The 71381-nt window shown below is 47.0% G+C and overlaps 2 protein-coding genes across 5 annotated transcripts in view; one reads left to right on the top strand and one right to left on the bottom strand.

Annotated features, from left to right (window-relative positions):
• Positions 1 to 5987, bottom strand: part of PXMP4 (peroxisomal membrane protein 4) — a gene marked incomplete at both ends in the record, with an annotated part of 14578 nt that extends 8591 nt beyond the window's left edge. For both annotated transcript variants that reach the window (XM_080716350.1, XM_080716351.1), the window contains one exon: positions 5875 to 5987. In XM_080716350.1, coding sequence (XP_080572476.1) covers positions 5875 to 5987 — 113 coding nt within the window. The remainder of the gene's footprint in view (positions 1 to 5874) is intronic.
• Positions 5988 to 15822: 9835 nt separating this feature from the next.
• ZNF341 (zinc finger protein 341) lies at positions 15823 to 68316 on the top strand (the record flags this gene model as incomplete). Of its 3 annotated transcripts, none has more annotated exons than XM_080716706.1 (15): positions 15823 to 15862; positions 20723 to 20833; positions 23025 to 23221; positions 27398 to 27547; positions 28904 to 29155; positions 34433 to 34628; positions 36167 to 36257; positions 38049 to 38242; positions 40052 to 40242; positions 44363 to 44571; positions 60186 to 60282; positions 63035 to 63167; positions 65912 to 66023; positions 66278 to 66348; positions 67784 to 68316. In XM_080716706.1, the coding sequence occupies 15 exons, from the start codon at positions 15832 to 15834 to the stop codon at positions 68314 to 68316; spliced, it is 2568 nt and encodes an 855-aa protein (XP_080572832.1). The 3 variants fall into 3 exon arrangements, with proteins under 3 accessions (XP_080572832.1, XP_080572830.1, XP_080572831.1); XM_080716704.1 differs by having other exon boundaries at positions 15832 to 15862; positions 34433 to 34607; XM_080716705.1 differs by lacking the exons at positions 15823 to 15862; positions 23025 to 23221 and having other exon boundaries at positions 20765 to 20833.
• Positions 68317 to 71381: the final 3065 nt, after the last annotated feature.

Here is a 71381-nt window from a genome sequence, read left to right as displayed (position 1 = left end):
ATTTTTTTTTTTTTTTTTGCGGGTCTTGAGATGTAACCCAGAGGCATTCGTGCTCCGAGCTTATTTTGTCTGTTTTTTTTTTTTTTTTTTTTTTTTTTTTGGTGGTACTGAGGTTTCTGGAAACCCTTCTACCTCTGGGCTACACTCCCAGACCTGTTAGACCTGTTTTTTACATTTTTTAAATTTGGAAACAGGATCTCCTAAGCCAGGGAGGCTGGCTTTGAACCTACGCGATCCTCCTGTCTCCACCTCCCAAGCTCGGAGATTACAAGCCTGCACCACCACGCCTGGCTATTCTTTATTTTGAAACAGGGTCTCACTAAGTTGCGGAAAGCCGAACTGCGATCTCAGCCTCCCGAATGCTGGGATTACAAGCCTGTGCCACTACCCCTGGCCATAGCCCTATTTTTTATTCTTTATTTTGAAACAGAGTCTCACTAAATTGCAAAGGACCTCACTAAGTAGCTGAGGTTGGCAATGAACTGGGACTCTCCCATCTTAGACTTCCAAATGCTGGGATTACAAGAATGCGCCACCATGCCCAGTTGCACTCTTTATTTTATTTTATTTTATTTTATTTTATTTTATTTTACTTTGCTGTACTGGGAATTGAACCCAGGGGCTTTCTACCTCCAAGCGACATCCCCAGCCCAATTTTTAAATTTTTTTTGGTACTAGGAATGGAACCCAGGGACATTTTACCTCCAAGCTACACCCCCAGCCCTATGTTTTATTCTTTATTTTGCAACAGGGTCTCACTGAGTTGCAGAGCGCCTCATTAAGTAGTAGCTGAGGCTGTCCTCGAACCGTGATCCTCTTGTCTCAGCCTCCCAAATGTTGGGATTACAAGCATGTGCCACCATGTCCAGCTCCAATTTTTTATTATTTTAAAACAGGGTCTCAATGAGTTGCAAACAGCCTCCCTAAATTGCTGAGGCTGCCCGCGAACCATGATCTTCCTGTCTCAGCCTCCCAAATGCTGGGATTACAAGCATGCACCACCATGCCCGGCATGAATTCTTTCTTTCTTTTTTTATTTTTTTGTGGGTCTGGGGATGGAACCCAGGGACATTCGACCTCCAAGCTACACCCTCTGCCCTATTTTTTATTCTTTATTTTGAAACAGGGTCTCACTGAGTTGCAAAGGTCCTCACTAAGTAGCTGAGGCTGTCTGCGAACCACAATCCTCCTTCTTCAGTCTCCCAAATGCTGGGATTACAAGCGTGCACTCTCATGCCTGGCTGGATTCTTTTTTTGTGTGTGTGTGTGGGTTTGGGGTTGGAACCCAGGGGCATTCGACCTCCAAGATACATCCCCTGCCCTATTTTTTATTCTTTATTTTGAAACAGGTCTCACTAAATTGCTGAGAGCCTCACTAAGTAGCTGAGGCTGTCCACAAACCACAATCCTCCAGTCTCAGCCTCCCAAATGCTGGGATTACAACTAGGATTACAAGCGTGCGCCACCATCCCGGCTTGCATTCTTTATTTTTGGAGCAGGGTCTCACTAATTTGTGGAGAATCTCACTTAGCAGCTGAGGCTGGCTGAGAACCTGCAATCTTTCTGTCTTAGCCTCCCAAGTACTGGGATTACCAGCACGCACCACCACGCCTGGCTCAGCAAACACTATTATAAAAAATTTTTATAAACTGGGTGTGTTGGCACACACTTATAATTCCAGCATTCGGGAGGCTGAGACAGGAGGATCACGGTTCGCGAACAGCCTCAGCTACTACTTAGTGAGGCCCTCTGCAACTTAGTGAGACCCTGTTTCAAAATAAAGAATGAAAAATAGGGCAGGGGGTGTAGCTCGGAGGTCGAATCCCCCTGGATTCCATTACTAGACCTGAAAAAAAAAAAAAAATTGGGCTGGGGATGTAGTTCGGAGCTAGAATGCCCCTGGGTTCCATTCCTAGTACCGAAAAAAAAAATTATTTTAGGTTGGGTGTGGTGCTACATGCCTGTAATCCCAGTTCCTGGGAGGCCAAGACAGAAAGATTGCAGGTTTAAAGCCAACCTCAGTAACTTGGTGAGGCTCTCAGCAATTTGGCACGACCATGTTTCCAAATAAAAAATAAAATAGGGTTGGGGGTATAACTTGGAGGAAGAATGCCCCTGGCTACAACCCCCAGCACCACCCAAAAAATTATTTTATTTTATTCATTTTTCAGTGTTTTTAAATTTTTTTATTTTTATGTGTATCATATTGAAAAAAGTATTTTAAAACAGGGTCTCACTAAGTTGATGGGGGCCTTGCTAAATTGCTCAGGCTGGCTGCAAACTAGTCTTAGCCTCCCAAGTACCAGAATTACAGGTGTGTGCCACCACGCCAGCAACTGGTTATAATTATGGTGGAAGGAAATGATGTGTGTAAAAGGCCGCCATCATCCCTGTTTAACTGACTTCATGGACTTGCTCTTTCAGCAATATCCTAATACACGATCATTTTATTGGGGGGGCGGGTCTGGAGGTTGGACCCAGGGGCATTTGACCTCTGTGCTACACCCCCTGCCCTTTTTTAAATTATTCTTTATTTTGAAACCGGGTCTCACCAAGTTGCAGAGTGCTTCACTAAGTAGCCAAGGCTGTCTGCGAACCATGATCCTCCGGTCTCAGTCTCCCGAATGCTGGGATTACAAGTGTGCGCCATCACGCCCGACTATCCCAGGATCATTTTTGTATTTATTTGTATCTTTAGTTACTTTTGAGCATGTATGTGGTGCTAGGGTATGAACTCAGGGCTTCATACATGCTAAGCAAGTACTTTACTACTAAGCTGCATCTCGGCACCAGAATATCTTTTTTAGGTGGCTGGGAGGATGTTATTGGGGACTGACCCTGGGGGGTATTCTACCTCTGAGGTATAATTCCAGCCCTATTTTATTATTTTATTTGGAAACAGGGTCTCACTAAATTGCAGATTGGCCTTACTAAGTTGCTGAGGCTGGCCGCGAACCTGCGATCCTCCTGTCTCAGCCTCTCAAGTACTGGTATTACAAGTGTGCGCCACCACGCAGAGGTTTATTTTGTATCTTGAAAACAGGGGCAGCCGGGTGTGGTGGCGCACGCTTGTAATCCCAGCATTTGGGAGACTGAGACTGGAGGATCGCGGTTCACGGACTGCCTCAGCTACTTAGTGAGGCCCTCTGCAAATCAGTGAGACCCGGTTTCATAATAAAGAATAAAAATAGGGCAGGAGGAGTAGCTTGGAGGTCGAATCCCCTTGGGTTCCACCCCCAGACCCGCAAAAACAAAACAAAACAAAACAAAACAAAACAAAACAGGGTCTCACTGTTACCAAGCACTGGCCTTGAACTTGCATTCCTCCTGTCTCAGCCTCTCAAGTACTGGATTGTTTGCTTTTTTTGGGGAGAGGGGGTGGTTGTGGGGATTGAACTCAGGGGCATTCTATCTCCGAGCTATACCCTCAGCCTTACTTTATTTTTTATTTTGAAACAATCTCACTAAATCGTGAAGGCTTGCCTCACTAAATTGTTGAGACTGGCCTTGAACCCAAGATCCTTCTGTCTCAGCCAAGTATAGGAATGAATATATATATATATATATATATATATATATATATATATATATATATATTACACTCCCCATCACTCCTGGCTACATAATTGCCTTATTAAACTTCAAATCTCTTCCTCCAACCTTTCTCTCACCATCTCATTTGAGCATCTGGGATTATGTGGACAAGACCATGTTCACTATAATTAAATGGGTAGTAGAAAGAAAATGGTAGTTGGTTCTATTTTCCTACCATGGTTTGCTGTGTGAACATAGATAAATTACTTAACTTCTCTGAGCCTCCCTTCCCCCATCAATAAAAGATATTCTCTATTTCACAGAATTGTTTCTGGCTGTTAAGGATGTAGCACGTAGGCCGGCATGGGGGCACACACCTATAATCCCAGTACAGGGATTGAGACAGGAGGACACCAGACCCCAGGACAGCCTCAGTAATTTAGAGAGACCCTGTTTCCAAATAAAAAATAAAATAGGGTAGGGGTTGTAGCTCAGAGGTAGAATGCCCCTGGGTTCAATCCTCAGTACAAAAAAAGAAAGAAAAAAAGAAAAGAAAGATGGAGTACATGGCCAGGCATGGTGGCACACGCTTGTAATCCCAGAATTTGGGAGGCAGAGACTGGAGAATCACGGTTCAGTACTTAGTGAGGTCCTTTGCAACTCAGTGAGACCCTTTTTCAAAATAAAGAATTAAAAATAGGGTCGGGAGTGTAGCTCAGAGGAGGTAGATTGTCCCTGGGTTCCATCCCCAGTACCGCAAAAAAAAAAAAAAAAAAAAAAAAAAGAAAGATGTAGTACGTGAAAAATTTCTTAGCTTATTTCTCATTCCAGCACTCGGGAGGCTGAGACAGGAGGATCACAGGTATGTGGCTGGCCTCAGCTACTGAGTGAGGCCCTCGGCAACTTAGTGAGACTCTGTTTCAAAATAAAGAATAAAGCCAGGCGTGGAGGCGCATGCTTGTAATCCCAGCATTTGGGAGGCTGAGACAGGAGGATTGGGGTTCAAGGACAGCCTCAGCCACTTAGTGAGGTCCTCTGCCACTTAGTGAGACCCTGTTTCCAAAAAAAAAAAAAAATAGGGCAGAAGATGTAGCTCAGAGGTCAAATGCTCCCGAGTTCCATCCCCAGACCCGCACACACAGAGAAAAAGAATAAAAAATAGGGCTGGGGGTTTAGTTCAGAGGTAGAATGCCCCTGGGTTCCATCCCCAGTACTGAAAAATATAAATAAATAAATAAATAAATAAATAAATAAAATGGGTGTAGCTCAGAAGTACAACGCCTCTGGGTTCAATCTCTAGTAACACACACACACACACACACACACACACACACACAGAACTTCATGAGGACAGAAATTTTTACTTATTTTGTTCTTTGGAGTCTACACAGAACCTGCTTCATCATAATAGACTCTCAATTATTTATTGAGTGAATGAATATATGCAAAATATGCCATTGTCCCCATTTTCCAGATAGGAAGACTGTGGCTCCGAGAGGTCTACTCATTGCTCATGGTCACATCACTTGGTCAGAGTTGGAGCCAGGATTCAAGCCCCCGGAGGCCCAAGCCTGAGGCCAAGTCTAGGCTTCCATAGGAACTCAGAGCCAGGTGGAAGCTGGTCTCTGCTAGCCTGGTTCATAGAATCTGGCCAAATCATATGAGCCACTTTTTGCTGCAACCAAGATGGGGTGACTCTGAGATAACATCAGTAGTCTTTTTGCCAAGATACTTACAGGACAGAGCAGGAGTGAACAGGAGTTGCACTGCCCAGTGTCAGCAGGCATTGCCCAATGGCATTGGCTTTGTACATCTCTCTGGACTCCAGCTCACTCTGTGGCCTCAGCGGGCCTTCCGCAGGCCCAACGCCTTTCTATTGGCAGCTTCCTTGACTTCATTGTCACCCCCAGGGTCCTCCAAGTGAGAACTTGGCAGTGGAGTCTTACAGAGGAGGGAAGCGGAATGTGAGCCCACACGCTGCTAAGTGGGGGAGCAGAAGCAGGAGGCGTCCACCTGCCTGCCACAGTCCGGAGTCCACTTTGATTCTGTGCAGACAGGGCTGCAAAAGCCAAGCAGGCCAAAGGGCCTACAGAGAGGCGGGGCGAACTGGACCCAAGTGATACGGGTGCTGGCCTGGGAAGCAGTCACACGGGAATGCCAGGCTGCAAGGCATGGGGGGCCCAGAGGCAGCCCCGTGAGCGCCCCGGCTCAGAGAGACCTAGGGGCACGCGAAGGCTGCCCGAGGGCTCAGGATGCAGCGGCGCCCGGCCTCGAACTCTCCCCTCTGGCCCCGGCCAGGCCGGCCCCTCATCCCCGGCCCGGCTCCTCCGCCCTACTCACACGACTCCGTTCCGGAAGCCTTTGACCACGGCCAGCGCGGCGTGGTAGCGGCGCTTGCGCAGCAGGGCGTTGACAGCCAGGAGCAGAGCTTGCAGCTGTGGCGGGGCGGCCATGGCGCGGGAGGCGCGCGGGTTGGAGCGACCCTGTGGGACTCGCACTGACACCCAGTGTTCCGGCTTCAGAGCTCGCAGCGCACTGAAAACGCAGCCCTGTCATTGCACCGATAGGCTGCATCTGCCGTCACTCAAACCAGGAGAGCCAATCACTGAGTTCATTCGTCTACGACGCCGCGCTCACGCTTCAGAATAGCTGTCTGATTGGAAGAAAAGGAGTTTGTAACCAATCGGATTTGTCCAATCGAGGCGTTTTCTTTAGGGGCGTGTTCGGCTCGTGTGGGCTTGGAAGGAGGCGGGTCACTCTGGGCTTGGAAAGAGGTTTGCTGGAAGAGTTGCCCTTCTTCTACTTTTATTTTTGTGGAACTGAGAATGGAACCCAGAGGCATTCTACCTCTGACCTACACCCCCAGCTCTATTTTTATTCTGCATTTTGAAACGGGCTCTCACTAAGTTGCGGAGGGCCTCACTAAGGAATCGAGGCTGGCCGCAAAGCTGCGCTTCTCCTGTCTCAGCCTCCCAAGTACTGGAGTTAGGAGCGTGCACCATCACGCCCGGCTTGGAGTTGTCCTTGGAGTTGGAATGGGTGACTTTAAGTAGTGACCCTGGGAGGCAGGGAGGGGTTACTAGGGATGGAACCCAGGGGCATCCTACCTCCGAGCTACAACTCTACCCCTATTTTTTATTCTTTATTTTGAAACCGGGTCTCACTGAGTTGCAGAGGGCCTCACTAAGTAGCTGAGGCTGTCCGCGAACCGCGATCCTCCGGTCTCATCCTCCCGAATGCCGGGGTTACAAGCGTGTGACACCATACCTGGCTTATTTTTAAACTTTGAAACAGGATCTTGTTAAGCTGCTGAGGGTCTCACTGTGTTGCTGCGGCTGGTCTCAAACTTGTGATGCTCGCAGCTTATCCTCCCAGGTACTGGGATCACAGGTGAGCACTATCATGCCTGGCTATTTATTGTATGAAGGATTGAACCCAAGGGCATTCTTCCTTTGAGCCACAATCCCAGCTCTTTATTTATTTATTTATTTATTTAGCGGGTTTGGGGATGGAACCCAGGGGCATTTGACCTCCGAGCTACACCCCCTGCCCTATTTTTTTATTCTTTATTTTGAAACCGGGTCTCACTGAGTTGCAGAGGGCCTCACTAAGTAGCTGAGGCTGTCGGCGAACCGTGATCCTCCTGTCTCAGCCTTCCGAATGCTGGGATTACAAGCGTGCGCCACCACGCCGGGCTCCAGCTATTTTATTTTGAAACAGAGCTAAACCAGCCTAAATTGCTAAAACTGGCTTTGAGTCTGCAATCCTACTGTCTCAGCCTCCCAAGTACTCGGATTACAGGTGTGTGCCTCAGGCCTGGCTGGGGACTATTATTTAAATATGACAAATTTGTAAATAAATCAAACAAAACTTGTAGAAATGTCATTCGGAGCATTAGTCACTAAGCCCTGACTCCTAGCCTAGCATCAGCAGAGGGTTGTTTGGAAACCATGAGGTGTGACAAGTTCTTCCTCGTGCTCTTTTGCTAAGCCTTTTCTCACACAGCAGGGTAAGTTTCTGCCCTCACCAGCCTCCCAGGTTGCTAAGGAAAGAGTTGCCACTATGGGAAAACTTATTACCTGGTGACCCTTCTCAATTTTACATAACTCTGAGTCCCTCAATGCAGGGCCTGTTTATTCACCTTTGCCCAGAGGAATAAAAGTTACTTAATGCGGATCTTTGGAGTACTTATTGTGTACCTGAGAATGTTTCTCAAGTGCTGGATTTTTTTTTTTTTTTTTTTTTTTTTTTTTTTTTTTTTTTGCTTTGAGGTGCTAGGAATCAGACCCAGGGCCTCCTGTATCTGCATGCTAGGCAAATGCTCTACCACTGAGCTACACCCCCAGAACCCTGAGTACCTTCTTTTTTTGCAGTACTGAAGATAGAATTCAGGGTCATCCCACCTCTGAGTTACACCCCCAGTCCTCTTTTTTTTTCTTTATTTTGCCATTATTATTATTATTATTATTATTATTATTATTTGCATACTGGGGATGGAACCGAGGGGCATTCTACCTACAAGCTACACCCCCCAGTCCTATTTCTTTTATTCTTTATATTGAAACAGGGTCTCACTGAGTTGTAAAGGGCCTCACTAAGTATCTGAGGCTGTCCCCGAACCACGATCCTCCTGTCTCAGCCTCCAGAATGCAGGGATTACAAGTGTGCGCCACCACGCCCGGCTCCCTGAGTCCTTTCTTAATCATTTAATTCTCATAGCAACTATATGAAGTCGTTTATATATCCACGCCTATTTACCCTATGGGAAACCAAGTCACAGAGAATAAGGTGCCATTAGGTTTGGTTCTCCTGGGGCCTCCGTCCTCGGTGCACACAGGCACCTTCTCACTGTGCCCCACACGTAGTGTCCCTCCTTCCATCTGTGTGCTCTAATTTTCTCAAACACACACACATACACACATGCGCACACACACTCATATTGGATGAGGGCCCACTACTTGACTTCATCTGACTACCTCTGTAATTAAGGAGATGCTGGCGATGCTCCTTAGCCATGCTTTGAGACACTCAGACCCAGGACGTTGCCATGTGGATTCTGGTGGGCGCGGCGGATACAGATCAGTCTGTGACAACTGCCAGGCTTCGCTGCCTCCTACCAATGCCAAAAAGCCTAAGGAGATGTCAGGACTCAGCACTGAGCCAGCTGTGGTGCAGATGCCTGTAATCCCAGCACCTGGGAAGCTGAGGCAGGAGGATCACAAATTCAAGAACAGCCTCAGCAATGTAGTGAGACCCTGTTTCAAACAAAAAGTAAAACCAGGCATGGTGGTGCATGCTTGTAATCCCAGCATTTGGGAGGCTAAGAGTGGAGGATTGCAGGCTCAGGGCCAGCCTCAGCTACTTAGTGAGGCCCTCTGCAACTTAGTGAGACCCTGTTTCAAAGTAAAGAATAAGCCGGGCGTGGTGGCGCACACTTGTAATCCCAGCATTTGGGAGGCTGAGACCGAAGGATCATGGTTCGTGGGCAGCCTCAGCTACTTAGTGAGGCCCTTTGCAACTCAGTGAGACCCTGCTTCAAAATAAAGAATAAAAAATAGAGCAGGGGGTGTAGCTCAGAGATCAAATGCCCTGGGTTCCATCCCCGGACCCGAAAAAAAAAAAAATTAAAGAATAAAAAATAGGGCTGAGCGTGTATCTTGGAGGTAGAATGGCTCTGGGTTCAATCCTTAGTACTAAAAAAAAAAGATAACAATAACAAATAAATAAAAAAAAAGACTAGAGGTCCTTTTTATTTCAGTTGCTCAAAAAACTGAAGTCCTGTTTAAGTTCCTCATGGCCAACGTGCTGGCATACATTTGTAATTAGTACTTGAGAGACGGAGACAAAAGAATCACAGGTTTGAGGCCAGTCTAAGCAACTTAAGTGAGACCTCAGCAACTAAGCAAGGTCTTGTTTCAATTTATTTATTTATTCGTTCATCATTCATTTATTCATTTATTTAGTTAGTTACTGGGGATGGAATCCAGGGGTGCCTGGGCCCTATACTCCCTAGACCTATTTATTTATTTATTTATTTATTTTTATTTTTTTATTTTTTATTTTTTTTGGTGGTACTGGGGTTCCTGGAAGCCCTTCTACCTCCGGGCTACACTCCCAGACCTATTTTTACATTTTTTTAAAATTTGGAAACAGGGTCTCCTAAACCAGCACGCGCCACTGGCTTCGAACCTGCGCGATCCTCCTGTCTCTGCCTCCCATGCGCGGGGATTACAAGCGTGCGCCACCACGCCCGGCTTTTATTTATTTATTTATTTATTTATTTATTTATTTATTCATTTATTTATTTATTTATTGCAGTACTGGGGATGGAACCCAGGGGCGTTCTACCTTCCAGCTACACCCCCAGCCCTATTTTTTATTCTTTCTTTATTTTTTTTGTGTGTGGGTCTGGGGATGGAACCCAGGGGCATTCAACCTCTGAGCTACACCCCCTGCCCTATTTTATTTTAATTCTTTATTATGAAACCAGGTCTCACTGAGTTGCAGAGGGCCTCACTAAGTAGCTGAGGCTATCCGCGAACTGGGATCCTCCGGTCTCAGCCTCCCGAATGCTGAGATTACAAGTGTGCGCCACCATGCCAGGTTTTATTCTTTATTTTGAAACAAGGTCTCACTGAGTTGCAAAGGTCCTCACTAAGTAGCTGAGACTGTTCCTGAACAGCAGTCCTCCTGTCTCAGCCTCCCAAATGCTGGGATTACAAGCGTGCACCACCATGCCTGGTCTTATTTTTTTTATTTGGAAACAGTGTCTAGCTAAATTGCTGAAAGCCTCACTAAGTTGCTGAGGCTGGTTTTGAACCTGAATTCCTCCTGTCTCAGCCTCCCAAGTACTGGGATTGCAGCCATCTACCACCACCAGACACTGGCACTAGACACTGTTTCAAATTTTTAAAAAATTTGAAACACATATCTGTAATCCTTGTACTTGGGAGGCTGAGATGGGAGAATCGCAGGTTTGAGTACAGACTCTCATCAACCTAGTGAGATCAGTTTCAAAATAAAAATAAAATAGGGCTGGTGTGTAGCTCAGAGGTGGAATGGCCCTGGGTTTCACACACACACACACACACACACACACACACACACACACACACACACACACCCGTACTCTGTACTCTCGCTCCCAGCTCTCCTCAAGATCCTCCCCTCCTCACCAGAGAAGTGAACTTGCTGGGGAGCCGCTGGAGCACTCCCCACGGATGAGGACACTGGAAAGTCCTCAAGGCTTCTCTCTTCCCTGTTTGGCTTCGTGCCTGGAATTACTACATCACAACTCACCCCAGAAGTCTCTAAGCTGTGATCGGCACCAGGTAAGCTCTTCAGTGCCAACCAGGTGGCCCTGAGGGAATGGGGCTTGGGACTGATAATATTTTAGTGGAGAAAGAAATGGCAGTGAGCCAGACTTGGTGGTGGACATCAGTCATACCAATATTTGGGAGGCTGAGATAGGAGGATCATAGGTTCCAGATCAGCCTCAGCAATTTAGCAAGATTCTCAGCAATTTAGTGAGAGGCTGTTCCAAAACAACAACAACAACAACAACAACAACAACAACAACAACAACATAATATAGGTCTGGGGGTGGGTGTACCTCAGAGGCAGAAATGCCCCGTGGGTTCACTCCACAATACACGGAGGGGGGGGGAGGGAGGGAGGGAGAGAGAGGAGAAGAACATGAATGAAATTGCAGTAAGGACGGGCAAGTTTGTAGCAGGGCAGCCTGGCTGCAGCCGGCCAGTCCAGGGCTCCCTATCCAGGCTGCCAATAGCCAAAATGTCACAGGACAGGGTCTTGCCAGGCTCAGGGAGGACCTAGAGTGGCCAGAGGGTGTGATCCCATCCTGGGAGGCGAGGGAAGTTTCTCAGAGGAGGTAGGAAAGAAAGCTCCTATGTTCACATGAAGGTAGGGAAACAGCATGAAGGAAGCGAAACAGAAGGTGCAAAAGACCTTCCGAGCAGACGTGCATCTTCCCCTGCGGAAGGGAAATAACAGGGAAAGCTGCCACGGCTGTGCTGTCCTGTGTCAGTGGGAGCTTTTACCGTTCAGTGCCTCACCACCCGCAGGGTAAAAGCGAAACCCTCACTGTGGCTTTGCCCACCTCTCCACGTTCATCCCCTCTGCGTATACCTTCCTATACCTAGCTACCTAGACTGTGGCACTCAGCTGCGCTTTTACAATTCTTGCTCTGTGTGTGTGTGTGTGTGTGTGTGTGTGTGTGCGCGTGTGTGTGTGAGTCCGCACGCGCACACCCTCCCAACTGAACCCAGACAGAGCTAAGCTCTGTCTCTGAGCTATGCCCATAGCCCTTGGTCTCCTTTCACTTTGGCCTCAGGCCTTTGCGATTCCTGCTCCCTCTACCTTTCTGACTGCCATGACTAAAATAGCTTCTGCTCCTTCTAGAAATGTGTGTGTGTGTGTGTGTGTGTGTGTGTGTGTGTGTGTGTGTGATGTCATTTTATCTGTGAGCTACACCCCCAGCCCTTTTTAGTTTTATTTTTTATTTATTTATTTTTATTTATTTATTTTTTTGCGGGTCTGGGGATGGAACCCAGGGGCATTTGACCTCCGGGCTACACCCCCTGCCCTATTTTTTATTCTTTATTTTGAAACCGGGTCTCACTGAGTTGCAGAGGACCTCACTAAGTAGCTGAGGCTGTCCGCGAACCGCGATCCTCCAGGTCTCAGCCTCCCGAATGCTGGGATTACAAGCATGCGCCACCACGCCCGGCTCTTATTTTTTAATTTTTTATTTGGTGGTACTGGGGGTGGAACCCAGGGGCTTTTCTACCTCCAGGCTATAATCCCAGACCTATTTTATACTTTATTTGGAAACAGGGTCTCACTAAGTTGCTGAGAGCCTCACTAAGTAGCTGAGGCTGGTTTCAAACCTATGTGATCCTCCTGTGTCAGCCTCCCAAGCGCGGGGATTACAAGCGTGGGCCATCACGCCTGGCTCCAGCCCTTTTTATTTATTTATTTTATTTTTTCTTGCAGTATGGGGGATGGAACCCAGGGACATTTTACCTCTGAGCTACACCCCCGCCCTATTTTTTATTCTTTATTTTGAAACAGGGTCTCACTGAGTTGCAAAGACCTTCACTAAGTAGTAGCTGAGGCTGTCCTTGAACTTTGATTCTCCTGTGCTCAGTCTCCCAAATGCTGGGATTACAAGCTTACACCACCATGCCCGGCTTTAATTTTATTTTGAAATAGGGACTTGGTTTCTGAGAGTCTTGCTATGTGCCTGAGGCTGTCCTCAAACCTATCATCCTCCTGTCTCAGCCTCCCAAGTACTGGGATTACAGGTGTGTGCCAGCACACCTGGCTTAGAAAAAAAAATTTGAGTCATGAACCATATATATATCCCTTTTTTCTTTTATTTTGTTTGCAGTACTGGGAATTGAACCCAGGGGCATCTACCTCCGAGCTACATCCCCAGCTGTATTTTTCATTCTTTAATTTGAAACAGGGTCTCGCTAAGTTGTGGAGGGCCTCATTAAGTAGCTAAGGCTGGCTGCAAACCTGTGATTTTTGTAATCCCAGTACTTGAGTGGCTGAGACAGGAGGATCACAGGTTCATAGCCAGCCTCAGTTACTTAGTGAGACACTGTTTCAAAAATAAAGAATAGAAGCTGGGTGTGGTGCACATGTTTGTAATCACAGCACTTGGAGGACCACGGACAGCCTTAGCAACACAAGGCCCTCCAGGATTTAATAAGACCCTGTTTCAAAATAAACAATAAAATTAGACTGGGGATGTAGTTCAGAGTTAGAACACCCTGGGTTCAATCCCCAGTACCACACACACACAAGAATAAAAATAGGGCTGGGGGTATAGCTTAGAGGTAGAATGCCTTTGGGTTCAATTACCAGTACTGGGGGAAAAAAAAAAAAAAAAAGAGGGGCTAAGGATATAGCTCAGAAGTAGAATGCTCCTGGATTGAATCCCCAGTAACACCCCCCCCCAAAGACTGATATCTGTTTACCCCCACCCCTAACTCCAAAGGAAAGAACCACTGAATTTCTAGACCTATCAGAGGTACTGGTGCTGAGTGGGCCCTGTGTGAGCAGCTGGTGGTGAGTGAAAGGAGTTGAGTGACGGGTGTGTGTGAGCGATGGGGTTCAGGTTCCAAATGAGGGAGGGCGGGGTCCCTGTGAGGCCTGAATGGGACCCTCTCTGAGGCTGGACGGGGAGGTGCTAAGGTGGGCATTAGGTGTTTATGCAACAGAAATGGAGTCCCAGAGAGGCAGGAATGAGAGAACTGTGTGACGTGACACCAAAAAAGTGGAAATGAGCTGGGCATGGTGGTGCACCCCTATGATCTCAGCACCTGAGAGGCTGAGACTGGAGGATTGCAGGTTTGAGGCCAGCCTCAGCAACTTAGCAAGACTCTTTCTCTGCAACCTAGTGAAAACTTATTTCAAAACAAACCAACAACAAACGCTGCGGGTATAGCTTGGAGGCAGAATGCCCTGGGTTAAATCTCCAGTAACACACACACACACACACACACACACACACACACACACACAGCCATGTATGGTGGCACACACCTTACTTGGGAGGCTGAGACAGAAGGATTGCAGCTTCAAGGACAGTTTCATCAATTAGACTCTCAACCTAGCGAGACCCTGTTTCAAAATAGAAATAAAAATAGGGTTGGGGTTTAGTTTGGAGATAGAATGTCCCAGGGGTCAAATACCAGTTTAAAAAAATAAAGTGTCCAGGTGTGGTGGCACACGCTTGTAATCCCAGCATTTGAGAGGCTGAGACAGGAGGATTGTGGTTGGAGGACAGCCTCAGCTACTATTTAGTGAAGCCCTCTGCAACTCAGTGAGACCCTGTTTCAAAACAAAGAATAAAAAATAGGGCTAGGGGGTGTAGATCGGATGTAGAATGCCTCTGGGTTCCATACCCAGTACTGCAAAAAAAAAAAAAAAAAAAAGTGGAAATGTCTGGGCGTGGTGATGCGAGCCAGTAAACTCAGTAGTTGGGAGGCTGAGACAAGAGAATCGCAAGTTTGAAGCCATCTTGAGACTCAGTTCAGTTTCAAAATTAAAAAATAAAAGCCGGATGTGATTGCACATGCTTGCAATCCAGTCCTGAGGCTGAGACAGGAGGGTAGCAGGTTCGTGATTTAGTGAGGCCCTCCGCAATTTAGTGAGACCCTGTTTCAAACTAAAAGAATAAAATAGAGCTGGAAGGTGTCGTTCGGAAGTAGAATGCCCCTGGGTTCCATTCCCAGTACCACAAAAGCAAACAAGCTGGGCGCGGTGGCGCACGCATTCAGAGGCTGAGACCGGAGGATTGTGGTTCGCAGACAGCCTCAGCTACTTAGGCCCTTTGCATGTCAGTGAAACCCTGTTTCAAAATAAAGAATAAAAAAGCAGGGTAGAGGTGTAGCTCAGAGGTAGAATGCCCCTGGGTTCCACCCCCAGCACTACAACCAACCAACCAATAAATATATAAAATAGGAGCAGGGCGTGGTGACGCACGCTTGTCATCCCAGCATTCGGGCTGCTGAGACCGTAGGATCGCGGTTCGCGGACAGCCTCAGCTACTTAGTGAGGCCCTCTGCAACTCAGTGAGACCCTGTTTCAAAATAAAGAATAAAAAATAGGGCAGGGGGTGTAGCTTGGAGGTTGATTGCCCCTGGGTTCCATCCCCAGACCCGCCAAAAAAAAAAAAAAAAAAAAATATATATATATATATATATATATATATATATACACACACACACATATTATATATACACACACATATACACATATATATTATATATACACATATATTATATATACACACACATATATACACACACACATATATATACACACACATATATATATACACACACATATATATACACACACATATATATATACACACACATATATATACACACACATATATTATATACACACACACATATATATACACACACACATATTATATATACACACATATACACATATATATTATATACACACATATATTATATATACACACATATATACACACACATATATTATATATATACACACATATATATACACACACATATATACACACATATTATGTATATAATATATATAAACAGGGCTGGCTGGGGTGTAGCGGGAGGTAGAATGCCTCTGGGCTCGCCTTCTAGTATCCCCCAAAGAGCTGGGCTCAGGGGTGGCTTCCGGGGCGGGGCTCGCGGCGCGCCCCCTGGCGGCCGGGCTCGGCCCCGCGGCCGCCGCGGTTCCCACAATGCTCCTGGCGGCGGCTCCAAGATGGCGCAGGCGATCTTCGAGGCGCTGGAGGGTGAGCGGCGGCCGCGGGCGGCGGCTGTTCCGCGCCGCGCCCCCTCCCGCCGCGCCCTGCAGCGCGGGCCCAGGGCGCGGCGGCGGCGGGCGGAGGGCGCGGGCCGGAACAGCCGCGGGCGGGCGGGCGGGCGGGCGGAGGGCGCGGGCGGGACAGCCGCCGGGCTCGGGCGGCCGCGGGCCCCGACCTCGACGGGCTTCCCGGGAGCGGGCCGGGCGTCGCCTCTTCCACCCCGACCTGCGAGAGAGGCGCCGCCGTGTGCCGGCCCGGGGTCGGGCGCGCACGGACCGTGAGCCGCACTCAGACCAGGAGCGGGAGAGCGGCGCTGCCTCGGGTCGGCCGGCAGCCCTGTGACCCGCCGGGGAGGGGCTCGGAATTGTCGGCAAACCCTGGGCGCCTGTGTGCACCTGCTGGGCGTCTAGGAGGAAGGGCAGCCTCAGGAGCCCAGGCCCAGGGCGCGGAGAAGACGCTTTGGGAAATACCAAGAATGTTCTTGGAGGCGCGTGGTATCAGATCCTTAGCGAGTGCAGATCGCCAGGGACCGGACCGACTGGCGGTGGGGGTGAGCTCTGCTTTGACCGCCAGAGTTCCTGCTGCGCAGTGATGGAGGCTCCCTTACCAAAGGGCTTCAGTTTCAGGAATTCTCATTGAGTTACAACGCAGCCCCCCCCCCCCCAATTTGGTGGTAGGAGAGAGAGAGAGAATAGAACAAGCAAGTATAGAAGTAGAAGTCTAGAAAGCCGGGCGTGGAGGCGCACGCAGGGAATCCCAGTACTTGGGAGGCAGACAGGAAGGGAGGATCGCGGTTTGCCCACATCCTCAGCTCCTTGGTGACGCCCTCTATAATTTAGTGAGACCCCGTCTCAAATTAAAGAATAAAAAATAGGGCTGGGGATGTAGCTCAAAGGTAGAATGCCCCTGGGTTCCACCCTCAGAACCACAAAAAAAGAAAGAGCCGAGTAGGTAGTTTGCGCGTAAAATCCTTGTAGTTGGAAGGCTGAGACAGGAGGATCACAGATTGGAGGCCAGCCTCAGCAATTTAGTAAGACCCTGTTTCAAAATAAAAAGGCCTGGAGGCGTAGCTTGGAGGTAGAATGCCCCTGGATTCAGTCCCCATTCTCACCACCAACCCCAAAAAAAGAAAAAAAGTAAAAGTAAATGATAGCCAGGCATGGTGGCATACGCTTGTAATCCCAGCATTTGGGAGGCTGAGACAGGAGGGTTGCGGTTTGGGACACGGCCTCAGCTATTTAGGCCCTTTGCAAGTCAGACCCTGTTTCAAAGAAAAGAATAAAAGATTGGGCTAGGTGTTTAGCTCGGAGGTAGAATGCCCCTGGGTTCCATCCCCAGTACCACAAAAATACAAAAAGAAAGAAAGAAAAGTAAACGGTGAAAGCAGGTATCCTCCGGTGCTGTTTTGTGTTGCAATGTAAATAAGGAGGAGGTCATGGTTGTGAAGGGCCAGGGTCAGTGAGGGCTGTATCCCCAAGCGCAGGAGGATGGAGTGAGGCCTGCTTTCTCTTTAGGTTGCATTATTTGAGTGTTGATTACAAGAATGTACTTGTGTATTGAATAATGAAAAAAATAAAAGAAATAAGCTAGGGGTATATAGCTCAGTGGTGGAGTGTGTTCAATCCCCAGCATCAAAACCAATAAATGAATAAATAAAACCCAGTCCCTAGGACATTCGCCTGCCTGCTGGGTGAGAGAAGAGCAGCGGGGCCCTGCTGCTGCTGGGTGGGGGGCTCTCGGCGACTCCTCTGGTGGGGACAGCATTTGCAAGTCCCTGGGGACGGAGAGGGCTCCCCAGCTCGCAGTTCAGGGTGGGCCAGCTGCTAGAGATGAGCCCCTGTGGTGTGTTGGCGCTTCTGAGCTTCATCGTGGGATCAGTGTGAAGCTAAGAAAAGGTTTTCAGCAGGGGAGCCTCGGGTCTGATGTATGTTTTATAAAGTTCACCTCAGCTGCCCCGGGAACAGACTGGAGGGGCCAGAATGGCAGCTGGGAGATTTCGAGGAGACCCCCAGGTTGTCCATCTGAGAACGCAGGGTGGCTGGGCTGGGGGAGCTGAGGAGAGGAAACAGTAGACTTGAGACCTACCTAGGAAGCAGAATAGGCTAGACTTAGCCAAGGCAAAGGAATGGAAGGGGCAGCAGTCAGGGGACAAGCTCGAGGCGTGCCCTGGGGCATGTTTGGTAGAACAGTGGATTACCAGAAGAGGGACACACTTAGGGGTAGGAGATGACATTTGAGTTCAGTTATAGACAGGCTGAATTCTTCTTCTTCTCTGTCCTCTTTTTGCCCTGGCTCCGTGGAGTGCTCAGCCCTCTCCTCTCAGTCCTGGTGCTCCTTGCCCCTGCCCTGGGCTTGGCCTGGGCCAAATTTTTTTTTTTTTAATCATTTTATTTTGAGATTTTTTTCTGCAGATACACATGCAATTGTAAGAAATACTACAGTGGAGCTGGGCGTGGTGGCACACACTTGTAATCCTAGTACTTGAGGGCTGAGACAGAAGAAACATAGGTTCACAGCCAGCCTCAGCAACTTAGTAACACCCTCTGCAACTTAGTGAGACCTTGTTTCAAAACAAGAGTGAAATAGGGCTGGGAACAGAGCTCAGAGGTAGATGCCCCTGGGTTCAGTCCCCAGCACCCAAGGAAAAAGAATATTATGGGGCTGGGGATGCACTTACAGGCAGAGTGCTGGCTGCGGATGTGCAAGGCCTGGGTTCAACCCATAATACCCGAGGACAATACCCAAGAGTATTGTGTAAGCTGGCAGCACAGCTGTAATTCCTACCTGGGAGGCTGAAGCAGGAGGGGGGCAAGTTCAGCCTCGGCATTTCACTCATTCATTCATTCGTTTGTTTGTTTATTCGTTCATTTATTTATTTATTTTGTTGGTCTGGGGATGGAACCCAGTCGCATTCAACCTCCAAACTACACCCTCTGCCCTATTTCCTTCCTTCCATCTTCTCTTTCTTTCTTTCGTACTGGGGGTGGAACCCAGGGGCTTTCTACCTCCGGGCTATACTCCCAGACCTATTTTATATTTTATTTGGAAACAGGGTCTCACTAAGTTGTCGAGAGCCTTACTAAGTAGCTGAGGCTGGCTTTGAACCTGTAGGATTCTCCTGTCTCAGCCTCCCAAGTGCGCGGATTACAAGCGTGCGCCACCACACCTGGCCTTTATTGTTTCTTTATTTTTTTTATTTTTTATTTTTTGGTGGTACTGGGGTTCCTGGAAACCCTTCTACCTCTGGGCTACACTTCCAGACCTATTTTATATATTTTTTAAATTTTGGAAACAGGGTCTCTTAAGCCAGCAAGGCTGGCTTCAAACCAGTGTGATCCTTCTGTCTCCGGCTCCCAAACGTGGGGATTACAAGTGTGCGCCACCACGCCCGGCTTATTCTTTATTTTGAAACAGGGTCTCACTAAGTTACAGAGGGTCTCACTAAGTAGCTGAGGCTGTCTGTGAACCCGATCCTCCCTTCTCAGCCTCCTGAGTGTTGGGATTACAAGTGTGTGCCACCACGCCTGGCCAGCCTTGGCAAATTAGCAAGACCCTATCTCAAAATGAAATTAAGGAAAAAGAGGTTGGGGATATAGCTCAGTGGTAGAACACTTGCCTAGCATGTGTGAGGCCCTGGGTTCCATTCCTGGTGTAAAAATAAATAAATAAAGCTTCATAGTTTGGGTGAAGGCCCTGGGTCTCCAGTAAGATTAGCTGTGGCTCAGAGTTGGAATTTGGCTCAGGGGAAATTGGCGACCGCACTCCTACACGTCCCATCACCTCCCAATAGTCCGCTCAGTTATGAACTCATCAGTGGAGGAATCCATTGATGAGGTCACACTCCTCGTGTCCCAGCTAGCACGCCGGTTACCCATCACCATATTCCTGTTTACGAAGCAGAATAGGGGATGGGACAAAGATGGGGTCACTTACTAGGCAGCTCTTTAAAAAAAAATGTGTGTGTGTGTATTGGAGGGTGAATCCAGAGGCATTCTACCTCCAAGCTATATCCCATCCCTGTTTTATTTTTATTATGAAACAGGGTATTGCTAAATTGCTGAGGTTGGTCTCAAATCTGCAGTACCTCTGTCTCAGCCACCCAAGTACTGGGGTTACAGGTGTGCACCACTGCACCCGGTTTAGAAAATCTTCCTGGAAGCTACTGTACAACACCTTCACCTACATCCCCCAGAACGCAGGCACTTCCCAGTTTCAAGAGGGACAGAAGCCAGCCATGGTGGCACATGCTTGTAATCCCAGTACTTGGGAGAATGAGACAGGAGGATTGCAGGTTTGAGGCCAGTCTCAGAAAGTAGTGAGACTCTCTAGCTGGGTGTGGTGGCACACACTTGTAATCACAGCATTTGGGAGGCTCAGACAGGAAGATCTCAGTTCAAGGAAAGCCTCAGCTACTTAGTGAGGCCCTTTGCAACTCAGTGAGACCCTGTTTTAAAACAAAGAATAAAAAATAGGACTGGGAGGTGTAGTTGGAGGTTGAATTCCCCTGGGTTCCATCCCCAGTACGGCAAAATAAATAAGTAAATAAAAATAAAAAGGGGGGTGTACCTTGGAGGTAAAATGCCCCTGAGTTCAATCCCTAGGAACACACACACACACACACACACACACACACACACACACACACACAGACACCAGAGGCAGAGGTGTATCATCTTTATTTTGGTAGCATGTTTCCAGTCCCAAATCTTGTCACACAGTAGGAGAGAACACATTGGGCACAGCCACCGTCTAGACCCCGGTGGTTATGCAGTGGCTCGGGCTCATGAGGGTGAAGACAGAGGGGTGCCAGGCCCACCCACCTTCCACAGACTGCGTTGCCTCTTTCAGGAATGGACAATCAGACGGTCCTGGCTGTCCAGTCATTGTTGGATGGCCAAGGAGCAGTGCCTGATCCGACAGGCCAGAGTGTCAGTGCACCCCCTGCCATCCAGCCATTGGGTGAGTATTGCTCTGCTCGCTGGCGAAGTTTGAGTGGCTTTTCCTGAGGATTGAGTGGGGTCACGTGGGGGATGGGAGTAAACTGCCCCTGGCCATCCTCTGGTGTCAGAATCCTCTCCCCTTATTTCCACGTCCCTGCACCTTTAGATTCCCCTTATTTCTGCACCTGTAGACTCACGCCTTTCTCTGCTTAGCTCTGAGGACATCTTCTCTTGTGTACTTAGTGAATGAATGGGCTGGCACTGATGCTCTGATGCTTGGCAGAGCTTGTATCTTTGCCCTGGAAGTCATTTCACAGCCTCCATCAAAAGAACAGACTGAGCATGCGTTTCTCAATTTACAGGTCAAGTCCCAAGGCACAGAGAGGGCAAAGGACCTTTTTTTTTTTTTCTTTGCGGGTCTGGGGATGGAACCCAGGGGCATTTGACCTCCGAACTACACCCTTTGCCCTATTTTCTTATTTTTGAAACAGGGTCTCACTGAGTTGCAGAGGGCCTCACTAAGTAGCTGAGGCTGTCCGAGAATGGCGATCCTCGTCTCAGCCTTCCAAATGCTGGGATTACAAGCGTGCGCCACTACTCCCAGCTGCAAAAGACCTCTTTTGGAAATCCTTCTATGAAACTGTGTGTTCACTTATTTATTCAACAAACATTTTTGAGTATTTGGTAACAACTTTAGGGACAGAGAGAGAAAAGCCTTGTTTGAACCCTGTTTCCATAGTTCCTGGCTCTGTGGCCCTGGGTGAGTGAGTTATCCTCTCTGCATCAGGTTGCACATCTGCAAAATAGGGATAATGGTCATATCTCATAGGAATCTTTTTTTTTTTTTTTTTTTTTTGGTGTTACTGAGGGTGAAACCCAGGGGCTTTTCTACCTCCAGGCTATACTCCCATACCTATTTTATACTTGATTTGGAAACAGGGTCTCACTAAGATGCTGAGAGCCTCACTAAGTAGCTGAGGCTGGCTTCGAACCTATGTGATCCTCCTGTCTCAGGCTCCCAAGCGCTGGGGTTACAAGCTTGTGCCACCACGCCTGGCTTTCTCATAGGAATCTTAAGATACTCCTTGGAATTCGTTTTAGCTTGCTGAACCCCAGTTTTTTTTTTTTGTATGTGTGTGGTATTGGGGATGGAACCCAAGGGCATTCTACCTCTGAGCTACATGCCCAGCCCTACGTTTTTTTGTGTGTGTGTGTGGTATTGGGGTTCCTGGAAATCCTCCTACCTCTGGGCTATACTCCCAGACCTATTTTATACTTTTTTAAAAAAATTTGGAAACAGGGTATCTTAAGCCAGTGTGGCTGGCTTCGAACCTGCGCGATCTTCCTGTCTCTGCCTCCTAAGCACAGGGATTATAAGCATGCGCCACCACTCCCAGCGCTCCCAGCCCTATTTTTTATCCTTCATTTTTGAAACAAGGTCTCACTGAGTTGCAAAGGGCCTCACTAAATAGCCGCAGCTGTCCTCGAGCCAAGATTCTCCTGTCTCAGCCTCCCAAATGCTGGGATTACAAGCCTGCACCACCACGCCCAGCTTCCCCCAGCTCTTTATTTATTTTTGTACTGAGGATTGAACCTAGGGGCATTCTACCTCTGAGCTACAACCCCCCAGCCTTTTTATTTTTTAGTTTGAAATAAGATCTTGCTAAGTTGCTGAGGCTGGCCTTGAACCTGTAATCCTCTTGTTTCAGCTTCCCAAATATTGGGATTACAGGCATGTACCACCACGCCCAGCTTTATTTTTGTATTTTGTGTGTTTGGGGTCAAACCCAGGAACATTCTACCTCCAAGCTACATCACCAGCCCGTGTGTGTGTGTGTGTGTGTGTGTGTGACTAGGGATTGAACCCAGGGGTGTTCTACCTCTGAGCTACACCACACTCCCAGCCCAATTTTATTTTTTATTTGGAGACAGGGTCTCACTAGGTTGCCGGATTCCCAACTCTTTGCTACCTGGATGCACATGCTGCTCTTCCTGCAGGTGTGGCTTTGAAAGCTCCTTCAGATCGCGTGGTTCATTTTGGATGCGTGCGTGGTGACTCAAAGTGCTGTTTGGATCTGCCGCTCTCCGCGTTGCTGCTGCTGTCTCCTCCTGCTCTTCACCGTGACGCCCCTGACTTACGCTTTCCTTTCTCCCCCATTCCTCTGCACCCTCTGCACCCCTTCCTGCTGCACCACGGCTCTGACCCGTAGATGATGAGGATGTCTTTCTCTGCGGGAAGTGTAAGAAGCAGTTCAACTCACTGCCAGCGTTTATGACCCACAAGCGGGAGCAGTGCCAGGGGAGTGCCCCTGCCCTGGCCACGGCCTCCCTGGCCACAAACAGCATCTACACACCTCCAGCAGCCTCTGCCGCAGTCCAGCAGGCCCCGCCTCCTGCCAGTCGCCAGGTATTCAATCATTCATCTGTTTAGCAGTTCCTTCCCCCCCCCTCTCTCCCTCTCCCTCTCTCTCTCTCTTAAATTGAGATGGGCCTTGCTGTGTTGCCCAGGCTGAAGAGTGGCTGGGATTGCAGGTGTGCGCTCTCATGCTTGGTTCATCGAGTCTCTTGAGCACTACTGTGTGTCAGCCACTGTGAGAGGAATAGTACACAAACAAGTAGATAACACTTTACTTTCTCCAGCCTGTTAAATGCCAGAAGACAAGGAATGCAAAGACACGGTGGGTCTTGTCATATTGTATATGGTACCTGGGGAAGGGCTCTTGTTAAGAGGGCTTTTTTTGTTGTTGTTTTGGTTTGGGGATTGAACACAGGAACACCATTTTAATTTTTATTTTATTTTTGTGGTCGTTGGGATTGAACCCAGGGGTATTCTACCTCTGAGTATGAGCTATACCCTAGGGCTTTTAGTTTTTCTTTTGAAACAGGGTCTTGCTAGGGTGCTGAGAGTCTCACTATGTTGCTGAGCCTGTCTTTGACCCTGTGATCCTCCAGTCTCAGTCTCTCAAATACTGGGATTTAAAGGTATGCGCCACCATGCCTTTCCCCTTTTTATTTTATTTGTTTAATTATTTTGATACTGAGGATTGAACTCAGGGATGTTCTACCTGAGCTACACCCAGTACCATTTTATTTAATTATATTAAAATTTTAAAGTCAGTTAATTAATTTTTTTTTTTTTTTTTTTTTGGTGTGTGGTACTAGGAATTGAAACCAGGGCCTTCTACCTCCAGGCTATACCCCCAGCCCCATTTTTAGTTTTTATTTGGAAGCAGGGTCTCACTAAGTTGCTGAGAGCCTCACAAAGTAGCTGAGGCTGGCTTCAAACCTTTCTCAGCCTCCCAAGTACTGAGATTAAAGGCATGTGCCTACCTTATTTTTAATTTTGAAACAGGGTCTCATGAAGTTGCCGAGGGCCTTACTAAATTGCTTGCTAAGATTGGCCTCAAATTTGTAATCCTTCTGTCTCAGCCTCCCAAGTGCTAAGATTACAGGATAGGTCACTGCACCTAGCGTGTGTGTGTGTGATATATATATATCTATATATACCACACACACACATACATACATACATATATACATACATACAGGGAAAAAATTGGACCCAGGGGCATTCTACCTCTGAGCTACACCCTCAACCCAGTTTTTTTTTTTTTTTTTTATTTGAAACAGGGTCTTACTAAGTTGCGGAGCACCTCACTAAGTAACTGAGGCTGGCTGCAAATCCTTATCCTCCTGTCTCAGCCTCTCAAGTACTGGGGGATGGGGGGAGTAACTCAGAAGTAGATTGCCCCTGGATTCAATCCCCAGAATATATATATATTACACACACACGCTAGAAAATAGAAAAAAAGAACTCAGTTCTAAAGCCAGGCATGATAATGTCACCTATAATCCCAGTACATAGGAGGTTGAGACAAGAATATTTTAAGTTCGAGGCCAGTCTCAGCAACTTAGTGAGGTTATCTGCAATTTAGTGAGACCTTGTTTTACACTTGACTTTAGCCAAAAGTTCGAAAAGTGATGTGAGACCCTCTCTCAAAATAAAAATAGGGCTGAGGTGTAGTTCAGAGGTAGAATGCCCCTGGGAGTTCAGTCTCCAGTAATACACACACGGGTTCCAGACTCCTCGGGTTGAGCCTCAGAGTCCAGAATCCCTCATAAAGGCGGCTGTGCGTGTCCCAGGTGGGGGGTACAGTTTTCATCCGGCCTCCTTGTGTCTCCTTAGTCATTACCTTTATCATCATATAAACATAATTCCTGCCATAAATAAGCTCAATCAAGCCAGGCATGGTGGTGCCTGCTTGTAATCCCAGCATTTGGGAGGCTGAGACAGGAGGATGACAGGTTCAAAGGCAGCCTCAACAACTTAGCGGGGCCCTTCACAACTTAGTGAGACTCTGTCTCCAAATAAAATTGGGCTGGGGGTTTAGCTTGGAGGTAGAATGTCTCTGGCGTCCATCTCCAGTGCCACACACACACACACACACACACACACACACACACACACACACACACAGAAAATAAGCCCACCCTCATCCCACTTCTCAGGTTGCCACAGGCTGTCCTGGCACAGAACCTAGTTATTTTTCTGACTCCTAGATTTTGTGATTTGCCAGCAGAACATATTCCCCTTCCTCACTTTTTTTTTTTTTCAATAAAAGGAGAGAGGAAGCCAGGCGAGGTGATGCACACTTGTAATCCCAGCATTCGGGAGGCTGAGACAGGAGGATTGCAGTTCACGGACAGCCTTAGCTACTTAGTGAGGCCCTTTGCAACTCAGTGAGACCCTGTATCAAAATAAAGAATTAAAAAAAAAATAAGGCTTAGGGTATAGCTCGGAGATAGAATGCCCCTGGGTTCCATTCCCAGTTCTTCAAAACAAAGGGAAGGGGGGAGAGGAAATATATATATATATATTTTTTTTTTGGTGGTACTGGGCTTCCTGGAAGCCCTTCTACTTCCGGGATACACTCCCACGGGCTATACTCCCAGACCTATTTTTTAACTTTTTTATGTGGAAACAGGGTCTCTTAAGCCAGTGTGGCTGGCTCCGAACCAGCACGATCCTCCTGTCTCTGCCTCCCAAGCACGGGGATTACAAGTGTGTACCGCCATGCCCGGCAAGGAAATCTTTTTAGTCCTGGGGTGAAGGAATAACTTATTTCATTTCATTTTATTTTTTTATGGTATTGGAGATTGAACCCAGGGGCATTTTACCTCTGAGGTACACCCCCAGCCTGAATTTATTTTTTATTTTATTTTTGTTTATTTATGTTTTGTGGACTAGGGAATTGAACCCAGGGGTGTTCTACCTCCAAGCTGCACCCCCAGTTCTCTTTTATTTTTACATTGAAATAGAGTCTCACTGAGTTGCAGAGGCCTCACTAAGTAGCTGAGGCTGTCCGTGAATGGGATGTAGGTCAGTGGTAGAGTACCCCTGGGTTCAAGCCCCTGTATCACAAATAAATAATAAAGTAAGAATAAGCTGGAGCTGGGTATGGTGGTACACACTTGTAATCCCAGCATTCGGGAGGCCGAGACAGGAGGATTGCAGTTCGTGGACAGCCTCAGCTACTTAGGCCCTTTGCAACTCAGTGAGACCCTGAGTTCAAAATAAAGAACAAAAAGTAGGGCTCAGGGTGCAGCTCGAAGGTAGACTGCCCCTGGGTTCAATCCTCAGTACCACAAAACAAAAAACAAAAAACCAAGAATGAGCTGGGATCAATCCCTAGTACCACAAAAAGAAAAAAAATAAGAATATGTGATGTGCACATTAATAGGCAGTTTGTTTTTTCATGCTGTATAGATTCTATTCCATGTCTGTCTGTTTGTTTGTTTGTTTGTTTGTTGTACTGGGGATGGAACCCAGGGGCATTCTACCTTCAAGCTACACCCCCAGCCCTATTTTTTATTCTTTATTTGGAAACAGTCTCACTAAATTTTGGAGGACCTCACTAAATAGTTGAGGCTGGCCTCGAACCCAGATCCTCTCAAATTCTGGGATTACAAGCATGCGCCATTAGGCCCGGCTTTATTTTGTTATTTTTAATCCATTCACCTATTGATGGATACTTGGATTATTTACTGTTATTTTTTTGTGTGTGTGTGGTACTGGGGATGGAACAGGGGTATTCTACCTCTAAGCTACATCCCCAGCCCATTTTTTAATTTTTATTTTGAAACAGGGTCTCATTAAGTTGCAGAGGGCCTCACTAAGTAACTGAGGCTGTCCACAAATTGCAGTCCTCCTGTCTCAGCCTCCCCAAAGCTGGGATTACAAGTGTGCGCCACCAAGCCCAGTTTACTGTTGTTTTTTATCGTTAGTAACATGGCTGTGTGGAATCCTCTCGTTTGTGGCCATGAGTGAGTGTTTCCTTAGAATAGAAACCAAGCAGTATTATTGCTAGGTCATAGGATATGTGGCTTTCAGAGAGGTGTGACTTACTGGTAGATGATTAAATGGATGCTCAGCGAGGTCCAACGACTTGCCCAGGGTCACTCAGCAGGGAGCATCAGAGGTGGAAATGGAGCCCAGGACTCAAAACTTAGATCTTCCGCATCGTTCCCTCAGCTTCCTTACAGAGCCTCAGAAATCTCCAAACATTCTCCCCACCCCCTTCAGATCTCCACATACATCACAGTGCCCCCATCCCCGCTGATCCAGACGCTGGTGCAGGGGAACATCTTGGTGAGTGATGACGTGCTCCTGTCTGCCATGTCAGCCTTCACGTCCCTGGACCAGCCCCTGCCCCAGGGGCCCCCGCCCGTGCAGGTAAGGAGGCCCGTCCACAGGGTGTGTGTGTGTGTGGCTGGGGTTGGACCCAGGGCCTTGTCCGCCCCAGGCAAGTCTCACAGGGTCTTGATTCTAGGATTGCACATGAACTTCCACAGATTCAGAATCTTGTAGAGAGAAGGCGGCGTGGCCCAGCCCTCCCCAACACCGAGGGAGCCTGCCAGCCTTGCCCTGGGCAAACCTGCTCCAGCGAGGAACGTCCACCTCCAATGAGGTGGCTTCATAGTCATAGTCCGGCTACCTTGACTTCCATTTTTATTTTATTATTTTATTTTATTTTATTTATTTTTGTGGTACTGGGGACTGAACCCAGGACCATTCTACCCCTGATCTATACCCCCAGCCCTATATATATATATATTTTTTTTTTTCGATTTATTTTTTTATGGTACTGGAGATGGAACCGAGGGGCCTTCTATCTCTGAGCTACATCCCCAGTCGTGTGTGTGTGTGTGTGTGTGTGTGTGTGTGTGTGTGTGTGTGTGTGTGTCACTGGGGATGTAATCTAGGGTCATTTTATAAACTTTTAATTTTTTAATTTTTTATTTTGTTGTACTGGGGATGGAACCCAGGGGCATTCTACCTCTGAGCTACACCTCCAGCCCTTTTGTTGTTGTTGTTTTGGTTTTTTTTTGTGTGTGTGTGGTACTGGGGATAAAACCCAGGGGGATTCTACCTCTGAGCTATACCCCCAGCCCTAGTTTTTATTCTTTATTTTGAAATAGGGTCTCACTAAGTTGTGGAGGACTTCACTACTTGCTCAGGCTGTCCTCAAACCTGAAATCCTCTTGTCTCAGCCTCCCAAATACTGAGACTACAGGCATGGTGCTACCATGCCCAGCTTCTCTGATTTATTTATTTATTTATTTATTTATTTATTTTATTGTGGTGCTGGGGATGGAACCCAGGGCTTTTGACCTCCGAGCTACACCCCCTCCCCTATTTTTTAGTTTTCATTTTGAAACAGGGTCTCACTAAGTTGCAGAGGACCTCCCTAAGTAGCTGAGGCTGTCTGTGAACCGAGTTCCTCCTGTCTCAGCCTCCCGAATGCTGGGATTACAAGCGTGCTCCACCACACCCGGCTTAAACAAGCCCTTCTTAAAGGACAACATTAAACCTCCTATTTGCAAAGGCTTGGCCGGTTTTACTCATTTTCATAGAAGAGACACCAGCGCAAGCTGACGCCCCTCAGCATTCTCCCAGGACCGTTTTCCCCTGTGCCCTCTCAGCCATGTCCTCCAAGCTGCTGGCCAAGGTGAAAGTCCTTCCATGCTGATGACTAAGACAGCTGATAGCCAGAAGCTCTAATGCTTTAATTTTCTCTTCTGATTTCAGAGCAGCCTGAACATGCATTCTGTGCCTAACTACCTCACCCAGCCTCCGCCACCTCCGCCACCTCCTCCACCTCTACCCCCACCCCCACCTCCCCAGCCCCCGCCACCCCCACCCCAGAGCCTGGGTCCCCCCGGGCGTCCCAACCCTGGTGGCAATGGTGTGGTGGAGGTGTACAGTGCCACTGCGCCCCTGGCCGGGAGTGGAGCAGTGGAGATCCAAGCGCTCGGGATGCAGCCCTACCCCCCGCTGGAGGTGAGCAGAGGCAGGCCCTGGTGGAGGGGAGCTGGTCGTGGTCATAGCCACTTCCTGGCTGTGCCAGGCATTGTGCTGGGGGTGCCACCGGCAGCTCAACCAGAGCCAGCCTCAGCCCTCATTGAATGTATGGCATCATGGAGAGAAGGACTTTACTCAAAGCATCACACCTCCAGCTGTAAAATGCTAACCAGAAGAAAGTGGGATGAGGTAGAGGTTGTCATAGAGACATGAGCTACCTTCAGGTAAAGGTCAGAACAGTCAGTGAGTCCTTGCCTTTGGGGAAAAGGTTCCCAAAATGGTCAGTGTCATATAATCTTTAACAAGCTCTGTATATCAGTTAGCTATTGCTGTATAAGAAATATTCATAAGACCTCAGTGGCATAAGGCAAAAGGTGTTTATTGTTTGTGTGCTTATAGTGCTTGGCTGTGCACCTCTGCTGATCTTGGCTGGGCTTTCCCAGGTGTCTGCCCATGGGCTAGCTGTCAGCTGTTCTAGCATGGCCTGGGCTGGGACAAGATGATCCCTCTGCTCTGCTCCGCGTGCTTTTAGCCTCCCACAGGCTTTCATGGCTGTGGTGAAGGTGAAAAGTACAAGCAGAAATGCTTTCACCTTCTTGAAGCTTAAGTGTCACTTCTACAAGCCAAAAGAGGGCACAAGCCCAGCTTAGATGCAGTGGGTAGGGAATAGATTCCACTTTGTGTGTGTGTGTGTGTGTGTGTGTGTGTGTGTGTGTGTGTGTGTGTGTGTGTGTCTGGGGATGGAACCCAGGGTATACCCCCTGCCCTATTTTTTATTCTTTATTTTGAAACAAGGTCTCACTAAGTTACAGGTGCCTTACTAAGTAGCTTAGGCTGTCTGTGAACCGTGATCCTCCAGTCTCAGCCTCCCAAATGCTGGTATTACAAGTGTGTACCACCACACCTGTCTGCCACTTTTTTTTTTTTTAAGTGGTACTTAGGATTTAAACCAGAGGCATTCTTCCTCCAAGCTACACTCCCTTTTTGTTTTATTTAATTATTTTTGGCTTATTTATTTATATTTTTTGTGGTACTGGGGATTGAATTCGGGGTATTCTACCTCTTAACTCTACCTTAGCCCTATTTTGTATTCTTTATTTTGAAACAGGGTCTCACTAAAGTTGTGGAGGGCCTCACTAAGTAGATGAGGCTGGCTGTGAACCTCTGATCGTCCTGTCTTAGCCTCCCAAATACTGAGATTACAAGCTTGTGCCATCATGCCTGGCTTAATTATTTTACTTTTTATATTTATTTATTTATATTTTTTGGTGGTACTGGGGTTCCTGGAAACCCTTCTACCTCCGGGCTGTATTCCCAGAACTAATTTTTATACTTTTTTATTTGGAAACTGGGTCTCTTAAGCCAGCATGGCTGGCTTTGAACCTGCACAATCTTCCTGTCTCCACCTCCCAAGCATGGGATTACAAGCGTGCGCCACCACACCCGGCTAAATTGGGCACTCTTAACCAAGTGTGGTAGCACACACTTATAATCCCAGTACTTAGGAGGCTGAGACAGGAGGATCCAAGGTTCAAGAACAGCCTCAGCAAGTAGGAGACTCTCGTCAACCTAGTGAGACCCTGTTTCAAGATAAAAATAAAATAGAGCTAGAGGTGTAGCTCAGATGTAGAATTCCCCCGGGTTCAATCCCCTGTAAGCCCCCCCACCTACACACACACACACACACAGATTGAACACTGACCTTAGTGTCTTTTCTTCTAAACTAGAAACTCCTCTTCCAGGGCTGTCAAAATAATGATATCCCAGCCCAGCATGGTGGCGCACGCTTATAATCCCAGCATTTGGGAGGCTAAGACAGGAGGATCGCGGTTTGAGGACAGCCTCAGCTGCTTAGTGAGGCCCTTTGCAACTCAGTGAGACCCTGTTTCAAAGTAAAGAATAAAATTATAGGGCCTGGGGATGTAGCCCAAAGGTAGAATGCCCCTGGATTCCATCCCCAGTACCACACACACACACACACAAAGATCCCAATTCAGTGGCAGTCATGTGATTGCTCAGGAATTCTTGGAGTGATGGAACCCAAGTCCTCATGCCTACTAAGCATGTGTTCTAGCACTGAGCTATATCCCAAGCCCAGTAGTATTTATTTATTTATTTATTTTGGTACCAGGGATTGAACCCAGGGACATTCTACCTCCAAGCTACATTCCCACTCCTATTTTATTTGTTCTTTTTTTTTTTTTTTTTTTTTTTTTTGTGGTACCAGGGATGGAACCCAGGGGCATTCTACCTCTGAGCTATACACCCAGCCCTATTTTTTATCCTTTTTTTTTTTTTTTTTTTTTTGGTGGTACTGGGGTTCCTGGAAGCCCTTCTACCTCCAGGCTACACCCCCAGACCTATTTTATATTTTTATTATTTTTATTTGGAAACAGGGTCTCTTAAGCCAGCGCGGCTGGCTTCGAACCTGCGTGATCCTCCTGTCTCCGCCTCCCAAGCACAGGGATTACAGGCGTGCGCCACCACGCCTGGCTTATTCTTTATTTTGAAACAGGGTCTCACTGAGTTGCAAAGAGCCACACCAAGTAGCTGAGGCTGGTTGTGAACCAAGATCCTTCTGTCTCAGTCTCCTGAATGCTGGGATTATAAGCATGCCTGTTTTGATTCTATTCTTTTTATTTTGTTTTTGTTTTTAGTTGTTTTTTATTTTTTTGGCAGTACTGGGGATGGAACCCAGGGGCATTCTACCTCCAAGCTACACCCCCAGCCCTATTTTTTAATTCATTATTTTGAAACAGGGTTTCACTGAGTTGTAAAGGGGTTCACTAAGTAGCTGAGGCTGTCCATGAACCGCGATCCTTTGTGCACCACCATGCCTGGCTTGCCCCCCCCCCCCAGTACTAGGGATCGAACCCAGGGACATTCTACCTCTGAGCTACACTCCCAGCCCTATTTTTTATTTTTTATTATGAAACAAGTTCTCACTAAGTTGCAGAGGACCTATATAGCTGAGACTGTTCTTGAACAGTGATTTCCTGTCTCAGCCTCCCAATTACTGGTATTATAAGCGTGTGCCACTATGCCTGGCTTAAGAGACCCTATTTCAATATAAAAGAAAAAAATAGTAGGTATTGCTTGGAGGTAGAATGCCCCTGGGTTCCATTCCTAGTACCACACACACAAAAATAATAAATAAATAAATAAATACATACTTAAATGGCTGAAAAGCTGGGCATGGTGGCTTGTGCTTGTAATCCCAGTACTTGGGAGACTGAGACAGGAGGATTGCAGGTTTGCATCCAGCCTCAGCAACTTAGTGAGGCCCTCTGCAACTTTGTGAGACCGTTTCAAAAACAAAATAATAAAATAGGGCTGTGGGTGTAGCTCAGAGGTAGAATGCCCCTGGGTTCCATTCCTAGTACCACAATAAATAAATAAATAAATATATATATATATATATATATATATATATATATATATATATATATATATATGGCTGGGGACATGCTCAGAGGTACAGTGCCCCTAAGTTCAGCCCCCACTGACCCCCCCCCCCAACACATGACTGGGAATGGCCAGGTATGTTGGCACACACCTAGAATCCTAGTTTTGGGGAAGATCACAGGTTCAAGGACAGGCTCAGCAACATGGCAAGATTCTCAGCAACCTAGAGAAACCCTATTTCCAAAGAAACAACAAAACTAAATGGCTGAGATGTAGCTCAGAGGTCGAATGTCCCTGTCTTCAGCCCCCAGTACTACACACACACACACACACACACACACACACACACACACACACCCGTGGAGGAGGTGAGGGATGTATGTAGGTCAGTGACAGAGTGCCCCTGAGTTCAATCCTCAGTACTGCAAAAAGAAAAAAAAAATCCTTACTTTGTGGAACTAATTAGATAATAGACAATATAAATAGGTAAACTATGCAATTTTATTTATTCATTTATTGTGTGAGGGTATAGATGTGTGTGTGTGTGATACTGGGGTTTGAACCCAGGGGCTTTTTATTCCAAGCTACACCCTAGCCCTATTTTTTTATTTTGGAACAGGATCTTTCTAGGTTGCTGAGCCTGTCCTCGAACCTTAATTTTTCCTGTTTCAAGCCTCCGAAGTACTGGAATTACAGGCATGCTGCACCACACCCAGCTCAGAATTTATTTTAAGCCAGAAAAGAGTAGAAGTATAATACCCTTTTGAATAGTGGCAAACATTGTGAGCCGGCAGGCGATTTTGGCATTATCTGGGAGTAGCCCAAACCAAATGCCAGCAACTGCATGGCCACCAGTGTCTAATGCCCATACAAATCACAGTCACCGAGAGAGAGTAGGGCCTCCCGCACAGGGGAGGGGACCTGAGAGGGTTGCCCCAAAATATGCAACTTTAGATAATGATAAGTCTGAGGAGAGAAATAAAGCAAACTAGAATAGGAAGTGATATTTTAGACAGGACAGCCCGGAAATACCAATGAATGGTGAATACGTGAGTTTGCACAAGGCCCCAGTGTCACAGTCTACACTCACATTCGCTAAGTTCCGCTGGCTCAGGCTTCTCTGGGCAGCTGTCTGTGGCGTCGGCGTCAGCTCTGGTGAGGGAAGCTGCCACAAGGCATTGGTGGAGTGTGAGGCATCGACTCATCCTCTGGCTTCCGGTTCTCATGCTAGCAGACTTTTACTGAGAGTAAAGTGCAATAGCACAGCTCTTGTTGATGGAGTGCTTACCATACAGCAGCCGCTGTTCTAAGCTCTCCACTTGCTGCTCCTTTTAATCCTTACGGCAGCCCTATGGGAGGGTGCTGTGATTAGTTCCATCTTATCACTAGACATCATAAGACAGAGATTAAAAACACAAGTGTCAGCTGGGCATAGTGATGCACACCTGTAATTCCAGTGCTTGGGAGGCTGAGACAGGAGGATTGCAGGTTCGAAGCCAGCCTCAGCAACTTAGCAAGGCGCTCAGCAACTAGCAAGACCCTGTTTCCAAATAAGAAATAAAAATTAGAGCTGGGGGTGTAGCTTGGAAATAGAATGCCTCTGGGTTCAATCCATAGAACAAAACAAAACAAAAGAATAAATCCCAAGGGTCACATAGGTAGTAAGTAGCAGAGTCGCGATTTGACTGCATGCCGCCGGTCTCCAAAGCTGCTTCTGACCCACTGGCCTTGTGACGTACCCAGGGCCTGGAGGCTCTGGGGTGGCTGAGCCTGGTGGAGGGCTGTGGTGTGAGGGAGGCTGGAAGCGCTCCTGTTCCCCTCCCAGGCTCTCCCAACATGCTGTCCTTCTAGGTGCCAAACCAGTGTGTGGAGGCTGCAGTGTACCCCACGCCCCCAGTGTACAGCCCTGGCAAACAGGGGTTCAAACCGAAAGGACCAAACCCCAGTGTCCCTATGCCCAGTGCTCCCGGGGGCACAGTGACCACCTTTGACTCCCCACCAACGCTGAAGACCAGACGGGCCAAAGGTGCCAGTGGACTCCCAGAAGGTAGGCCCGCAGCCGGTCACGGGCTGCTTTCCTTGGTATTGGCCTATCCACAGGCTCCTTGGTTCTGGTCTGCCCATGTGTGATGGCTAGGGTTCAGTTTGGTTGCATGTAATAGAAAATCTAAAACAACAGTAACTTCATATGCTTGAATTTTAGCCAGGCATGATTGCGCACGCTTGTAATCCCAGAATTTGGGAGGCTGAGACAGGAGTATCACAGGTTTGTGGCCAGCCTTGGAAACTTAGAGAGGCCCTCTGCAACTTAGTGAGAGCCTGTTTCAAAATAAAAAATAAAATAGAGCTAGGGGTTTAGCACAGAGGTAGAATGCCCCTGGGTTCAATGTTTAGTACCATAAAAATAAATAAAATAAAATGCTAGAATTTTGTTTCTGTCCTATGTAGAACAAGACCAGAAGCAGGCAGTCTGGGGATTGTGAGACATGGTCACCAGGCACCCACATATCTTCCGTCTTTCTGTTCCTCTATCCCCAGAGCATGGCTTCATTTATCAGGGTGCCTCATCATCTAAGATGGCTCCTGGAGCTCCAGTCATCAATTTCATATTCCAGGCAGTAAGAAGGAGGAAGAAAGGAAGGGTAAAAAAAGGGGTACCTCCCAGCTTCCAGAAGTTCTGTATGAAACTTTTGCTTACATCTAATTGGTGAGAACTTAGTTCCATGGCCTAGCTGCAAAGGAAGCTGGGAAATGTCTGTTTAGCCAAGAACACTGGCTACTCTCATTATGTAAGGGAGTTGTGAGGAAGAAGAAGGGGAGAGTGACTATCGGTCAGTTAAGAGGCAGCATCTGCTGCCCCGTTAGATATGCTAAGTATGGGGCAGCGCCAGGCAGGAGGTAGATGGAGGGAAGAGACAACTGAGAATTTTTCAGGGACTTCCTAGTCATTCACTACCTCTTTTCTTTCCTTCCACAAATGTGTGGTTGAACTTGTGTGTCGGGCTCCGTGCCAGGCACTGGGGATCTGCGACATGTTCCGGTCCATGATTCCTTCTGTTCTTACTTACTCACAGTTCAATGAGAGAGAAACAGGAAATAAACATTTATGAACTGCTCCAGGAAGGAGCTTTACAGAGAGGCTAGAAATGATGGTAGGAACTCATCTGAGGGGGAGAAGGAAGCAGCCTGTGGGTATCAGAGGGATGAGCATTCCATGCCAGAGGGACCTGCAGGTGCACAGGCATTGTGGTGGGACCATGCTTGAGGTCTTCCAGGGTTGAAACAGAGGCTGCTGCAGCTGGCTGGAGGGAATGATGCTAATAGCAGGAGGCAGAGGACCCGGGTGCTGGAGGCCGTAGCAGAGAGGCTGGCTTCAGTCTTGGGGCACAGGAGAGCCCCTGAGGTCTCATCCTGTTTTTCCAGCCAGAGCCTGTGCTAAGTTCTCCTCCTGGGCCTGGAGAAGCGCTCCCAGGCTCGCGCCCTGCCTGTGCATGGATGTAGTTTTCCCGGGGTGCAGGGGATTGAGTGGCTCTGCTCAGCTGTGCCCACAGTCTCACTATCTCTTCCCCCCACTTTGTCTTTCAGCTGCAGGGAAGCCAAAGGCTCAGAAACTCAAGTGTTCCTACTGTGACAAGACTTTCACCAAAAACTTCGATCTGCAGCAGCACATCAGAAGGTTGGGCAGGGCAGGTGGCCCTGGGCCCTGGCTGTGGGTCCCACTTGCCGAGCTAGCACGTCTATCTTCTCGCCTCCTGTCCCGGGTGGTAGCCAGGGTCCTTCTGTGATGCCATGGTATTAAACTTGCAGTCCCGACCAGGGTGTTTTCCCCCTTTTCTCTCAGGACTGGTGGAAGAGTTGCCACCGTGACAGGTGACAGGGAAGGTCAGAGTGGTTTGGAGGAGTGAGAGGAAATGTCCTTGAACTGAGAGGAGCTTCACAGATGTGTGAGGCTGTGTGTGTTAGGAGGGATTGACCCAGGGGCATTTTACCTCTGAGATACATTCCAAGGCCTTCACTAAGTTGCTGAGGCTGACCTTGAACCTGTCTCAGTCTCCAAAGTACTAAGATAACAGGTGTGTGCCACCAAACCTGACTACTGGGATACTGGGATTATAAGCGTGCCTTCCTACTGGGATTAGAGATGTGCACCACTACACCTGGCTACAAAAATTAATTAATTTTTGCATTCCTAGGGATGGAACCCAGGGGCATTCTACCTCCGAGCTATACCCCCCCTCCCCTATTTTGTATTCTTTATTTTGAAACCGGGTCTCACTGAGTTGCAGAGGGCCTCACTAAGTAGCTGAGGCTGTCCGCGAACCACGATCCTCCAGGTCTCAGCCTCCCGAAAGCTGGGATTACAAGCGTGCGCCACCACGCCCGGCTTATACTTTATTTTGAAACAAGGTCTTGCTAAGTTGCGGAGAGCCTTACTAAGTAGCTGAGGCTGGCCACGAACTGGGACCCAAATCCTCCTCTCTCAGTCTCTCAAGTACTAGGATTGCAAGCATGCTCTACCACACCTGGCTGGTTACTTGGCATTTATGAAAGTGGTTTTCCATATCTAGTAACAATAGGAAACTTCATTTCAAATGTGACTAAAGCTTTAAAAACCATAGTTAATAAAATAATCTTTACATATTCCAGGAAACAAAAAAATAAATAGTTAAGTGGAAGAAAAATGTTAAATAGTAAGCTGAGCATGGTGGTGCACCCTTATAATCCCAGTACTTGGGATTGCTCCCAGCCTCAGCTACTTAGGCCCTCTACAACTTAGTGAGACCCTGTTTCAAAATAAAGAATAAAAAATAGGGCTGGGGGTGTAGCCTGGAGTTAGAATTACCCCCAGGAGTTCAATCCCCATTTCTGGAAAAAAAAAAAAAAAAAAAAAAAAGTCAACTAGTGACAGGAGCTGAGGTGCTGCAACTAGGATGTCCTCACCTTGAAGTAACACAGTCTGGTGTTCATGGGCTGGAACAATTGAGAGGCTTTTGCTCTCATAGTTTACTGTGGCCCTGGGGAAGGTCAGTTCCAGGGATGGTTGATTGGCAGTTCAGCACCATGATCCAAAGTCCAAGAAGCTAGGCATTGTGGTGCACAACTGTAATCCCAGTGCTTGGGAGGCTGAAATGGTGGATAGCTTGTTCAAGGTAAGCCTGAGCAACTTAGTGAGGCATTTGGTTACTTAGCAAGACTGTGTTTGCAAATAAAAATAATATAGGGCTGGGAGTGTAGCTTGGAGGTAGAATGCCCCTGGGTTCAATCCCCAGCACAAAAAAATGAATGCATGCATGCCCAGGATCTTTCTCCTTTTGGTCTTCCTGCCTTGGTGATAGGACATGTCCCTGTGGTGTTGGAATGGTCGCCAGCAGCATCTGGCATATTCCTCTGGGCCTTCCTGGTGGCTATGAGTTCCTGGGCAGAGGCTGCGTCCCACAAGGACACTAACAAGCTTTGTTTTCCATAGTCACACTGGCGAGAAGCCCTTCCAGTGCATTGCGTGTGGCCGTGCTTTTGCCCAGAAGTCAAATGTCAAGAAACACATGCAGACCCACAAGGTGTGGCCTCCAGGGCGCAGTGGTGGCACCGTTTCTCGCAACTCTGTGACTGTACAAGTCATGGCCTTGAACCCCAGCAGACAAGAGGATGAGGAAAACACAGGTGGGTGGAAGCGGGAGGTCAGCTCTCCCCACAGCCTCTGTTTCGAGCTTTTATGACTAGCTCTGTGACCTTGAGCAGTCTCCTGATCTCTGGGGCTTTAGTCTACTTTATAAAATGGGACATAGGATAGCAGGGATCATGCCAAATACACAATGTGTGTGGCATTGCTTTAAGATTGTGCCATGGCAGACATTCCTAACTAGTTTCCTATCTTTTTTTGCTGAGTCTGGATCCTACCTCAGAATTCATTGTCTTTTCTTTTTTCTTTTTTTGTGGTACTGGAGTTTGCAGAAGGCTTGTTTGTTTGTACTGGGGATTGAACCCAGGGGCATTTTAACCTCCGAGTTATACCCCTAACCCTATTTTTATTCTTTATTTTAAACAATAAAAGGGACTCACTAAGTAGCTGAGGCTGTCGGGAAACCTATAATCCTTCAATCTCAGCCTCCCAGGTACTGGGATTATAAGCATGTGCCACCATGCCCAGTTCCAGCACTGTTTCTTATTCTTTATTTTGAAATAGATTCTCACTAAATTCTAGAGGGCTAAGTAGCTGAGCTGTCCACGAATCTGCAATCTTCCTGTCTCAGCCTCCCAAGTACTAGGATTACAAGTGTGTGCCACCACACCCAGCTGAATGCAGAGGTCTTCTACCTCCTATTCCTTTTTATTTTTTGTTTTGAAACAGGGTCTTGCTAAGGTACTGAGTATGTTCTCAAATCTCTGCCTCCCAAATACTAGGATTACAGGTATGTGCCACTATGTCAGGCTTAGAGTTATTATTTTCTATTTTTGTTTATTTTTTTGTTGTTATTTTTACAGAACTGGAGATTGAACCCAGGAGCCTTCTACCTCTAAGCTATATCCCCAGCCCTTTTTTTTATTCTTTATTTTGAAACTGTCTCAATAAGTTGCAGAGGGCCTCACTAAGTAGCTGAGACTGTCCTTGAACCGAACCATGATCCTCCAGTCTCTGCCTCCCAAATCCTGGGATCAAGCCTGTGCCACCATGCCCGGCTTTTCTCTATCTCTTTCTCCCTCTCTTTCTCTTTCTTTCTTGGATTAAGCCCAGGAACATTCTACTTTGAGCTATACCCCGAGCCCTGTAGTATTATTATTTTTTTTAAGTCAAGAGTAACTCCATTTATTTATTTATTTATTTATTTATTTATTTATTTATTTATTTATGTGGTACTGGGGTTCCTGGAAACCCTTCTACCTTCGGGTTACACTCCCAGACCTATTTTTTATACTTTTTTTATTTGGAAACAGGGTCTCTTAAACCAGCGCAGCTGGCTTCGAACCTGCATGATCCTCCTGTCTCCGCCTCCCAAGCGTGGGGATTACAAGCGTGTGCCACCACGCCCGGCCCCTGTATTATTTTTTATTTGCAAATAGGGTATCACTAAATTGCTGAAGCTGGCTCTGAACCTGTGATTCTCCTGTCTCAGCCTCCAAAATACTGATATTACAGGCATGCACCACCACATCCAGCCCAGCTGGGAGTTTTAAACAAATAAGAAGTCTATGGTGAGTGAGGTGCAGGCCAGGGAGGGGAGCCTAAGGTGTTGTTTAACAATCTGAATGTTAGAATTTTGATCTTTTGGCCTCTGGACTGGCTGTACAGATACACACCACTGAATCAGTGTAGCCCTGTGAGCCCAGTGCCCACATGTGCACACAGCAGACGGCAGGGTGAGCACAGAAGCGCACAGTAGGTGTTCTGTGCCTCTCCCGAGCAGCCTGGCTCCTGGTATTGACCCTTCCCTGGCCCTTCTCGGTGACTTCCTTCCCTGGCTCTCCCCGTAGGGCTGGGCCAGGCCCTGTCTAGCACACCGCAGCCGCCAGCCTTGCCCACAGCAGTTGAGGACGCAGGGGACAAGCTGGAGCCCAGGCAGGTGGTCCTCATCGACAGCTCCTACCTGTGCCAGTTTTGCCCCAACAAGTTCAGCACCTACTTCCAGCTCAAGTCCCACATGACCCAGCACAAGCATGAGCAGGTAGGTGGCAGCGGGTGGCAGTGGGTGGCAGGCGACCAGCACGGTGAGCCTGGCAGGTGTGGGGCTCCTGAAGTGCTTTTCAGATTGATTGACTGATTGATTGGTGGGACTGGGGATGGAACCCAGGGCCCTTCTACACTCCCAGACTTATATTTTATTTTATTTGGAAACAGAGTCTCTTAAACCAGCTGAGGCTGGCTTTGAACCTGCGCAATCCTCCGGCCTCAGCCTCCCAAGTGTGGGGATTACAAGCATGTGCCACCATACCTGGCTTTATTTATTTATTTTTGTGGTACTGGGGATGGAACCCAGGGGCATTATACCTCAAAGCTATATCCCCAGCCCTATTTTGTGTTCTTTATTTTGAAACAGGGTCTCACTGACTTGCATAGGGCCTCACTAAGTAGTAGCTGAGGCTGTCCGTGAACCTGGATCCTCCCAAATGCTAGGATTACAAGCATGTACCACCACGCCCGGCTCCAATTTTATTTTTATCAGGAAACAGAATCTCACTAAATTCTAAAGGACTCACTAAGTTGCTACGGCTGGCTTTGAACCTGAAATCTTCTGTCTCAGTCTCCCAAACACTGGGATTACAGGCATAGTTTTTTCTTTCCGAAACAGGGCCTCACTAGGTTACTGAGAGTCTTGCTAAGCTCCTGAGGCTGGCCTCAAACTTAGAATCCTCCTGTTTTAATTACAGGCATTACTATGCCCAGTTTTTATCTTATTATATTATTTATTTATTTATTTATTTATTTTGCGGGTCTGGGGATGGAACCCAGGGGCATTCAACCTCCGAGCTACATCCCTTGCCCTATTTTTTTTCTTTATTTTGAAACCGGGTCTCACTAAGTTGCAGAGGACCTAAGTAGCTGAGGCTGTCCACTAACTGCCATCCTCCGGTCTCAGCCTCCCGAATGCTGGGATTACAAGCATGCGCCACCACACCCAGCTATTTTTTATTTTGAAACAGGGTCTTGTTAAGTTGCTGCGGTTGGCCTTGAAATTGATCCTTCTTTCTCAGCTTATTATCATTATTATTCTTCAAGTAATATATTAATACATTCACAATTATTTAATTATTTATCTTAATTTTTGTGGTAATGGGGATTGAATGCAGGGCTATTCTACCTCTGAGCTATACCCCCAATCCTATTTTATTTTTTATTTGGAAATAGGATCTCACCAAGTTGCTGAGGATTTGGCTAAGGTGGGTTTTGAGGCTGGGTTTGAACCTGTGATCCACCTGTCTCAGCCTCCCAAGTACTGAGATTACAGGCATGCGTCGTCATGCCCAGCTCAGAATGCTTTTTCTTTAGAAGTGATTCCTAGCAGGCCTGTGGAATTAAGTTAACTTACTGTAGGGGCAAATCCTAGCACCTTTGCCTTCAATTGGCTTAAGCAGTTGAGAAGTTTACCATCTCACATATCAAGAGGCCTGAGGCAGGGCAGCTCTAGTTGATCAACCCATCATCAAGGGCTCTCTGTCTTTTAGCTCTGGCTGTCCCCATCCTAGACTTTGTCCTCTACTATGACCCACTTTGCAGTTCTGGGATGGCAGTCACTCTAAGAGGCAAGCCAGTCATCAGATTATTCATGAGAAATGGAAACTTTTTTTTTTTTTCCAGTACTGGGGATGGTACCCAGAAGCATGCTATCTCTGAGCTATACCCCCCAGCCCTATTTTTTATTCTTTATTTTGAAACAGAGTTGCAAAGGGCCTTACTAAGCAGCTGAGGCTGGCCACAAACCTAGATCTCCTGTCTCAGCCTCCCAAATGCTGGGATTACAAGCATGTGCCACCATGCCCAGCTTTTTTTTTTTTTTTTTTTTTTTTTTTTTGGGTACAGGGACTCCAAGCTACACTGCTAACCCTATTTTGTTTATTATTTGTAAACAAGCTCTCGCTAAATTGCCGGGGCTGGCTTCAAACCTACAATCTTCCTGTATTCACACACATACACACATTTTAATTTGGCTCTCTTGGCAAGGTAGGGCAACACTTATAATCCCAGTACTTGGGGAGGCTGAGACAGGAGGATCGCAAGTTCATGACCAGTATCAGCTACTTAATGAGGCCCTCCACAACTTAGTGAGACCTTATATCGAAATAAAGAATATCTCCAAAGTAGAATGCCCCTGGGTTCAAACTCTGGTTCCAATAGTATTTTTTCTTGGCAACAGGATTTTACCGAGTTGTTGGGCTGCCCTAGTCATTCTCCTGAGTAGCTGGGGCTTATAGGCATATACTGCCACACCTGGAAGAATCAGGTGTTTTGTTTTGTTTTTGTGGCACTGGGGATTGAATCCAGAGACATTCTACCTCCAAAGTGCGCCCCAGCCCTATTTTATTTTATTTTTATTTTGAAGAGTCTCACTACATTAATGAGAGTCTCACTATTTTCTGAGGCTGTTCTTGGACCTACAATCCTTTCTGTCTCTGCCTCCCAGGTATTGGTATTACAAGTGTGCACTACTACACCTGGCTGATCAAGTGTTTTAACTGTGCATGATGTAGCTCTGAGCTACATTGGGGTTCATTTTGTTAGGAAGAGTATGTGATACTGTGTACATACCCAAGAAATATGTGCTACTTATCAATTATAATTTTTTAAATGTTCAAAACAAATCAGGTGTAGTGGCAATTGCTTATAATCCCAGTATTTGGGAGGCTGAGACAGGAGGATCACAGGTTCAAAACCATCCTTAGCAACTTAGTGAGTTTCTCAGCAATTTAGTGAGACTCTGTTTTCAAATAGAAAATAAAGTAGATCCGGGTTTATAGGCCACAGATAGAATGGGGTTCCATTCCTAGTACCATCACCAAGAAAAAAGCTAAAAACATACCAATGAGCCTTTGAACATGAGTCAGAATTTTACTTAACTCATTAGTGAAGGAGCTGGAAGGATAAGAAAGCCAGTTAGTTTAAATGAGAACACAAGACATAACTATCTAGGGCTACCTAGATGTCATTGTCCATGAAAAAGGAATACCAAAGCCAGACTGATAACATCCAGGGCAAGAGCACGTATGACCTTTGTCGTTGTCTTTTCTACCTGACAGAAATCACTGTGTGAGGGCAGTGTTTACGAGTCTGGTCTAAGTCAGTAGTAACTAGCCAACGCTAAGCTGCATGGCCTAGGGAGGGAGAGGCCTTAGGCTTGTAAAGGTTCTGAAGGTGAGGACCCTGGCAGTGGTGTCAACATTACCTCATGTCCTTGTTAGAAGTACACTTGTTCAGGCCACCAGATCTGCCCAGTGAGCTAGCCTTCAGGGGGGCCGGGCCTAGTGGCTGGCACAAACAATCCCAGCCCTTGGGAGGCTGAGACAGGAGGGTCTCGCACTCACGGCCATAGCTACTTAGTGAGGCCCTGTTTAAAAAATAAAGAAGAAAAAATAGGGCCGGTGGTGTATCTCAGAGGTAGAATGCCCCTGGGTTCCATCCCAGTACAGCAAAATAAATAATTAATTAATAATAAAAAAATAGGACTGGGGATGTAGCTTGGAGCTAGAATGCCCTAGATTTAACCCTCAGTACCACAAGAAAAACAAAACAAACAAACAAAAAACCCTGCTACTTCAGACTACTTCAAAATGATCTTGAAGGCCGGGCGTGGTGGCGCACGCTTGTCATCCCCGCGCTTGGGAGGCTGAGACAGGAGGATCGCACGGGTTCAAAGCCAGCCTCAGTTACTTAGTGAGGCTCTCGGCAACTTAGTGAGACCCTGTTTCCAAATAAAATATAAAATAGGTTTGGGAGTATAGCCTGGAGGTAGAAAGCCTCCCCCCAGAAATTTACTTAACTCATTAAGTTTTGGTTCCACCAAAAAAACAAAACAAGAATGATCTTGAAAAGACACACTTCCATTCTTATACTGTGTTTCCAGGTCTTGTATAATTTTTCACACACACAACCAGACTACACAGAGTCTGAGGGAAGGTAACTGAAAAAGAAAAGACCCCTCTAGTCAGAATAAAACCAGGAGTCCACCAGTAGAGAGCAGGAAACGGTGACCAGTTTGTCTACCAGCAATGTTGTTCAAGGCTAGTGCCACAGGACGGGGTGGCAGCAGAGGAGGCCCTTCTGTCTCCTCACTATCCAGCATCTCCCCCAAGGTGTACAAATGTGTGGTCAAAAGCTGCGCCCAGATGTTCCCCAAGCTCGACTCATTCCTGGAGCACATCAAGAGCCACCAAGAGGAGCTGAGCTACCGCTGCCACCTCTGCGGCAAGGACTTCCCCTCGCTGTATGACCTGGGTGTGCACCAGTACTCTCACAGCCTCCTGCCCCAGCACAGCCCCAAGAAGGACAGCACCGTCTACAAGTATGTGCCCTCCCTCTTCCTCTTCCCCACACCCCTGGGCAGGGAGGGCGCCCAGGGTCTGTGTCCTTGGTGGTTCTGACTGCTGAGACCAGTGAGACACTTCAAAGGGGAAACTGAAGCCAGGCATGGTGGTGCACGCTTGTAATCCCAGTACTTGGGAGGCTGAGAGAGGAGGCTCATAGATTTATGGCCAGCCTCAGGAACTCAGTGAGACTCTGTTTCAAAATGAAAAAAGACTGCCGGGCATGGTGGCACATGCTTGTAATCCCAGCATTTGGGAAGCTTAGACAGGAGGATCACAGTTCACAGACAGCCTCAGCTACTCAGTGAGGACCTCTGCAATTCAGTGAGACCCTGTTTCAAAATAAAGCCGGGCATGGTGTTGCAGGCTTGTAATCCCAGTACTTGGGAGGCTGAGACAAGAAGGATTTCAGGTTCATGGCCAGCCTCAGCTACTTAGTGAGGCCTCCGCAACTTAACTGAGATCCTGTTTCAAAAATAAAAGAATAAAAAAATCGTGCTGAGGGTGTAGCTTGGAGGTAGAATGCCTCTGGATTCAATCCCCAGTACCACAATAGGTAAATAAATAAATAAATAAATAATAGAGCAGCTGGGCATATAGGTATAATGCCCCTGGGTTCCATCCCCAGGACTGCAAAAATAAATAAATAAAGGTTTGAGGGTGTGGCTCAGAGGTAGAATGCCCTTGGATTCAATCCCCAGTACCTACACACACGCGCGCGCGCACACACACACACACACACACACACACACACACACACACGGTGGACTGGGGAGGCGTGCTCCAGGCTAGGCTCTAGCCTGGCAGAGTGGTTCTGAGCATTTATGTGGGCAGGGAAATGATGTTGCCTCTCTTTATATAATTTTCAGCTTGGCAGACATCAGAGAAAAAAGCCTTAGAAAGGGAAGCCAGTATCTCCTTTGCAATGAAAAAAGTTTGGTTTTTTCCTAAACTAGAAAATTATGAAAATATTATTTTATCTTATTATCAGAAAACTCAGGTTTCATCCACTCACTGTACGGTCAAAACAACACACTAATCATTTTTTTGTGTATATGGTATTGGGGATTGAGCCTAGGAGCATTCTACTTCTGAGCTACAACCCCAGCCCTATTTTATTTTTATTTTGAAAAGTTCTTGCAAGGTTGATGAGAGTCTCACTACTTGCTGAGACTGTCTTTGAACCTGCGATCCTTCTGTCTCAACCTCCCAAGTACTGGGATTACAAGCTTGTATCACCACACCCAGCTAAAATAGTACCACCATGCCCCGCTAAAGTAGTCCACTAATTCTTAGAACTGAAAAAAAGAATGAATATATTGAAAAGCAAAGATTATAAAAATAAGACTTGTTTGTTTTACTCTATCAAATGCAGGTATACAGTTGAAGCTATGTGCTGACACCTAGAATGAGCAAGGAATGATTCCAGTGTAGACGCTCCTTGGGGAGAGTTTTTTCCAGATCACCGTTTCCATCAATTTAGTCTTCTGTTGCTGTCATAAAGATGGTGCCTTTAAGATGATGCCTTTAGCCCGGATGTGGTAGTGCACACCTGTAATCCCAATACTTGGAAAGCTGGGTCAGGAGAATCATAGCTTTGAGGACAGCCTCAGCAAAGCAGCAAGCCTCTCAGCAACTTAGTGAGACCTTGTTTCATAACAGAAGAATAAAAAGGGCTGGGGGTGTGGCTTTGAGGTAGAATGTGTCTGGGTTCAATCCTCAGTACCAAAAAAAAAGACCATCCCTTTGCCAGAAATGATGAAGGGCTCTGATTGCCACATGCGCTTCATCCTGAAATGACTATCTGGCCATTCTCTTTGGAGTTTTCCATGTTTAGTCATCCCTGTCCCATATTTCCCCCTGGATTGTTTTCTGGTCCCTTGGCCAGGCCCTTTTCTGTAGAGATACCAGTGTCACTGTCCTGACTTCATGAAGCACTGCCCTCCCACGTCTGTTTGGGAGCAGCTGCTCCACAGAGCAGGTACACAGTGCCTTGGCACAGAGCTGCTCAAGATAGGAGGGGTGTCTGACGGGGCTCCCCCTACTTTGTTCATTTATGTTAGAGTGCCTTTCAGTTCTTCTCACAAGTTAAACTACTGACCTATTAGCCCAGTAACTTCTAGGATTCAGAGATAATGCATGTCTTGCTCAGGTAGACAAGTTTTTAAACAAATGCTTCCTTCACACTATGATAAAATGATGCTCTCCTGGCCCAAAAGTAAAGCCTGAGGGTGGAATGGTGTTAGGGGTAACAATATGGGCTTTGAAGCCTCCTACCTATGCTCAGATCCACCCTTGGCTGCAAGCCCGGTGATGACCTTGGGAAAATACCTGCCAAGGGGCTGGTGGTTTTTGTTTTGTTTTTAACCTGTGGACTGGATATTAAGAAAAATGCCTACCCTATTGGGTGTGTGTGTGTGTGTGTGTAAGAGAGGGAGAGATATATACACACACATGGAGAGAAATAGATACTGTGAATTAAACGCAGGGGCATTCTACCTCTGAACTATACCCTCAGCCCTATTTTATTTATTTATTTATTTTTTTAAATTATTATTGCCGGGCGTGGTGGCGCATGCTTGTAATCCCCGCACTTGGGAGGCGGAGACAGGAGGATCGCGCAGGTTCGAAGCCAGCTGCGCTGGGGTAAGAGACCCTGTTTCAAAACATATATATAAAAAATAGGTCTGGGAATGTAGCCCGGAGGTTGAAGGGCTTTCAGGAACTCCAGTACCACCAAAAAAAATTATTATTATTATTATTTTTTTTTTTTTTTGGCGATACTGAGGATGGAACCCAGGGGCATTCTATCTCCAAGCTACACCCCCTAGACCTATTTTTTAGTCCTTTTTTTGTGTGTGGGTCTGGGGATGGAACCCAGGGGCATTCAACCTTCGAGCTACACCCCTGCCCTATTTTTTATTCTTTATTTTGAAACAGGGTCTCACTAAGTTGCAGAGGGCCTCACTAAGTAGTTGAGGCTGTCCACGAACTGTAGTCCTCCCATCTCCACTTCCTGAATTCTGGGATTACAAGTGTGCGCCACCATGCCTGACTTAATTCTTTTTTATTTTGAAACAGGGTCTCACTAGGTTGCTGAGCCTGGCTTCAAACCTGTGTTCCTCCTGTCTGAGCCTCCCAAGTACTGGGATTATAGGTGCTGCCACACCTGGCTCTCTATTGGATTCTTTATAAGGATCAAGTAGGACAAGGATGATGCATGTGGACCCAGTGTAAATAAAGGTGATTGCTAGTCTGATGTGGTGGCATATGCTTGTTATCTGGTACTTGGGAGGCTGAGACAAGAAGGTTGCAGGTTGGTTGGGAATCTCAACAACTTTGTAAGACCCTCTGCAACTTAGACCCTGTTTCAAAATAAAAGATAAAATAGCACTGGGGGTGTAGCTTGGAGGTAGAATGCCCCTAGGTTCTACCTCTAGTACCCCTCACACACACACACAAAGAGGACTACTGCGACTGTGTGTGTGTGTGTGGGGGGGGGTCCTTTTGCCTCCAAGCTACATCCCTATCCCTATATTATTCTTTATTTTGAAACAGGGTCTAAGTTGCCGAGGCTGGCCAGGAACCTGTGATCCTCTTGTCTCAGCCTCCTAAGTACTGGGATTACAAGAATGCACCATCACATTTGGCTGCTGCAATTATTAATACCATATTTAAGTATATGTTTGACTGTATACAGTAGTGGCTTAAATAAGGTGAGAATTTTTCTCTCTCAAGTAATGTTGGAGCTTCTACAGTGGCCTCCTATTTTTCTTTTTTCTTTTTTTTTTTTTTTTTTGTGGATGATATTGGGGGTGGAACCCAGAGGGCTTTCTTCCCTGACCTATTTTATACTTTATTTGGAAACAGGGTCTCACTAAGTTGCTGAGCGCCTCACTAAGTAGCCGAGGTTGGTTTTGAACCTGTGCGATCCTCCTGTCTCAGCCTCCCAATCACTGGGATTACAAGTGTGAGCCACCACGCCCGGCTGGCCTCCTATTTTTCTTTAAATGTAAGTTGTATTGTCAGACCTGGTAGCACACACCTAGAATCCTAGTACTTGGGAGGCTGAGACAGAAAGATCGTAGATTTGAGGCTATCCGCAGCAACTTAGTGAGAACCTGTTTTAAAATGTAAAAAAAGCCGGGCGTGGTTGCACACGCTTGTAATCCCAGCATTTGGGAGGCTGAGACCGGAGGATCACAGTTCGTGGACAGCCTCAGATACTTAGTGAAGCCCTCTGCAACTTAGTGAGATCCTGTTTCAAAATAAAGAATAAAAAATAGGGCAGGGGGTGTAGCTCAGAGGTAGAATGTCCCTGGGTTCCATCCCTAGACCAGCAAAAAAATAAATAAATAAAAATAAAAAATAAAAGAGAGCTTTGGGTGTAGCTCAGAGATAGAATGCCCCTGATCTCAACTTCCAGTACTAAAACTAACATATATAGCCGGGCGTGATGATGCAGGCTTGTAATCCCCACGCTTGGGAGGCTGAGACAGGACGATCGCGCAGGTTCAAAGCCAGCCTCAGCTACTTAAGAGAGGCTCTCAGCAACTTAGTGAGACCCTGTTTCCAAATAAAATATAAAATGGGTCTGGGAGTATAGCCCAGAAGTAGAAAGCCTCTGGGTTCTACCCCCAGTACCACCAAAATAAATAAATAAATAATGTATATATAGTAAAAGCTAGGCATAGTGACATATACCTGAAATCCCCATATTTGAGATGGGGGATTTGCATGTTCGAGGCCAACACATGATAACATAGTGAGGCCCTGTTTCAAAATAAAAATGACTGGGAGCATAGCCCTGAGGTAAAAGGCCCTTGAAACTAGACAGGGTGGCACATGCCTGTAATTCTAGTACTTTGGAGACTGAGACAGGAAGATCATAGGTTTGAGGCCGCCCTCAGCAACTTAGTGAGACCCTGTTTCAAAATAAAGAATAAAAAGCCGGGCATGGTGGTACATGCTTGTAATCCCAGTACTTGGGAGGTTGAGACAGGAGGATTGCACAGTTCAAAGCCAGGCTCAGCTGCTTAGGCTGTCAGCAATTTAGTGAGACCATGTTTCCAAATAAAATACAAAATAGGTCTGGGAGTGTAGCCCAGAGGTAGAAAGCCCATGAGTTCTACTTCCAGTACTAAAAATAAAATAAAATAGGGCTCAGATGTAGAAGCCCCTGGGTTCCATCCCTAACATCACATACACACACTGGTCCTTGGGTTCAGTCTCCATTATTAACATGTCTTGCACATATTAATGAAGTTCATTGTGATATTTCAACACATGTATATAAGATTCAAACCCAGCCTCCTTCCATGGTGTTATCACTTAAAACTTACATGTAATGCTTCTAATCCCAGCATTTGGGAGGCTGAGACAGGAGGATCATGGTTCATGGATAGCCTCAACTACTTAGGGAGGCCCTCTGCAACTCAGTGAGACCGTTTCAAAATAAAGAATAAAAAATACCGGGCGTGGTGGCGCACGCTTGTAATCCCCGCACTTGGGAGGTGGAGACAGGAGGATCGCACAGGTTCGAAGCCAGCCGCACTGGCTTAAGAAACCCTGCTTCCAAATAAAAATATAAAATGTAGGTCTGGGAGTGTAGCCCAGAGGTAGAAGGGCTTCCAGGAACCCCAGTACCACACACACACACAAAAAAAGAATAAAAAATAGGGCTGGGGTTGTATCTTGGTAGAATGCTCCTGGGTTCCATCCCCAGTACCACAAAAACAAAACTTAAAACTACAGTGTAAGCCAGGCATGATGGCACAGTCCTGCAGTCTCAGTATTTGGGATAGGCTGAGACAGGACAATCACAGGTTCGAGGATAGCCTCAGCAAGTAGTGAGACTGAACAACTTAGTGAGACCCTGTTTCAAAATAAAAATAAAATCAGGCTGAGGGTGTAACTTGTAGATAGAATGCCCTCTGGGTTCCATCCCCAGTATCAATCAATCAGTAAATCAATAAAACCAGTATAAACCAGGTGTGGTGGCAAATGTTTGTGATCCTAGTACTTGGGAGGCTGAAAGAGGAGGATCGCAGGTTTGCAGCCAGCCGTAGCTACTTAGTGAGGCCCTGTTTCAAAATAAAGAATAAAAAAATAGGGCAGGGGGTGTAGCTTGGAGGTCGAAAGCCCCTGGGTTCCATCCCCAGACCCACCCCCCCAAAAAAAAAAAAATAGAATAAAAAATAGGCTGGGGGTGTAACTCAGAGGTAGAACGTCCCTGGGTTCAATCCCCAGTACCGCAAAACAAAAAAGCACTACAGTGTAGACAACTTTAATTTCAGTGCATACAGACCTGTCTGATTCTTTTAAACAGCTACCTAGTATTTCATTATATGTGTATATGCTGTAATTTATTTAAGCCATCCCTTATTCCTGGATAGTTGGGTTATCTCCAGTTTGTTGTTTAATTATAAACTGCTACAGGGAACAACTTTGGACATACATTTTTCACTCATTTGTAAATTTCTAGTACTGATTTTATAGGTGAGAGACGCATGAGGGTTCTAAGAAAAATTGATTACCGCTGGGTGTGGTGGTGCACGCTTGTAATCCCAGCATTCAGGAGGCTGAGACTGGAGGATCGCAGTTCATGGACAGCCTCAGCTATTTAGTGAGGCTCTTTGCAACTTAGTAAGACCTTGTTTCAAAATAAAGAATAAAAAATAGGGCTGGATAGCATGCCCAAAATAGGTGTAGCATGCCCCCTGGGTTTCATCCCCAGTACTGCCCCCCCCCAAATATATATGATGTATATATTTATATATAATGTATATATTTATATATAATAAAAAATACCTACTTCAAAAGATAATCATTGCTGGGCAAGGTTGGCACACACTTGTAATTCCAGTACTTAGGGAGGCTTAAGACAGGAGGATCTCAGGTTTGTAGCCAGCCTCAGCAACTTAGGCCCTCTGCAACTGAGTGAGACCCTGTTTCAAAATAAAGAATTAGCTGGGCATGGTGACCCACACTTGTAATCCCAACATTTGTGTGTGGGTCTGGGGATGGAACCCAGGGGCATTCAACCACTGAGCTACACCCCCTGCCCTATTTTTTTTTTTTTTAATTCTTCATTTTGAAACCGGGTCTCACTGAGTTGCAGAAGGTAATCCCAACTTTGAGATGTGGAGCCTGGAGGATCGTGGTTGGACAGCCTCAACTATATACATATATTTTGACTTTGGTAACAATATTGCAGACAGCTATATTCAAGAAAACATTATAGCCTTGTGTAGTGGTGCATGCCTGTAATCCCAGTATTTAGGAAGCTGAGACTGGAGAATCTCAGTTTCAGGGCTGTCCTCTACAACTTATCAAGGTCTCTTAGCACCTAGCGAGACCCTGTTTCAAAAATAAAAAATGCTGGTGCTTGCTGAGTGTAGTGGCACACGCCTGTAATCCAAGTACTTGGGAAGTTGAGACAGGAGGATCACAGGTTCGTGGCCATCCTCAGCAACTTAGTGAGGCCTTTCAAAACTTAGTCCCTGTTTCAAAATAAAGAATAAAATAGAGCTGGGAGTGTAGTGTGGCAGTAGAATGCCCCTGGGTTCCATTCCCAGCACCACAAAAAAGGGAAAAAAAAAGGCTGAGTGTGTAACTCAGAGTAGAATGCCCCTGGATTCAACCTCATGTACCAAAAAAGTTATTTTTACATTTGGATGTGTGAGGACCTCACCTTTTTTAAAAAACTTTATTTTGGCATCATTTCAGACTTCTATAAAAGTTACAAATATAGTACAGAGATTTCCCAATCATTACCTTCACCCAGATTTCCAAACTGTGAATGTTGTACCCACTTGCTCTCTCAGATTTAAAAGTATTTGAGGGTAACCTGTAGACATGCTGTTCCTTCATCCTTCACCTTCCACATGTGTTCCCCAACACAAAGATAACCTCTTACATAAGTACATTGTTAGTTACCCAGATCAGGATGTTTTCAATTGTTAGTACTAAAAACAAAAACCTCAGGAAGTTAACATCAGTACAATGTGTTTCTAATCATCAGCTCTTATTCAAAGTTTATCAGGTTTTCAGTAATATCCCTCCTAGGGGGGGGGATCATTTTTCTGGCCCAGGGTCTGATGCAAGATTACACTTTCCAAAATCTACTTTTTGTGCCTCTTTCAGCTCCTGAAATCTGGAACAGCAGTTCCTCCTGGTTTTGCTTTTTATGACCTTGACCCCAACCCCCTCTCTCCATGCTATTGAACCCAGGACCTCATGAAACAGGGGTGTTTCTTCTTTTATGGTTCTTGTCCAGTGGACTTTGCCTAATGAAGTCCAAGGACTAGTGAAGGGTATAGAAAGATGAAAGTTAGCCAGGCATGGTGGCACACACTTGTAATCCCAGGGGAGGCTGAGACAGGAGAATCATGGTTTGCAGTCAGCCTTAGCTATTTAGTGAGGCACTCTGCAATTTAGTGAGATCCTGTTTTAAACTAAAGAAAAAAAAAATTGGACTAGAGGTGTAGCTGGGAGGTAGAGTGCCCATGGGTTCAATCTCCAGTACTACCAAAAAAAAAAAAAAAAAAAAAAAAAAGCAAAAGTTTAAATCAGGGAAAAACAGAAGACAACGTAGCTCCTCCTTCCCAGTGGGGGAGTCCTGGAAATACAGTGACCTCAAAGCTCTTGGGAAGTGGGCTTTTAAACCTTCCTGAAGTTTCTATGTGTTCTTTTATGATTGGTCAGAATTGGATTTGGGGAATCAATGACTTGCACAATTTTGATCCTTATTTGAATGATTATCTGTTAGCTGGTCAGGGCCCTGATTCCCTGGTGCTCATCAGTCTCTCACCTTCCTGCTTACCTCCCCCAGCTTCACAGAGGGGGAGGATACAGGTGGCCGCTTTAATGTTCTCTGTTCCTTGGTCCTCTACCCTGCCTCATGTTTCCCCAACGATGATGTGACTCTGCTCTTTCAAGCTGGTAGGTGGTACTGTGAGAGTACTGCAGTGGAGAGCCTCAGGGTGGATGGTCTAGAGGACCATGGAAGAAGGGATTCTTCATATGCCATTTCGTTTTCATAATCATTTGGAGCTGAAGGGCTAGAGTCCGGTTATCTTGGCTCAAAGTCGTTCATGATAGTTCAGTGGGCATCTACATGAAAAACTGGTAAAATACTACATTATACAAGAACCCAGATATCTTGCCATATATATTTTTATAACCCTTTACCTTGGATAATCCACCTGTTAGCATTTTAAATTGGAGACCAGGTAGCGAACCCAATCACATAGACCATGAGCCAGTATATATAACATTGAGAAAAGTTTTTTGTAGCACAAAGCCTTTAAAAAAAAACAGGTTTTTTTATTTGTAGAATTTTGAAAAAGATTTAGATCCCCTAGGAGTTTACAGATATGGGGATCTCTACTTTTTACAGTGTCTGATGGTCCTGAATCTATAAAATATAAAGAATGACAGATTTAATTTTATAGCTTTTTTTTTTTTGAAGTAGGGGTGGGAATCAGAAGCATTCTACTTCTGAGTTACACCCCCAGTCCTTTTTTTTTTTTTTTTTTTTTGGTGGTACTGGGGTTCCTGGAAGCCCTACCTCTGGGCTACACTCCCAGACCTATTTTATAATTTTTTATTTGGAAACAGGGTCTCTTAAGCCAGCACAGCTGGCTTTGAACCTGTGCAATCCTCCTGTCTCCGCCTCCCAAGCACGGGGATTATAAGCATGGGCCACCACACCCGGCCCCAGTCCTATTTTTTATTCTTCATTTTGTGGTACTGGGGATGGAACCCTTCTCCGGGCTATACTCCCAGACCTGTTTTGTTTTGTTTTGTTTTGTTTTTTTAGTGGTACTAGGGGTGGAACCCAGGGGCTTTCTACCTCCTGGCTATACTCCCAGACCTATTTTATGTTTTATTTGAAAACAGGATCTCACCAAGTTTCTGAGAGCCTCACTAAGCAGCTGAGGCTGGCTTCGAACCTGTGCATTCCTCCTGTCTCAGGCTCCCAAGCTATGATTACAAGCATGTACTACCATGCCCAGCTTTCTAGTTCCTATTTTATTTATTACTTTATTTATTTATTTATTTATTTATTTATTTATTTATTGTAGTACTGGGCATGGGACTCAGGGGCATTCTACCTGTAAGCTATGCCCCCAGCCCTATTTTTTAATTCTTTATTTGAAACAGGGTCTCACTGAGTTGCAAAGAAGCTCACTGAGTAGCTGAGACTGTCCACGAACCCAGATCCTCCTGTCTTAGCCTCCCAAATGCTGGGATTACAAGCGTGCACCACCACGCCCGGCTTCCTATTTTATTGGAGGAAAAGGACCAAAATATTGGCCGATTTTCTTTAGCTCTTTATTTCCTTATTCCCCAAAAGGTCGGTTTCACCAATCCTTTTAAGGTGTCTTGCAGGTGACAGCTATTACCTCAAAACACCATTTGTGTGTTATACTTCTGTTAAACATTAAGAAACAATATAAGGCCGGGCGTGGTGGCGCACGCTTGTAATCCCCGCGCTTGGGAGGCAGAGACAGGAGGATGGCGCAGGTTCGAAGCCAGCCACGCGCGCTGGCTTAGGAGACCCTGTTTCCAAATAAAAAATGTAAAAATAGGTCTGGGAGTGTAGCCCGGAGGTAGAAGGGCTTCCAGGAACCCCAGTACCACCACCAAAAAAAAAAAAAAAGAAACAATATATACTTTTATAAGAAAAATGCAAAATGGAATTACCAGGGATAAAACAAAACTTGTTTCTATCTTTGCATAAAATTTTTTTTGTAAAATTTTACCAAAGACAGATTAATATCTTAAGAAAACCAAATTATTCTAAACTCAATGCATTTAATGTGACTTAGAAAACCCTTTAAACAGTTCCTTTTCATTTTAACCAACCAGTGTTATACCATGCAACATTTTTCATAAGTTTTACCCTTTACAAGTTATTTGTAACTTCCTTAAACCCTCTGTGACTTGGTTAACACTCCGATTTTTGTCCTCATTTTTTTTCCCTTTATGGAATAATTCAGCCATTTAGAGCAACAATCTTGCCATACAAAATTCTCTTTTACCTGAAAGCATTTTCTTTCTTTAAACTTTCATTTATTGTAATATCCCTTCATGCCAGCTGGGCGTGGTATAGTCCGGAGGTAGAAGGGTTCCATCCCCAGTACCACCAAAAAAAAAAAAATCCTTTTATTTTTTTATTTTTATTTTTCGTGGTCCTTTTATTTTTTATTTTTATTTTTATTTTATTTTATTTTTATCTTTTGTGGTCCTGGGGATGGAACCCAGGGGCATTCTATCTCTAAGCTACATGCCAAGCCTTATTTTTTATTTTTTATTTTGAAACAGGGTCTCACTAAGTTGCAAAAGGCCTCACTAAGTAGATGAGGCTGGCCTCGAAGTACGATCCTCCTGTCTCAGCCTCCTAAATGCTGAGATTACAAGCATGTACCACCACGCCTGGCTTCTCCTTTTATTAATTGGGTTTTCTTTTGCCTTTTTGGGCTCTGGTGGTATGATGAATATTTATTTGTCAATGTGACCAGAAGGGCTTTATCTGATTTACCTTGCTGGCATTGCTTTGGATTACACTATATATATATATATATATTTGAAAGTAAATAGTAAATGTTATACATTTAATCTGTATTTGGTGCCCTCTCCCCCCCTCATTTTCCCTTACCCCCTCCCAACAATTAATACCCAGGCTAACCTTGCTATATTCATACTTTTACACCTATTTGGAAGTAGCCCAAAATCAATCAAGTTCAGCCTCCTTCTCTTAGCTTTCCATTCAAACTTTGCTGAGATTTCCCTTCCATTATCTGGATTTCCCTCTGGTATCCCCAGTGCTCACTCGTTTGGGCATATTAGAGGAAACATATGTCCCTTCTCTTTCTGTGTTTGGCTGTTTGGATTACACTTTAATTAGATCCTTTACTTTTCTCCTGCAAAATAGATCCAGCTGTAAGATATTGTCATTGTTTATATTTCCTTCTGGTGACCATCTGCTGCCTCCTAATTTATACTACCAAACTCAGGTACAGAAAAGACTAGGTATTAAACAGGGTACTGAAATGCTTGGCAGATTAACCATTTCCTATCTGAGAGACAGAGGAGAAATAAGTGTCCTTTTAGTTCTCTCAGGATGCAGTTGTTCCCAGAGCCTCCCTGGTACTCGTTTCATGCCTGGCCACATACGGGGTGCGTCTACTGGACTTACCTATGCTTACCAGCATGACGAAGAGCTGGCCTCTGGGTTCACTCACCAAATACGAATGTATGTGATGCGTCTGTGGGGGTCAGCGAGACATCGACCAGCACCCTGGTGACCGAGGGCCTGACTGTGCCATGGTAGCTGAAATGCATTCTGCTGCCTATGACTTTCTTTGTTGCCAAAAAGAATGTATGTAGTCCAGGTTTAGTTTTCCTAGGATGATGGTCAGTAAGGGAATGAGCTTGGACTGTTCAGCATCTGGACCGATGAAGTTTGTCCTTTCTCTTTAGAGGGTTTGAAATGTTTCATGCAGCTCTCTCAGCTAAGATTGTTAGGGAGTGTTATATCAGTCTAATCATTATTTCCAAATTTTTAGAGTGCTAAGGAAAAGTAATATATAGTTGCTTCTATCAAAGCAATATTTATAAAATTGCACATTGACCTGAGCTCTGATTTTCAGCAACTTTTGTTGTCTTTCAGTAGAGACCCCCAAACAAAGACATTTTACAATATTGTTTTTCCGTAAGCTGATAACTTAGAAGCCCCTCCCTTTTATTTTGATACCGGGAATGGAACCCAGGGGCATTCTACCTCTGAGCTACACCCCCAGCCCACTTTTATTTTTATTTTGAAACAGGGTCTCACTAGGTTGCTGGGATTCTCACTATTTGCTGATGCTGTCCTTGAACCTGCAGTCCTTGTGTCTCAGCCTCTCAAGTACTGGGATTACAAGCCACCACATCTGGCACTTCTTTTAAAATTTTGTGAGTACTCACTTATTAACATTGCTAATTTGTGCTACCATAGAGACAGATACATTACACATAGAGCACAACAAACAATATCAACAGGTAACGGACTGAAGAGTTACAGGTATTTATTGTCCAGAATGAAGCTAGATCTAGAGTGTTCAGAAACCAAGACATTCTGACGGATTTTATTGTATGACTCAGACATGGGAAAACCTGTAAGGTGGCAGTGTTTGACTAGTCTGCTGGTCATGGGTGGCACTGAATCATTTATTCAGGTGGGCACTTTGTCTCTCCATGGCAGGCAAATAAACCAATTGCCCCCACTATTTATTAAAAAAAAAAGTCAAAACAGAAAATATATACGTGCAAACCCGGGTGAATTTGTAAATATCCATGAGCTCAAAAAAAAAAAAAAAAGAAGCAGCCACAGTTCCTGTAGCAGAGATCTATATTATGCTGTAGATGCTTGCTTAAGAAAACTCTTGTTTTTCTTTTTTTCTTTTCTTCTTCTTGCCATAGAGGGGTTAGAATGCAGAGCCCTAGAATCTTAGAATTGGCTTTTAGAGTATAAGAGAGCAAACCACATTTGAAAATAGAATTAACTTACAGCCTTTTACAAGAAACATTAAACTTAAGCATTTATCCACCCAGAGCAGAAGTTCTTTGTGAGGCAAGGTCTAGGTGTGAAATGCTATCAGTCATCAGCCACCATGGAAGGGGCCGCTTACCCTCCCTGAGGCAGCCTGTCGATGGGCTCAGAGGAGTGGCTTTCAAGTAGATACCTCTCTTCTCAGGCATATTAAGTTTGTGGTGGTAGAGAGCTTTTCTTTGTTCTCTCTCCTACTATACCATGTAAAATGGAGGTTTAAAATCCCCCTGCTTGCCCCCAGCCAGAAACTGGTCATAGTAGCTCTCCCAAATTTTTAGTGTACCAAGCAGCTCACTTCTGGCTAGCTTCTCTAAACAGGGTAACCTGAGCTTAGGGAGCATGCTGCTGCAGCCATCCATTCTTCTGCAAAGTTAGCTAGAAGTGGCTTTCTGAAGCCAGGACCGAAGATCAGTAGTGACCCACATTCTACCTCCTTGCTTGGCTGCATCTGCACAGCCACAAACACTCCTGTGTTTCTCACGGGACTGTGGACTGCCGGGTTGAATTCTTGCATGCTTGTGCGTGTGTGTGCGCGCCGCAGCTCTAGGTCCACAGTAGCCCTGACTTTTTGGGTTTTCTCCTCTGTTTATCTGCTTCCCCGCCACCTGCTGTCACTTGCTGGTTCTTATTTTAAGAGGCACAGCACAGATTAAGTCTAAATGTGAGCCACATGGGATTAAACTGCCTGATCTAAGCCTGTGAGAACACGTGGCAGAAACCAGCGGAAAGTCTTTTCCTTTTCACTTACCCTTCCATCCTTCCCAGCCAATGCACTGAGACTGATACGGAGGTGTTTCCTCTTTTAGGGTTCTTGTCCAGTGGATTTTGATGAATTAAGTCCAAGGAATAAAAAAGTATAGAAATACGAAAGTTATTCTAAAGCCAGATGTGCTGGCTCATGCTTGTAATACCTGCACTTGGAAGGCTGAGACGATGATCGCACAGGTTCAAAGCCAGCCTCAGCTACTTAGTGAGGCTCTCAGCAACTAAGTGAGACCCTGTTTCCAAATAAAGTATAAAATAGGTCTGGGAGTATAGCCCAGAGGTGGAAAAGTCCCTGGGTTCCACCCCAGTACCACACATACACACACACAAAGTTATTCTAAGGGAAGGAGAGAAGACAAAGCAGCCCCTCCCCCCAGAGAGGGAGGTTTTGGAAAGAGAGCAACCACAAAGCCCTTTGGGAGTGGGCTTTTAAACCTTCCTGAGGTTTTCTATCTGTTCTTTTACAATTGGTCAGAATCGGGTTTGGGGAACCAATGACTTTTGCACAATTCTGAGCCTTAATTTGAATGATTAACAGGGTCGCCAGGGCCCTGTTTCCTGGAGCCCATTAGCCTCTCACCTTCCTGCTCCCCCAGCCCCATAGAAGCGGGGATACAGATGGCTACTTACATGTTTCCTTTCCCAGGTCCTCTGCCTGCCCTTCACCTCCCAAGTGATCACTCTGCCACTGAGCTACACCCCAGACTGACTTTAATGATCTGTGTGTGTGGTTCTGGGGGTTGAACTTAGGGGCATTCTACCCCTGAGCTGTAACCTCAGCCCTTTTTTGTCTTTTTTGGAAGCAGGATCACTGAGCGTTTTTCACTACTTTGCTGAGGTTGGCCTCAAACCTGTGATCCTCCTTTCTAAACCTCCAAAATACTGGGATTACAGGCATGCGCCACCATGCCCACCTTTTTCTCCTTAATTGCGGTGCTGGGCCAGGATGGAACCCAGGGCCTCATGCATGCCAGGCAAGCACCCTGTCACTGAGCTACACCCTCACTGAGCTCCATCTCAAGCCCTGATCTGTGGAGACTAGCAGGAGGCTGTTGGCATGTCTAAGCAAGATGACGGCAGCTTCGGTAAGGGGGGAGTGGTGGTAATGAGAAGAGTGGGAAGATGAGAATGAGCTAAACACAGGTTTTGCCTCCTGAACCTGTCCCTGGGGCAGCAGGGACTGGACTCTGACTCTCCTCTATCACCTTTTGGCTCCTTCCCACTTAGGTGTGTCAAGTGTGTCAACAAATACTCCACTCCTGAGGCTTTGGAGCACCATCTGCAGACAGCCACCCACAACTTCCCCTGCCCGCACTGCCAGAAGGTGAGTGCCGTCGTAAGCCAGGTGACAAGGGGGCGAGGAGCACTCGCCCGTTCCTACAAGCCGAGGGGGCTGGGTGCTGCTGAGCATCTGAACCGTGGCCTCCAGCTTCCCGGTGCATGATCCCATTGACTACGATTGGTTCGCCTTTCGTTGCCTCTGGAAGCCCTCCCCAAGCCTGTTCCTAATGTCATCAGATATCCGGGAAGTAGCTGGGTGGTGCTGCTTGCCTGTAATTTCAGCACTTGGAAGGCTGAGACAGGAGGATCACAGGTTCATGGTTAGTGAAACTCTCAGCTTCTAGTAAGCCCCTGTTTTAAATAAATAAATAAATAAATAAAGCCAGGCCTAGTGGTGCATGCTTACAATCCCAGTATTTGGGAGGCTGAGACGAAAGGATTGTAGGTTTGAGACCCGTCTCAGCAATTTAGTGAGGCCAACCACAACTTAATGAGCCCCTGTTTCAAAGAAAGACCTAAAACATATGGCTGGGAGTATAGCTCAGAGGCACAATGCCCCTGGGTTCAATCCTTGTTACCACAAAATTCTTTTGTGTGTGGTACTAGAGGTGGAACCCAGGGGCCTTCTATTTCCAGGCTATACTCCCACACCTATATTATATTTTATTTGCAAACAGGTTCTTACTAAGTTGCTGAGGCTGGCTTCGAACCTGTATGATCCTCCTGTCTCAGCCTCCCAAGTACTGGGATTACAAGCCTGCACCACCACACCCAGCCTACCACATAATTTAAATAAATAAATAAATAAATAAATAAATAAATAAATAAAGCCAGGTGTGTTGGTGCATGCTTGTAATCCCAGCATTTGGGAGGCTGAGATAGGAGGATTGCAGTTTGAGGAATGCTTCAGCTACTTAGTGAGGCCCTTTGCAATTCTGTGAGACCATTTCAAAAAAAAAGAATAAAAAATAGGGCTGGGGGTGTAGCTTGGAGGTAGAATGCTCCTGGGTTCCATCCCCAGTACTGAAAAAAAAAAAAGGAAGGAAGGAAGAAAGGAAAGAAGGGAGAAAAGGAGAGAGAGAGAGAAAGAAAAATAAAGAAAAGAAAAATTAAGCCGGGTGTGGTAATCCCAGCATTTGGGATCCTGAGGATCATGGTTTGAGGACAGCCTCAGCTGCTTAGTGAGGCTCTTTGCAACTCAGTGAGACCCTGTCTCAAAAAATAAAGAATAAAAAATAGGGCTGGGGGTGTAACTTGGAGGCTGAATGCCCCTGGGTTCTATCCCCAGTACTACAAAAAGGAAAAGAAAAAGGAAAAATATATGTATATTTACATATTATATATAAATAATAGGGAAGTTTCCAGTTTTCACTGTCTCAAGGCATTATTATTATTATTATTATTATTATTATTATTATTATTTGTGGGGGGGTACTGGGGATGGAACCCAGGGGCTTTTTAACCTCTGGGGTACACTCCCAGACCTACTTTTATGTTTTATTGGAAACAGAACAGGGTCTCACTAAGTTGCTAAAAACCTCAGTAAGTAGCTGAGGCTAGCTTTGAACCTGTGTGATCCTCCTGTCTCAGCCTCCCAAGTACTGGGATTACAAGTGTGCGCCACCATGCCCAGCTATTATTAGTTTTTAATTGTATGAGGGTGATTGAACCCTGGGGCATTCTACCTCTGAGCTACACTCCAACCCTATTTTATTTTTATTCTTGTTTTGTGTGTGTGGTACTGGGGATTGAACCCAGAAGCATTCTATATCCCAGCTACACCCTCAGCCCTATTTTTATTATTTTTTCTTTCTTTCTTTTTTTGTGGTACTGGGGGTGGAACTCGGGTTTTTCTACCTCCGGGTTATACTCTCAGACCTATTTTATACTTTATTTGGAAAAAGGGTCTCACTAAGTTGCTGAGAGCCTCACTCAGTACCTGGGGCTGGCTTCGAACCTGTGCGACCCTTCTGTCTCAGCCTCCCAAACTCTGGGATTACAAGCATGGGCCACCACGCCTGGTTTATTCTTTATTTTGAAACAGTGTCTCACTATGTTGAGGAGGGCCTCACTAAGTAGCTGAGACTGGTGGAGAACCTGTAATCCTCTTGTCTCAGCCTTCCAAGTACTGGGATTACAAGTGTGTGCCACCACACCTGGCTTATTTTTTATTTGGAAACAGGGTCTCAGTAAATTGCAGAGGGCCTTGACAAGTTACTGCGGCTGGCCTTGTAACTGCAATCTTCCTATCTTGGCCTCCCAAATTCTGGGATTATAAATGTATGCCACCATGCCCATCTTGTCTACCTGTTCATTTCTTTAGTTATTTCTTCATTTGTCAGTCACTTGGGTCAGGCCCTGTGCTGGGGAACGGAAGTCCCCCTCTGCCCTCTTAGAGTTGCCATATAAGCGAAGAGTTGTATATCAGTGGGTTAGATGCTAACTTCAGGATGTGAGTGATTATTCAAAGGCAGGATCTGCTTTGCCTCTTTTGTACCTGGGAGTCAGGGAGTCAGAGGCAGTGACGGTGGCGTTCAGTCCTGAAGGATGAGCAGGAGCTTGTGAGACTAGGAGAAAGGGCCTGGGGTGGCAAGGACCGCCAGGTGGAAGCTCAGGGTGGGTATGTTTTGGCTTGTCTCGTGTTGAGCGGGGAAGCCACCAGGTTCTGAGGGCTGGGTCTGACTCGTGGGCCTTAGCTCCTGGCAGGCCTGAATCATGAGGGGCCTGTGGGCTCAGAAGGAGGCAGGGGAAGGGGCAGGCTAGGCGACCTGAAGCCGAGCCCTCTTTCCCTCCAGGTGTTCCCTTGTGAGCGCTATCTGCGGCGTCACCTGCCCACCCACGGCGGCGGGGGCAGGTTTAAGTGCCAGGTGTGCAAGAAGTTCTTCCGGCGGGAGCACTACCTCAAACTGCACGCCCACATCCACTCAGGTGGGCACCCTGCCCGGCACCTGCCCGGCCTCTCCACCACCTCCTCTCGCCTCCTGCTCTGTCCCTCCGCCCACCCCTTCTGGCTCCTCTCGCCATCTCCCTCTTGCTCTCTGTCCTTCCTTCCCATCCCTATCCCCATCTCCTACCTTCTTCCCTGTCCCCTTTCTGCCCCTCTCCCTTCTCCCTCTGTATCTCATGCCTATCATCCTTCTTCCTATCTCCTTATTGTCCCCTACCACCTGACCACACTCATAAACAATGGTTCAGAGTCTCACTTAATAGCTGAGGCTGTCCTAGAACTTGCGATCTTCCTGTCTCAGCCTCCCAGGTATTGGGATTATAGGCAGGCAGGTACCACCATTCCCAGCGGCATTTGTCTTTTTTTTTTTTTTTGGTACCAGGGATATTCTACCGCTGAGCTACATCACCAGCCCTATGTTTTATTCTTTTTTAGTTTTTAAACAGGGCATCACTAAGTTGTGGAGGGCCTAAGTGCCTCCCAAGTACTGGAATTACAAGTATGTGCCACCATGCCTGGCTCTACTTTGTTATTTTTAGAGGAGGAACAGAGAGAAAGCCGGGCGTGGTGGCGCACACTTGTAATTCCCACGCTTGGGAGGCGGAGACAGGAGGATCACGCAGGTTCGAAGCCAGCCGCGCTGGCTTAAGAGACCCTGTTTCCAAATAAAAATAATATAAAATAGGTCTGGGAGTGTAGCCTAGAAGTAGAAGGGCTTCCAAAAACCCCAGTACCACAAAAGAAAAGAAAAGAAAAAAACAGAGAGAAAATAATGACAGTAAATCATCTACTGGGAATAGCCCTTTTTAAAAGGCAGGTTGTGACCCCACAGGATCCTTGTAGACATCTTCCTTGATGTCCCGAGGCCTTCTTAGGTGACCCCAGTAGCTGTAAGATGAGAGCTGTCTCCTCACCCCCAGGATGTTCTTAGCAGCAGGAAGATGCAGGCAGCTCAGAGGGCTCTGGATCCCAGTGCTGGGCTGGAATTTTACTGACCCAGCTGCAATGCAGAGCATGGGGAAGGTGCCTTACCTCTGACCTGTCTGTCTTCCCATCTGTTAGGGTAACAGAAGCTCTCTCCTCATGGTTCCTTGCAAGGCTCTGGTTAGATAGAGTGTGATTTTCCTAACCCATGGTGGGCCTGGTCCCTGCAATGCTATGCCCATCTACCCAGCTCTGTAGGCCCTTAGATTCATGCTGGCCCTCCTCTCCTCTGAGGCCCTTGGCCAGCGCTGCCAGTCCACTCCTGACCTGTTCTTCACTGAGATCCTCAGTCAGATCTTGCTGCCCTCTGCTCAGACCCACTGCTGCTGTCTTCTCACCTGGCTCATGAAAAAAGCCAAAGTCCTAAAGCTGGGCATGGTTGTGCACACCTATAATCCTAGTACTTGGGAGGCCAAAAGAGGATTGCAGGATTGAGGACAGTTTCAGCAAGTAGTGAAACTCAGCAACCTAGCGAGACCCTGTTTAAAAATAAAAATAAAGCTAGGCATGGTGGTGCATGCTTATAATCCCCGCGCTTGGGAGGCAGAGACAGGAGGATCGCGCAGGTTCGAAGCCAGCCACACTGGCTTAGGAGACCCTGTTTCCAAAAAAAATAAAAAAGTATAAAATAGGTCTGGGAGTGTAGCCTGGAGGCAGAAGGGCTTCCAGGAACCACAGTACCACCAAAAATAAATAAATAAATAAATAAATAAATAAATAAATAAAGTAGGGCTGGGGGTGTAGTTCAGAGGTAGAATGCCCCTATACCACCAAAATAAAAAAAGCCAGGCATGGTGGCGCACACTTGTAATCCCAGCATTTGGGAGGCTGAGACAGGAGGATCGCAGTTTGAGGACAGCCTTTGCAACTCAGTGAGGCCCTGTTTCAAAATAAAGAATAAAAAATAGGGCTAAGGGTGTAGCTCGGAGGTAGAATGTCCCTGGGTTCCATCCCCAGTACCATAAAAAAAAAAAAAAAAAAATGCCCAAGTCCTCTCCGTGGCCTTCAGGCCCACTCAGCCAGGCTGGCTGGGACCTTGCCTTCGCACTGGCCCTCACCTGCCTCACTCCCCACATGCTCTGCTCCTCCACACTGGCCTCCCCATTGTTCCTAGGGTGTCCTCCTTTCTCTTCTCTGGGATCCCCACTCAGATTTCCACAAGGCCTGCTCCGAGCTACCTCGAGTTCCTCCCCATCAGAGAGACCACTTTCCACCCATCTACAATAGCTCCTCAGGTCCAGGAGAGGGTACCCATAGTCAGAGCCACGGGGAGGCAGAGGCAGGAGGATTGCTTGAGTCCAGGGGTTGGAGGTCAGTCTGGATAACACAGTGAGACCCCCACCTCTGATCAAAAATTTAAAAAAAACTCTTCCCTGGCAAAACAAAATCAGGAGGAACAAGAGGCTGTTTTTTCCCCAGGCCGTTGGCCAGGGCTGCCAGTGTTTCTTCTGTTGTCCCAAAGGCCCAGTGGGGACCCCAAATTTAGACTCCTTTTTTTGTGGTGCTGGTGATTAAACCCAGGGGCATCCTACCTCTGAGCTACACCCCAGACTGATTTTATTATTTATTTGGAAACGGAGCCTCAGTAAATTACTGAGAGCCTTGCTATGTTGCTGAGACTGGCTTCAAACCTGCAATCTCCTGTCTCAGCTTCCCAGGTACTGGAGTCACAGGTGTGTACCACCATGCCCAGCCGGACTCCTCCTCATGGGACTCTCCTTCTCCCTTCTGTCTCCTGCAGGCGAGAAGCCCTACAAATGCTCTGTGTGCGAGTCTGCGTTCAATCGCAAGGACAAACTGAAGAGACACATGCTGATCCACGAGCCCTTCAAGAAATACAAATGTCCCTTCTCGTGAGTACAGACTGCCATGGTGGGGGTAGGGTGCACATTCCCCCCCAGGGAGGGCTAGACAGAAGGATGTCAGGCCTTGAGGACAAAGGCCTCGCTCCTTTCTCCTCTTCTAGCTCTGCCTGCCTCACTCCGTACCCTGCCCCCTCGCTCTGCCCTTAAGTGTCAAGGGTGTCCCGCATACTTAGGACTAATGGAGGGACCGGCAACAGGCTCCCCAGCTTGCAGACCCCCTGACTGGTGCCTTTGGGTTCCAGGACACACACAGGCTGCAGTAAGGAGTTCAACCGGCCAGACAAGCTGAAGGCTCACATCCTCTCCCATTCCGGTAAGTGGCTCAGGGCCCACCTGGAGGCTCTGGCTCAGCCCATATTCCCTGTGACGGATCCTCCAGGAAGAGAAAGGCAGACACCATCCTTTGAGGCTTACTGTCTGTGTGTCACAGACTTCCTGGTCTGTGTGTCAGACTTCCATTCATGTGGGCCAGAAGCCAGGCTATGTTCAGGACTTCAGGACCTTAGGATATATAGAAATGAATCAAACATGGGCCTCTGTCCAAGGGGAGGCAACCTGAGAAGAGACAACCAAATCCAAGCAGTACTCTATGAAAGAGGCGCGGCCAGGTGTGACCAGGATGCGGCTGGGAGTTTTCTGGTAGGGCAGGGCTCCAAATCATCCCTTGGTTCCCAGGGGCCCCCGAGCAGCCTGGCTGGAGTCCCCTACTTGGTCTTGAACAGGGTTTCAGCCCTTGCATCATTGGCATTTGGGGCTGGATAAGTCACTGTTGGGGGGCAATCCTTACCCTGCTTGGTATTTAGCAGTATCCCCGCTTCTACCCACTGGTGTCAGCAACAGCCACACACGCGCAGTGTGACAACCAGAAAAGTCTCCAGCCATTGCCAAGAGTCCCCTGGGTGTGGTGTGGCCCAACTTAAAACCCTGGTTTATAGACAGGACTCTCACCCAGATGCCCAGAGGCTGGTGGGACCAAGGCTGTGAGAATGGGGCCTGGTCCGGGTACGTGTGGGCTGGAGTAGACTCAGGTGAGGTGCAGGCACCAGCAAGTCACATAACTGGGTCAGGGTGGGTGGTGTCAGCCAGGGGGTATGCTGGGTACAGCAGGCACCTTGCCCCTTTGCATTTAGTGGGGAAGACCAAAAATAAACAGTGATCAAACAAATACAACAGCAAAATGCACTGAGGGCGGGGATGGGGGGCAGAAGAGGAAGGGTGGGGTGTCCGGGAGTCCTGAGGGATGAAGGGGGGGAGGGCTTTCTCATACACCCAGTGCAAGCGCCAGTGTGCATGAGACAAGGAGAGGTGGGTAGGAGGCCTGAGTTAGGGGTCAGGTTGTGGGGGAAGAAGGGACCAACTGGTGAGGGGTGCTCAGCCAGCAGCTTTGCAGGAAACTGGAGAAGCAGTGGGAGGTTTGGAGCCGGGAAAGCCAAGCTTCTTTATCTCTAGCTGCCTATGGGAAATGCCCCAGGGGCGCAGGTGAGGCTGCAGAGCCAGGACGCTGCCTCTGGGCATCTGGGTGAGCGGTGACAGTGCCCTTGGAAGTTCTCCAGGGCTTAAGGACTGAGCTGGCTGACCACGGCAGAGCAAAGGGCCAGTCCAAAGGCCCAGGGGCAGGTGCTGCTCAGTCAGCGGGCCGGGAGAGTAGCTGGCAGGACCAGTGTCCTGAGAGGTGGGAGGTGAGCGTGGAGGGAGCGCCCAGGCGGGCGGGGCAGGAGACCGTCTCTCACTGACTTTCCCGCTCCCAGGCTTGAAGCTCCACAAATGTGGCCTGTGCAGCAAGTCCTTCAGCCGCCGCGCGCACCTGGCGGAGCACCAGCGTGCACACACCGGCAACTACAAGTTCCGCTGTACGGGCTGTGCCAAGGGCTTCTCCCGCCACAAATATCTGAAGGATCACCGCTGCCGCCTCGGCCCCCAAAAGGACAAGGACCTGCAGACCCGACGTCTTTCCCGAAGGAAGGCAGCCCCTCGCAGCAGTGGCAGCAGTGGCGGACACAAGGCCGTGACCCCCTTGCCAGACCCACTGGGGCTGGCGGAGCTGAAGGACCCAGGGGTGGGGCCGGAGCCGGAGGCTGCCCCAGGGAAGCCTTCCTTCCCCGAACAGGACGCAGTGCTCTCCATCGTGGTGGGGGGCTCTGTGGGTGGGGACCCTGAGCTGGTGGTGCCTGGCCATGCCGAGGGGCTGAGCTCCAACCTGGCGCTGGCAGAGCTGCAGGCTGGGGCCGAGGGCCCGTGTGCCATGCTTGCAGTGCCCGTCTACATCCAGGCCTCCGAGTGATGGTCCTATCTCTCCCAAGGGCTCACGTTTGGGTCTAAAGATCCTTGCCAGGGGGAGCTGTCCATGGCAGAAGTCCTCCTGGCATGTTATTTATAAACCCTGGCCCATGGCTGTGCTCCTGCATTTTCCACTCTGCTGGAAAGCCCTGCAGCATTCTGGGCTGGGGTCTGCCTCAGGCCTCTGTGCAGGGGGCAAGAAATAAGCCCGGGCCTGGGCAGCCCAGGGTCTGGCTGTGGTTGGACCACACGAGAGAGGATGGGTGATTCCATCTACTGGTTCTCCACACTGCCTGGAATGGCATCTAGTCCCACAGCTCTTCAGAAGGCTGAATGAGGTCAGAGTCCTTATCTCTTTGACCTTTGCCCTTATAGATTTTCACAGCATCCCCAGAAAGCTGTGTGAGGCAGGCCTTTGGGAGGCAAGTATGGTGGTTAGAGCACAGCGCTGAGCAAGTCTGGCTTCAGATCCAAGAGTTGCCACCCTCTTGCTGTGTGACCTGGACAAGTCACTTCACCTCCTGAGCCCCATGTCCTCATCTGTACAGTGACATTTATGATAGTACTACCTTCTAGGTTGTCTCGGGGATTCAGTATGGTGAAATGTGCAAAGGGCTCAGCATGGTGCCTGGTACTTTTATCATGTGTCCAAATGGCTCAGGGATGAGCAGTGGCATTTTCTTTCCTAGCCCCTAGGTGGCAGCACCTCCCTTCTACACCCTGGGACTGAGGTGGCCACAGAGAGAGAGAAGGGAGGATGAGGTTCACTACTCCTGGAACTGGACTGTTATTACAGGGGTGGTCTGTATGAACATCCTGGGTGAGGTTTGTAGTTACTTGAAAAAATTCAGCATCCTGGTCCTCACATCAGCCCATTGAAACCAGAAGCTCTGACCATCCTGAAAGGGCCTCTGTGCAGCCATGGACTCCCCTCACCAGGACTCCTCCGTCCTGAGCCAGTCCAGCGGGAGGTAAACCAGGCAGGAGAGAAGGGGCCTTGACCCATGTTTCCTCGCTGACCTTCACGGCCACCCTCTGGCCACATTGCCTATGTTACAGGAGACTGAGGCTGGAGAGGCGCTGGTGCAGGACCTGGCTGGCTCCGTTTGACGACTGTGTTTCCTTGAAAGCCATTGTGTCCTTCAGACCCCTGTGTTGGGACCCAGGGCTGGAGCTCAGAGCCAGGTTCCCTTACCACATCTTCAAGAAGAATTTGATGTGATGGCGAGACAAAGCTGAGGAGAGGGAGGGCTGTGGGCGTCCCAGCCTGCGGGAGGCATTAGTGTGGTCAGGAAGTTTCAGGGGGACACTAGAGCTGGACATTGGCACAGAGTGCCTGCTGGTAGATAGAGGAGGGCGCGAGCAAAGTCTGCATGGTCCGGGCTGCTGAGTAGTCCATGGGACCAGAGACTTGGACCAGTGTGCAGATAACGATAATTGCTAATTCTTCAAGGCTCCGCCTAACGTACACTGACTAAAGCATTTGCTTAAGTCACCTCAACTGCAAGTGAGGGCTGTTCCTGTATTAGTACAGCTGAGGAAATGGAGGTAGAGACAAAGTTCTTTGCCCGAGCTCACATAGCCAGTAAACTGCAGAGGCAGGATTCAAGCCAGATGACCTGTCTCCATGTGGGCTTGTAGCTACTTCACTATATTGAAATATGGTTGGTGATGAATGAGAGAGCCTTCAATGTTCAGTTAAGGAATTTGGACTTTGTTCTCTACATATGGAGGACTAATGGGAAACTGAAAACTTGTTTTAAAATCAGAGAAGTGACATTAAAGGAAATGGTTTTTTTTTTAAACCTATGTCTCCATTCTAGTACAACTATTTACCTGGTATTTATTACTTTTTCTTGTCAGTATATACATGTGCACATATGTATTGTCTCAGTCAATATCCTCACTGCTGTAATCTAAAACAACTGACCAGAAAACTTAGAGGAAGAAAGATTTATTTGCTCACACGTTTTATTTTTTTGTTTTTGTTTTTTGGGGTTTTTTTTTGGGTTTTTTGGTGGTACTGGGGTTCCTGGAAGCCCTTCTACCTCCGGGCTACACTCCCAGACCTCTTTTTACATTTTATATTTGGAAACAGGGTCTCCTAAGCCAGCGCGCGCGGCTGGCTTCGAACCTGTGCAATCCTCCTGTCTCTGCCTCCCAAGCGCGGGGATTACAAGCGTGCGCCACCACGCCCGGCCTTGCTCACACGTTTTAGAGATTTTAGAGGTTCAGTCCATGTCAGGCTGGGTCTGCAGAGCTCGGCATGGTGGCAGGAAGTGCAGGGAGGGAAAGAGGAAAGCTTCTGCTCTCACATTGTGGAGGCCAGAGCCTAGAGAGAACAGGAGGGGAAAAGACCTTATATAATCCCCAAGACTACACCCTCAAGGACCCCTCCTTAGCAAACAAGCTCCACTTCCAATATTGCTACCTTGTTTTTGTAAGGGCTAGGGTGAGTTCTAAGTCACTCTGCACCTGGCACCCTATACCTGACAGCCACCTCACAATGCAAAATATATCTAGTCCATCTCCAAAAGTTTCATCATCTTTAACAGTAATAGGATCACTGAAAAGTCCAAAGTCTCTTCTGAGACCCAGGGTAAACTCTTGGTTATGAGTCCCTGTAAAAACAAACAAACAAAAAAAGCAAGTTACAATACTTGTACAAATTGTACAAATGTACAATAGCACAGAGTAAAATTTTCATTCCCAAACAGAATATAACCAAAGAAAGAAGGAATGGGAAAGCTGGGCATGGTGGCACATGCTTGTAATCCCAGCATTTGGTAGACTGAGATAGGAGCATCGTGGTTCATGGACAACCTTGGATACTATTTAGTGAGGCCCTTTGCAACTCAATGAGACCCTGTTTCAAAATAAAGAATAAAAAAATAGGGCTGGGGGTGTAGCTCAGAGGTAGAATGCCCCTGGGTTCCATCCCCAGTACCACACACACATACAAGGAATGGGACCAAAGCAGTGCTGAAAGCCAGCAGACAAGCATGTGATCTTGCGTTTTCACTTCTAGCATTCAAGGTGCATGGTGGTGAGATGTGATCTCCAGGAGGC

This window comes from Muscardinus avellanarius (assembly GCF_963383645.1).
Source record: "Muscardinus avellanarius genome assembly, chromosome: 19".
NCBI lineage: Eukaryota > Metazoa > Chordata > Mammalia > Rodentia > Gliridae > Muscardinus > Muscardinus avellanarius.
Note: the sequence above shows the minus strand (reverse complement) of the source record. Positions and strands in the feature narration are given on the sequence as shown.